We start from the raw sequence: 72,089 nt of genomic DNA, 5'->3' as shown, positions 1-72,089 counted from the left end.
TTATTTCATAAATATATAATTAGTGTTACTTATTTATATTATTATTATTATTTTTACTATAAGTAATTATAATTAATACTATTATTATTCTCCAATAAATATTTCATTTAGTGAAAGTTTAATTATAAACTTACAATTATTCATTATTTTTAAACTAAAAGAATTGTAAAAGCAATTACTATTTCAAGAATTAACTAAAGATCGTAATTATAACAAATTAATTACTTCATAATAAAAATAAAAATAAAAATAAATAATAATATTATAATTATAATTATAATTTAATATTACTTATTTCAAAAACAATACACACATAATAAGAATATAATATTAGTAAATAATAGTAATAGTAATATACTTATTATTATTACTGATTTCATAATTATTAATATATTATTAATCTATATTACTCAATAAAGACGTGGAATAAAAAAATATTCAAATTACCACTAAATGAATGAACTAAAAATCTATGAGTATTCTAATTGACTTGAATTTGACACATCAACATGCCCAAAATTATAATTGCAACCTACATTTCCTATTTCTATCCCCCAATTCCCATAATTCAAGCGTATCATTAGGTTATGTACATGTTTTCCTACCTTTTTCCTAAAGATAAATTCTAGCCAGTCTACGTGCACCGTGGGGAGCTTAGACTTAAAATCCATAACAATGACTGACCAAAATAAGTGTTGCCACCTAACTTGGAGGTGACTTCCATACTGAGGATGGTCCCATTATTTTCCTTTCTTTCATGTTTCTTAGATGGGCTTTGTAATCCTGATTATATTATTAGTTGATTGTAGCCATACATGATGATGATTTGATTGTAGTCATATATTTTTCATCTCTTACTTCAGAAGATGGATGCATCTGCAAATGTTGTTTGGCATGGATTATTTTTCTAAGTAGCTCTTTGAATGATTTTCTTCCTTCTTTGCCTCTTTGAATGGATATCATTTAAATGTTTTTTATCCATTCATATGTCCCTAAATATTAAGCAGTATTGGTGATATTGTTGTAAACATCCATCTAATTTTACTATTTTATAAATAAATTAATGATTTCAAAGTTATTGATACTTTTTTGGGGGTAGGTTGTTCAACAAGACGTTGATTTTTTATTGTTAAATAGTAAATTTCAAATTAAATGATACTGTAGTTGCCCCTTACTTAGTATGGGGTCATTGTCTAGATAAAACATGGCAAGTCTCTTAAATCAAATAAAGAGCCTACCTAAATGTCTATTATAAATAATTTAAAAATGAAACAATTCAGATTAAATCAAATAATTACTTGCTGAAAATTATTGGATTAAGTAAATAATAATAACAATCAATTATTTATAGAAATAATTAATAATAATAACAATCATCAAGTACTTAATTAAGTAAATAATAAAAAATGAAATAACAACCCTCGGTTATCATTAATGTTTATTAAAATCATGCCCCATAATAATTACCAAATACAGTAAGTAAGCCTTAAATAAGAATCAATATTTATTATTAGTCATTAAAATTGTTAAGTCAAATCATTAATGTTTATTCTTAAATGCAAAATATGAATTAACAAATCTATTATACAATAATTATACTCAGTTGGAAAAAATTATTTTAAGTAAATATGTAAATAATTATAAATTTAGTTATTATTATTACTATATAACAAAAATTTTAAATTAAATACTAAAATAAATTAATAATAATAATAATAATAATAATAATAATAATAATAATAATAATAATAATAAGAAGAAGAAGAAGAAGAAGAAGAAGAAGAAGAAGAAGAAGAAGAAGAGGAAGAAGAATGGTTAAATTAAAGTAATAAATAATTCAAGTTGAATTTAATGACCCGTATAATTTTACGGGTTTGACATATAAGGATGAATTTATATGAACCCGTAGACTGTATATAAACACTAATTTTTATTACTATTTATAAATTGCCATTTTTTAAGACATTATATATATATATATATATATATATATATATGAATAAACACTAATTTTTATTACTATTTATAAATTACCATTTTTTAAGACGATATATATATATATATATATATATGTGTGTGTGTGTGTGTCATTCACTAGTTGATATTGATACATGTGCGACTCTCAACCAATTTTGTATTTTGGAAGGGGGCAAAGCCTTTGCCGTTCCTTGATCCTTGTCAAAAATTGAAGGCACCGGTAATGGACGGGTTGAAAACTGAAAGGTAGTTGGATGTTGTCATCGACATTCACAGTTTTGTCGAGTTCAAATCTACGCCCCACGATGCCCCACAGCACATCCCCGTCGTGTACATCATCGGAAGATATTTCCAATACACGAAGGGAATGTTTTGTGAGACGTTGTGGCGCCTCTTATGAGGCGCAGATGTCAACTCAGTTTTGTCACTATTGACAAGGATAGTTGCTGAATCAGAAGGGCGAAATAATCACGTTTCAGTGCAGTTATAGCCTATATGCGTACAGAAAAAAGAAATTCCAAATCGGATCAATTCGGGCTGACATGGTGTCACGGGGGTAGTTCTAGAGCGGAAGAAACCCGTGGGGCGTCCTGGCCAAGGCAGGCCAGGACAAGCCTTTATGCGCTTAGAGGCTAGGAGTTGCCCGATGGGATGGCTCCACCAAAGTCAGTAGCACTGGATCATGACCTCAAGTCCAATGGCCGGGGCACTCTCCTGGCTCAGACCGGTCCATGGGAGGCGCCGCTTACGTGCTAAAGGGGGACAACCATAATGGAAGGCGACCATGCGCCGATGAGGTGACTTGGCACCGATGTGAAGGGTCTCCTATATGCCGATGATGACAGGCACCTGTGTGCCATGATGATAGGCAACCGCTTGGGCCGGAACACACCCGTGCGCTAAAGGCAACGGGATAGCTCAATCAGCTTGGGCAAGGGGCTGGCGAGGTGAAGGGACATGCTTGAGCCAGGCCCGCATGCCAAGCCTCCCTTGAGTATCGGTAGCGCAGTGCCGGTCCAACACTGTCCCCATGAGCAAGTGTGCGCCCATGAGGAACCCTAGTAGCCATGCTAGCCGTTAACCAGGGCCGCCCCGCAAGGGGATGAAGGTCTAGGAGTGCCAAGGTTAGGCACCCAAGGAGGTCGACCACCCCTCCTCAAAGAGTACGTTAAGATTTTGGTGGTCTGCCTGAAGATGACATCAGTTCTCCCAAAAATCTTACAGGCGAAAATGACGGACATGTCCCTAACGTAAGCCTGCCAAACGTAAACAAGGCTAAGGCTGTGCTGAACCGTCACAATGGGACATTATTCCCAACCCAAGAGGCAAGAGCAAGAGGTATCAAGCCTTGAACACATATATCATGTTATTCCTCGCCATCTCAGAAATGTGTTAAGGGAAGGTTTGGATGCAAATTCCTCTTTTTTGAGATGCATCTCATTTTGCTTTTTTATAGTCTTCGGAGATGTACTGAAATGGTATGGAGATGTGATTTGATTTTTTGTTGGGTTCAAACAAAGTGGGCTACGACTTTTCCTTGTAATTTGCCTTAAAATTTTAAGGTGGGTGTTCCTCTATTTGGAATAAAATTTGGGGTTAAAAAATTCAGAGGTTCATCAAAAGAAGAACTTCTTCGTTGATCACTCATCATATTGTCTAATTCTTGTTAGGGATCCAATTCTGGTGCTCCATTTGAAGAATTTTGAAGTTTTTAACTACATCAAGCTGGGTCTCTCTAAAATGTAGACAAATTTCTAACCCGATTCCACAGTGGATATGCTATGTGCAAATGTTATGTGCACAAAGACTACAGGCATACTATGGGGTGCAAGTTGGTCGGGCTGAATCAGGTTTAAGCTCAACATAGTCCCAACCCTAATAATTGGGCCTAAGACCAGATCCTAAGGTTAATCCTGATTTGTCTAACCCACACTGAAATCTGATGCAATTAGGTTAGGTTCGGGCTGGATTTAGACTGCCTAAGGGTTATGCTTGGGCTCAACCAGAAAATAAACAAGTCTGAACTTTGCGCCAAGACCTAGCTGAAAAACCAAAAATTGAAACCCACCAAATATAAAATGCGGCTCGCCCAAATTGGACCGCTGAACCATACACTAGGAATATCTCCCCTTGTAAATTATCATTCATGATACTATAATGTTGCATAGAAGTTTTTTTTTATTTTACTTTTTTAGTATTATATAACACACACATACTTTTTAGGGAGAGCCTTGATCTCCTAAAAGTAGAAACATTAAGGATATGTAATCCAGCCGCACATCAAGAATATCTCCTTTACATGTGTGTTAAATTCATATATGATCCCAACGTTACAATTGGATGCTCCTGCTTTCATAGTATTTGCAAAGCTTGAGCCCCCCTTGTAAAGATGATAGTATCTCTTGCAGCTAAAATCTCTCCACACATTCTGCAAACATAGGCATCCAATCACATTAGGAACATCTCCCTATGAATTTGATGTGTTGGCTTGGGAGATATTCCCAATCTGTGGTTGGATGCCATGTTCAAAGAGTTCATTCATGGATGAGGACAAAGGAGGGTGGTGCACTGTAAAGCATCGACTAGGAATAATGAATGTTGTAGTGGATATGAGAACAAATGCTCTTCTTTGTTTGCATTCTTTTCTTTTATTTTAGACATCTAGTCAATAATATTGTGCTTAAACAATTAAAATTAAGGTAAATGTCTTGAACTACCCCCTAAGTTTTAGGAAATTGATCAACTCTACCCCTATTGTTTAGAATTTGCCTTAAAAGTACCCCTAAGTTTTTTGACAATGATTAAATCATCCCTTATTGTTAGCATTCCATCACAATCTGTTCACATATGATAGCACGTGATATAAATAATTCTTTTAAAACTCAATGTTACCCTTTTAAAACTCATGTGATATTGAAGCATATGGGCATGGAACTAGTAACAGCTAAGATGGCATCCTTAAAATCTAGTTTTTGAGTGGGAGGTGATCCCTCCTATTCACCTGTTCATATTAAGGTATTTGTAGCAATAGAAAAAGAAAAACTTTGCCAATGGACAAGGTGTTATTGTCAAATCAAGACCAACAAGATATTATTCAAATGTTTCGTTTAAAGATTTAAAGAAGAATGATGGGTAATATAATTTTTTTCATCCTTCTGTTACCGAATGCTATGGTAAGGGAAAATTTACTCAATTATAAAAAATCTTGGCGGTACTTTAAGGCAATTTCTAAACAATAAGAATGAATACATCAATTTCCTAAAACTTAAGAATAATTTAAGAGATTTACCCTTAAAAATTATTGAAATAGGATCTTACACCAACAAAAAAGGTTCCAACACCTTACCAACATGATCTGTACACATCTCACCACAAGATTGGAATCCATCATAAAAGTGAGACTTGTCATATATGAGATCTGACTCAAAATGACCAACATGAACAAGCTAGGTAGATATTGATCTCATAGAGCAGTCAGATTAGAAAAGAAATTTGGACAATTTGGGCAGGCAGAACTATACTTTATGGTTCCTTGGGCACCTCCTATATGGTTAGGAAGCAGTTTTCAGTCCAAAGGCATTACCAAATTTGAGTGTTTCTTTAATTAATCATTTAATCTATAGCCAAACTTAGAAGAAAAACAACTAAAAATGCTTTCACTGGCCAAACATGTCCATTACAAACAAATACTAATGCTTCTAACCGTAAACAGAAAATATGATATTCCCTGCCGTGCTTATTACTCATTCTCTTGAGATTTAAGAGAAGGTATATTAAGTTTTCTCCAGACTCCAATCGACAGCTGGCCAATTTATAAACAGATACTTAACAGACAATCCCACCTGTATCTAGGGTATCAATTGGACTAGATTTGGTCCAATCCGGTCCAGTCCAATGTGAGTCCATTACAAATGAACCTGGTCCAATTCAGTCCAATGAATATTTTAGACCATTTTAAACCGGTCCAGAGATTGTTCAATCTGTTCAAATTCTTGTTAATTTAGATTGGTTTCAACTCAAACCTGATCCATTGACACCTATGTTCTAACCTTTTATCAATGGATCATATATTGGCTCAATCCAATATAAATTCATTATGGACGGACCAGGTCCAATCCAATATGTCATATTGGTCCATCCAAATTCAATGTCTTATTGGTCCGTCCAATCTGTCCACATGGATTTTGATTTGGACGGAGTCCAACCCAAAACCGGTCCATTGACACATCTACCTGTATCTGCCACGTGGCAAATCTTATAGCTGATCCATACCGTCAATCAGATAGGACCTTAACCTTCTAAACCTTACCTCCATAAATGTATGATCCGTCCAGATTCCATGATTAAAACTTAATTATTATTTGATCTATTTCCTTGCCTTGCATTCGCGTCATACGTGTCCTTCAAATGGGTGACTTTTTTTATTTATTTCATCTTTTTATTTTATCAATTATTTATATCTCATCAAAAAGTTGGACGGTGACAAGATATATAATACTCTGTCTTCCCTAACTCCAAGCCGTTAGATGTGAGATCAACGGTTCCAGGCATCGTTCATGTTAGGTCATTATTCCTCATAATAGTCGGCTGTCGTTATTACTTCATTTGACCTTTCTTAGTTTCGAGTACCCATCTACTTTTCTCTCCCAAATTCCGTTCTCTCCATTCTTCTTCTTCTTCTTCTTCTTCTTCTTCTTCTTCTTCTTCTGTGAGTTGCTCCGATATGTTTGATTGTCTTCCTCTCTGCGAGTAGGCCGACATGTTCCGTCTAAGCGACAATCTCGTCCTGGAATCTAATGGCTTCCCCTGGCTAGTCTGGCTACATCTCTTGGTAATGTTTCTCCTCATCGTTTTGCTTTCTTATTTGGGCGTCCTTGCTTTCGATGTTCCGGCCAACGGGGCGGCGCCGAGGTTGGTGCCGGTGAGCGATCTATTCACAAGTAAAGATTATCAGACGGAGGAGCCAGTCAAGAACAATATTAGCTGTGCCACGACGAATCGCTTTGATGATAACAAGGTGCGCTTGCTTATTTTCTTCATCTTTCTTTCCTTGAACCATGCCAGGAAATAATTCACCAGTAACCATTAACCAATGTATGTAATTGGGGAGGAATTTTTTCCAACTATTTAGATCTTTTCTCAGCACCAGTATCCATTCAAAGAGATGGATTTTTGTTTGTTTTTTTTTTTATTTTTTTTATTCATGAGATGAGGCTATACACAACGGGAGTAGTTCATCCCCATCCCCTTAACCCCCAACCCTGGTGGCAGCGGGATTTGATCTCAGGTCTCTGTTACAGCCTACAACGAGACAGATATTCTACCAACTAAGCCACCCTCAGTTGGCAAGAGGTGGAAAAATGTTGGTGGCCAACCCAGCCGTCCATGAAACGCGTAAATTGACTGCCTTGTTAATTAATTGCTTCAGGTTAAGCTAAGCTTCCAAACGATAATGTGGAAAAAAATTGCCACGTGGCAAGTTTCGTTAGAAAAAGAGGTTTGTAGGCCACCACATACGAGTTGCCACTCACGGGGCTGGCTGGCTCTGGTGGAAGCCTTCAAGCAAGCTTTGAAATGCCTTCAACTTGAAGCATACTCATAATCAAATTAAAACCCTTCATTAGCTTAACAATCAATTTTAATGCCAAACCCATCTGCAATTCTGCAGCCGGAAACTTCTATGAAGATAGAGCGGGTTGATTCCATGTGAAAATATTCGGTCAGATTTGTTTTATAAATTAAAAAATTCACTATTTCAGGGTTAGTGGACAAGCAACTTTTCTGCAATTACACAGACAAGATAAAAATGGTGTAGGAGACGGTTAATTAATTGGATCCGAGACTAATCATCCTTGATGGGTTACAGTCGCAGATGTCTATTTTTCAAGGAATCGTGTATATTTTCGTAGTAGAACCCTGAAACTCAATGAGAATCCAAGCTGTTGATGAGTAAAGCAAGGGGATTTCATATCCAGGTGTTGGGCTGGCTCTGGCTGGGACATTCTAAGCCATACATACAATGAGGTTTGTTTGTGTATTAACCAGGGGAAAGCATGTTCTGAGTTACAAGTTGAAAATTGAAAGCGATGTTGAGATATAAAGTGGTGGTCCTGGTGGAGCTGGGATTCTGGGATTCATGGAAGCATAGATTAGAGAGAGAGAGAGAGAGAGAGAGGGGTAACTTCATAGGATTCCTACCCTAGACTCTATTAGTCCTTCAACAATTGGCTTCACTTCAGAAGTTCAGATGTTCATGCGACTATAATGAGTTCCACTCGTGACTCGTCTATACTTCAACTCGTGAGTCGTGACACTGGACCAATCACAATATATGGGTCCCATCACATGAGGCTGACTAGGCCCAAGCCCGGATCCACTGCTTCCTTGGCTGTGTATCGAATGGCCCTGATGGGGCCCATATTGGCATGTCTGATTAGCATAGACCGTTCGACCTTTACGATCAAAGAAACAATAAGGAATGCAAACGTGCAGCTCTTGTCATCTTTTGTGTGCAACAGCCTTTTTCTCAGGAGTCACTGGTTATTGGACCAAAATAGATAAAAAAAAAAAACCCATGAATCGTATAAAGTTTTGTTTGCACAGAAACTTTTAGTTGTCTCTATTCTCTGACTCTGATATCTGTATCAACCGACAAAGCTACAATCAACCTTTTTTTCTCCCTACTTTTGTCCTTTTAGCGAATGGGAAAAGCATTTTAAATACAAGGTACAAGGCTTGGTCTTGGTGAAAATGTAAAATCTTTTTCTTTGCATGGTTTTGTGGCAAATCAGTCCTCTCTAAGGTTGTCTGGTTTGATGATTTGATCGCTATCTAATATTCTGCCTTCCTTTAATTTTGTTGATGTATGACAAATAATGTTATGAGTTCTACCATTGCAGTTGAGGGAAGACCAAACAAGTACTAAAGGCGGAATCGTAAGCATAAGAAGTATAAGAACAGAAAGACAAGAAGCAGAGATACAGGAAGCGGAGGATAGTTTAACCAAGAAAGTAGCACAGAGGACAATAGCTCAATGTTCTTATGGCCCATGCTATTACCTACAACAAGCAGCAAAGGTTTTCCTTAAGTGCCTCGGTCTTGACTCTACCTCTCAGGGTTCTTCATCAGCAGAGCTAGAGTCAAAACACGATGTTAGGCATGAAGATACTGTACCCAACTCCATTGGGCCAATGCCAGAAGCCAAGCCCAGTAAGCCTGCAGAAGGCGCCCATGTTCCAATATCAAGATAGTAGCTAACCTTGTAATTTGTTCATTTTCTCAAATGAGTTATTGTGTGTTTATTATATAATAAAATTTTCTACCTTATCTATACGTATAATATCGTTAAAACCGAGGTCCGAGGAAGGACGAGAGAAATGTGGAAGAATAGTCAGTTACCTTTCTCCCTTCTTTATATGGGCCCCACTATGTATGTAGGGCCAGGCGTGTTGGTTCTGGGCAATGCAAAGACATGTGGAGGCCTAATCCACGGGTGACTTCAGGCCCAACCTTGGCCCAACTTGCAATCTCAGACACATGGTGTTTCATCTTTCATGTCCAAGTTCAATGAGCACACCAAACGTATAATTATGAAGGTTTCTTTCCTCTTCATCAGAACTTTCAAAAGGAGAAGTTGATGTTGACGACGCCTTTAGTGCACCTAATTAACCGATTTTCCTTTTGGGACACTTCTGTTCGTGGTTAAGCTCATAAAAAAAGAAGGTTTTATAGTTTTATGGACGATAACAAAGCCACGATAGACGTTAAAGATAATCTTTGGCTCAGTTTGGAAAGAGTATAAATTTGTATTTGTACTGTGCAAATACATATAAAATAATATAAAATACGAGGTTTTGCATTCTACAAATTTGTATTTGTACTTCTTCCAAACTAGGCTCAGTTTGGAAAAAGGGCAAATAGAAATATGTTCAAAGCTTTTGCACCGACTAGATTTGTATTTTCACTTTTCCCAAAAACAGCATTAATTTATGTATTCAAATTTATGTATTTTTTTATTATTAATGAGATGTAGATATCAAAATTCAAATATGATTACATAAACATCTCATCCAAAAGAATTGTATGAGCCAATGAAGTGAACAGTAGTAATTCAATTTATAATTTAAAACTTATAATTAAATAGGGGCTATATTAAAAAAAATGATTCTTTTAGCCAAAAGAAAGTTTCACAATCTTATTCATATTTATAATAGTAGTGTAAATATAGAATTATAGATATGTTTCATTTTTTCTTTAATTTGTTTTTCTATTTTTGTGTGTAAAAATAATTATGATATGTCACACTTACCTTTTGTTTAATATGATAAATATATGACATTTTAAATGTGCCTTAATGTTTTTTTTGCAAAATTTATATATATATATATTTTAATTTTATTATTTATTTATGACATTAAAGGTTAACACAATTAACCCAAAAGTTGAACTATTTATTATTAATTTTTATATTTTATTTTTGGTTAGTTCTAAATTATGTATTTTATTTTCATTATCAATAAAAATAAATCTTGTTTATTACACTTATTTTTTTAATTTGATTAATAAAAATATCATAAATGTGTTTTTTTCTCTATATTTTTGTAATTTTCTATATTTATTTCTATTTTAAAATTTTTATTACCTAACTATATATGACTTCATATATTGATCAATTTGATTCGAATGGTTGAATTAGCCACCACTTGGAGTTGTTTTTAGTCAATTTTAAAATATATGAATTTATATTGTTAAAATATTGATATAGATCTAATTAGCAGCATTTATTAGTGAAAAATAATACAAATATAGGATTTAATAAGAGAAAAATAAGATTTAATACTTTAAGTATAAGACTTAATGAGAGAGGATTAAATAATGTGAAAAGTAATGGATTAAATACATGAAATATGGGCATTCTAGTAGCTATTAAAGCTATATTAAAATAACCTTTACCCTTTCTGAAACAAAAAAAATAGAGGATAATTTTAGTCCAAAAAAATCTACACTTTTATATATAATATAGATTATTTTGCCTCATCATTTGACAACCATCTTATTAAATGACCTTTTATTTCATACATTTTGACCAAAACTAAGGATTTGTTTGATTCTCCATTGGAATTGGAATCCGAATCAGAATGGCCTAAAGCCTATTCCCCCTGACAAAGATGGAGGGAGGGAGATTTGACATCGAGATAAAGAGAAATATGGTTTGGGGAGTCACTTGTCTTTTTTTATTGGTTGGAACGGTATTCTTATTCTTAGGAGGCCAGAATGGCCATTCCCTCAAATGGGGGAATGCCATTTTCAGGAATAAAAGTCAGATTTGGATTTGTCTAACTAAACAACGTGGGCCATTATGATTCGGATTACAGACTCTTATTCCCATGAATCAAATGGATCCTAAAATCTAATAACTCTCCTTGATATCAGTAACTTCAACATATGATACAATATACAAGCAATCTAGCCCAGCTGGGAGTATTTACCCTCAACAAACGCTCCTCAAGAGAGGCAGCTAGAAGCATAGAAGAAAGAAATGTACCATCTTGCACAACCAATTTAAACTCATCTGAGATTGATAAAAGTCCAAGTGTCCAACTATGAATATATAGATTTAAGCGCCAAAACAAAGGAAAAAAAAAAAAAAAACCTATGCATAGATTAGAGGTATTGGTGCACAAGGAAAAAAAACTTTATAAATAAATCATACACTGAGAGAAGCTCTGACAACCGTCGGGTCTGAAATCTGAATTTAAGTGTAATTGTAATTTCGTCCAACCAAACAGTTGGCTAATTTTGCACCCCTGTTCCCGCAAATTATCATTTGAATCATAAATCTCAAACAAAATAGTTAAAATATAATTAATTACATAGGTGTTAATTAACTAGTCTAGAAATTATTGGCGAATTTACTGGCCCAATCCTTACAAGCTCTACTACTGATTGCTCACATGTTCCTTATCTAAAAAGCCAGTCTTGATTTTCTTGAATTTTCTACAAGCCATTTTGCTTTACAGCACGAAGAAACGACGTTCATCTTGGATTCTTAGTCATGAAATGATATATTGGAAAACGTTCTGAAACGGAAAGAAGTTTCTAACACGCTTTGCCAAACATCAGTCAGCATGGTCTGGAACCTGAAGTCTATACACAAGTCTCCAACGATATAATTGTATTTATATAGCTTCACGTTAAAGGCATCACATATGTAATTGCCACTTGGGTTGCGTTAGGGGTGAAGCCCCCTAGGCCCTAGTGCACTGTATGTCCAAGATCACAGATTCAGTTTTAGGTTCCAGGGTTTAAAACTAAAATGAAGAGGTGGTAGGATGTATGTCCTCCAACGGGTAAGAGCCAATTATTGCCCTATGAAAAATATGTAAATGATTCGGATTTCAACAATTTGGGCCAATTGTGTATCTGCACTAATAAAAAAATAAAATTTATATAATGCTTTATATAAAGATTAGTTCTAGTTTGGACCTATGTGATGCATGGGTTTTGTTAAAAGAAATTGAAATAAAAATAATTCTATTTCTTTTTTTTTTTTTGAATGAAACCCTATAACATTCTTAATTGAGCTGAATCGGTACAAATAAGGGTGCAACTTGGTAGGTTAGGTCGAGTTGAAGGCCAACCTAGGCCCAACCCTAAAGATGCAATTCTCAAGCTCAACCCTAACCCAATCTAAGGTTAAGCCCCAAGATTATCGACGAAGCCCAACCTTAATCGAACAAATCTCAATTCGGACTCGGATTCAAGCTGGGTTAGGTCAGGCTTAGTCAAGCTTGGGCGGGTTGGTTAGGCTTGAAAGAATTTATGAATATATTTTTGTCTGGGCATCCTTTATTATAACTCGGATTAGATGCACATGATGACTGCGTCATGAATTGTGGGACCAATGATAATATCACACTCCACTCACTAGGGTCCTATATAATTTAGGATTGGTGTGATGTATGTTATCATTAGTTCGACAACTTGTTGAACAATTATTGTATTCAATTAATCATATCTCCTTTTATTGGCCTAATTTAGGAGTAGAATTGATTGAAACATATACAAATTTCATTTATAAATGTACACATACATATTTTATATTTATATAAATCTATATATAATTAGAAAAAAAAAGATATTTTATATAAAAAAATGTATGTATATGTGGTTTTTTAGGTGGGCTCAAGTTGGGTTGGGCTTAAACTATTTGACGCCTTAACCCAAGCCCAACCTAGTATTAGGTTATGCTTGTTATTTAGCCTAGGCCCAACCCATAAACCCAAAAACTTACGCCCAACCAGTGCAAAAATTCATGTTTGATTGGGTTAGGCTTGAGTAATTTAGCTTAGGCCCAACTCATTACCCAAAAACTTACGCCCAACCAGTGCAAAAACTCATGATTGATTGGGTCAGGCTCGGGTTGGGCCTGCCCAGGACCTAGGTCCAAGAGTAACTCAAAACATTATTTTATGGATTATGTCTAGTCAACCTAACTGCAATTCAACTTGCACCTTAGGCTCAGTTTGGATGCAAAATCTTATTTTTTGTATTATTTTGTATGTATTTGCACCATATATATTTGTATTTGTACTCCTTCCAAACTGAGCCTATGTATTTGCACAGTACATATTTGCATTTGTACTCTTTCCAAACTAAGCTTTAGGTTCAGGTTGGAAGGAGTACAAATACAAATATGTACAGTGAAAATACAAATAAAATATAAGATTTTGTATTCTACATATTTGTATTTATACCCCTTTAAAGGGGTATAAATACAAATATATACAGCATAAATACATACAAAATATAAGGTTTTGTACTCTACATTTTGTATTTGTACTTGTTCCAAATGGAGCCTTAGTGAGAGTGTCCAGATTTTTTATATTTTTAAATGGAATTTATTGTATGGGTATAAAAAAATGAGATACCCATTTATTGTATGGGTGATTTAAAACAGGTCAAATTTAACCCATTACGATTATCTTCTTTGGCCAATCGTTAATAGGGTTCAATAGAACCCAAATTTTGAAAATTTATTTTTCTGGATGGGTTGAACCTGAATATCCTCATAGGTTATATCCTAACCTTTATGAGCATTGAGTTACCAATCTAATGGGAGGAAAAATGCAAAAAGTACAAGAATGTGAAGTTGAGCGATTTTGTAATATGAGATATACTCATATACATGAAGATAAAAAATAAGAGGGAGTTTAGGCAACTTTACCTATCCATTACGATTTGTTTCATTTTCTATTTGCTAAAGGTGCAGTTGTCCACGCCAATGTCAGTTGGATCTCAGAGGGGATGGGATATCATATGGAAAGGGGCCGATGGGCCAGCATAATTGAGCTTAGGGTTGAGGGCGTCCTTGTTTCAGGCCTTTCTGGGTTGAACAAGTCCCAGGTAACAATTCCAATCAGTTGGATCTCAGAACTCAGATGAGAAATTTCCATTTTTTAGGATATGTTTAATGGGCTTTTCTGAGTTGGACTTGATTTCTTGTCGAGACTGATGGGTGGGGAGTCTGCTGACGGAACTCTGGATCACTGTCATATACCCAGGAACTATAAGCCCAAGAAGCCCGAGTCGTTGCTAAAATTGTGCTCTTTTTATGGGGCAAAGGCCAATGTGTCACTGGGCCCAATCCAGGCTGTTGAATTTGATGGGGAAATGAGCAACCACTGTGAATATTTTATATGAGACTCGTCATAATAAAATGCAAGTGGCTAAACAGAGCTGTAAATGCAAAGGTGGAGACCAGAAGCTTACATGTGATCAAGCAACACTTACAGAGTTTACTACATAAACTTGATACACGAGACAATCCCCATGAGCATGTTCTGGCTGCTGGCAACTGCATCCTTTAATTATTTCCTCTGTCATCAACCCCCAAACTCGATGAACAGCTTTGGATTTGGAATCATTAGTGGGGTTGTTTCAGATCATTTATCAGGGAATTCAATAAGCGATGAGGATTGAAGGCGAAGCGGAAAGGTTCGACAATCGACAACTACAAAAATGGGTTCAGAACACTTGGAACATGAGTCGTCTGGTTTCATACGCCTAAAAAAATGTGGAAAATGAAGATGAAGATGATGAAGAACCCGAAGCGGAAAGATTCGACCAAAACTTGTCCTGACGCGACTCGATATTGCGGATGGTGTAGTTACTATTTACTAGTCAGTAGGTTGATACAGCAACTGTGTTTCACCTTCACCCGAGACCCAAGAACCCAGTATCCCAGATTAACAAGAAAACCGAATCTTACTCTGCTTCCAATGACTATTGTTCCTAGTCGAGATCCGGCTTCATCTGAATGACTGAATCCGTAAGACCAAGATCAGAAACAAGAGGAATACTAGCGCCACTGTCTGATTTCACGGGCCCCATGTGCATGGAGCTGAAATGGAGTAAAACAGTAGAATGGTAGTTGCTGACTTGCTGTCTCTGGTAGAGGGCTACCGAAAAAGGGCTAAGCTGAAAACAGGAAGAAAGATTTCGAAAGAAATCAGAATACAGGAATGCATTTGACCAACTGAAACTCTGAACGTCATCTACCTCTACCCCGCTGGAATCCACTTCCTTCATGTCTTGTTCTCTTGTCTCTGTTTCTTCGAAAGAATAAACGATGGAAAAGAAATGCGAGATATAGAAATTGCATTAATTTCACATGCATTTATCAGGGTATGTTTATGGAGTCCGTAAGACCCACCCCACCAGGCACCAGCCATGTCTGACGATGGTACAGTGAGACTATCTTAATGGCGTAGGATTCTTTATATATGTTTCTTAAATTAAAACTTTGGTAATTTAATGGGTTGGTGTTAGGTAACGTTCCCTGACGACTTGTCTTTGGAACGAGCTTATTGTTTTTATTTGTACGAAAATACCCCTTTAATTAAATTAAAGTTCAAATATAGAATAATGTTCAAGTTCTCTCGGTAGTCAGTACTGTTTAATAGGACATTCAAAACCCATGGAAAAGGGCAGTCCATACTGCATAGTTTGTTTTGAAGGACAAGCTCTCGCAGTTTCTGCATTTGTCTGCTTGCTTATGCAGTTATGCATCCCCATTGTGCAGTATACAATACACATAAAGCAATTCTTAGATGGTTTGGATTACCAAATACCAGCGACTGATAGGAAAGGGTACTTTGGTCATACTAAAGAGGCAAGGTCAAATTCGGTAGATGACTGAAGACCAAGGACAGTTTTTCAGATACTGAGAAAAAACCCCAGCTCATCTACTCTTCATTTATTATAAAAGTTGCAGGTGAACCAAGAAAGTGTCCCAAAAACCGAACAGCCATTAAAGGAGGCAAGAGAAGCAAATAGAAGAAAGAAGAAGAAGAAGAAGAAGAAGAAGAAGAAGAGATCGGAGGAAGGGATGGAGAAGTTTTCCTCTGCGAGAGTGGTGGCACAGAGCGCCATAGTAGCTTATTATTCTTACAGTCATCAGAGACCTTGCTGCTACCTTCAACAAGCTCTAAGGGCGATCTCTAAGTGCGTAGGTCTCGACTCTTCTTCCAAGCCTCCTCCACAACCACACAAAGAAGCAAATAAGGCTTGTCAAACAGGTTCCCAGGATCCCCCTTCAGCAACAGACCGAGGATTAGATCCTCCTTCAACAACAGAACAAGGAACCAAAGCCACTGTAAGTCTTCCCTCTCTCTCTCTCTCTCTCTCTCTCAGTTAAGCAAACCATGCATTAATTAGTTCATCTTCTTTCGTCCAGGAGGATGCAGCGGCGACACCCCAAACTATAGAAACTTCTGCGCTGACCAGACGTTCGGCTAGACCACCACCGGTAAACCGTGGATCAGGCGGCCAGACAAACTAGCTATCCCCTACAAACTTCGGTGTCTTGTTGCTTTAGTAGGGAATGTTTAGCGTGAATCTAGACTGGTTGCATACTTTTCCGTTGTTTTTATATGTCTCCCAATCTGTGTATTACATATTTACATGTACACTGCAAATGATAACACGTATAGATATGTATGAAATCATGACCGACTTTACAGAGAATCAATCCAAACTCCAAAGCCATGCATATATTTTGTAAAAACTAAACGGTCCGATTCACGGTGAATGATAGGGCCACGCCTCCTTGTTTCTGAAAACCATTTTACTTTCCGATGATGAGGTGGCCCGCTTTTAACATCCACCGTGAATCGGGATCGGGCGGTTTCCTCTTTTGCAATACAATTGTGCTTTGATTTCTATTGGACTATGGGGGTGTGTAATTTTATGCTTCAAATTCAAAATCTTTTGTATGGTAGCCGAAGTGGGCCGGATCGTCGTCCAAATAATACGAATTTTGGTGCCTAATCAATCCAATCGGTGCCTAAGCATTTGAAAAACAGCTCCCATCCATGAGAGCCCGTTGCTTTCTAGCCATTTTCCTTACTGGGCTGGAGGCAACCAAGTGGACTGGCAGGCGAGGGAATTTGAGCTATTTGGATTCTAGAATGATGAGTCCACAATTCTTTTCTCCCGTTTCTTTTTTCCAGATTTACTTATGTGGGCGTTTATAGACGGCATGTTTTTCAGATAAACGTTTAATTGAAAAACATTACTTTAAACATCGACTGTTTTTTGTTGTTTTTTAATATTTATTTGATAAATGTTGAAACAAAACAATGATTTCATGCGCAATAAACTCTTACATTATCTTGATGTAGTGATATTTTTTCAATAAATGCTTACAGAACCAAACATGACCTTAATGAGCCCAATCAACCGGACAGACTCCATCCCATGGATTGGTTTATGAGTCTGTTTGAATCATGGACCGGATCCGGATGGTAGGTCTAAAATGCCTCCAGGCTGGGATTTGTGATTAAAATATCTGAGCTACCTTCCTGATTTTGATCCCAGAAGCAATACTTCTGAATATCCCACATCACATTTTATGGGACCCACACATTGTTTAGCCACTTTAGTTCAACTTTCAGAATCTACGAGGTCAAGACTAGGCCTACCCCATTCCAATCTGGCCCAACCATTAAGAGGTCTAGTAAGGCATAAATTTAATGGCCCAGTTTATGAGCCAGGTTAGGATTTGACTGTTGTCAAAATTTGAACAAATTAATTCAATCTAAAACTCAAGCCCGAAATAGTGTAAAGTCAGGGCTAAAGCCCGGCCCATGAACAGGTGATGATGATGTTCAATTCAACTCTTTGAACACTGGCCGGCCGGCCGGCCTTTTTAGCACCTTCCGATTTTGGGCTTTATAGCTCTTTTCGTCCATTTGTCACTTGTCAGGCTTAAATTGCCCATAATTCTATGAAGAATTTGTTCGCTTTAATTTCTCCGGGTTCTTTCATTTGTCCCCGGGTTCTTGTCTTTCTCCGTGATAGCAGAATCTCAGTCTTACATCCATATCCCCCATTCTCATACTTTTATTTATTATAGATTTATTATTCTTAACTACCAAGAGAGATGTGGTTGAGAAGGACACAAAAATAATAAATAACTAAATAAAATTAAAAGAACAATTTGAAAAATGGAGCAGGTAAAGTTGTTGTCAGCACTTGGCAACTCAGCAGGTGACTAGAATTGCAGCGTTGGTAGGACGGCTAATTGGTCAAATCCAGGCCTGGTCAAGGTAAATCTAGTCCCAGCCCGAAAAGTAAACACAAAAACCTGGTCCAGAGTCCAGATCCAGATCCTACAAAGTTTATAAGTACACTACCCAGTACTAATTCTATTATTAATACAACTTATTGGGTTTGACCTGTGTTATATATATACATATATATATATATATATATATATATATATAAATTGAATCTGAATAGGTAAAATCAGTGTTGAGCAAGTTTCATAGTATTGATACCCTTAGACTGTCATAATCCAATCCAACTTATCGGGTTTGACCGGTTATATGTTAAAAAACTTTTTAGTATTATCTATCTATCTATCCATATAAATTTCTGCTCATTTTATTCCTCATTTTGATCCTATTATTGAGTGGGTTTATTGGGTTTGACCAGGTTTAGATAATTGGCTTGGTCCTAATTGAATCTGAATAGGTTGAATAGGTAAAATCAGTCTTGAGCATGTTTCAAAGTATTGATACCTTTATACAGTGTTTGGTTTAAAGGAAAAGGTAGGGAAATCTATACAAAATTTGTATAGGTTTCCCTAGATAAAAAGTAGTAACCAATAAATCGGAATTATAAAATTGATAACCAATCAGGAGGCGTTTTATCAAAATTCATTGGAGGTTTTGATCGGTCAAAGCCTTTTTGGTCATCCGGTGTCATGTCTTTGGAGCATGATAGATTTTTCTTTTTTTAATAAAATACGGGAAGTGCTACAGAAAACAGGGGTAGCACACAACCCCATGAACCACATAAACAAAAAAAACTAAGATCCCAAGGGGTACACTCAAGGCATTTCGAGCTAACCAATCTAGCGCTTGATTTGCTTCTCAATACACATGTAGTTGAACTGGCAGCAAACACTAAGATACTCTGCAATGATAGTCTTCAGTCTCTACGGGGACTTCATGGTCTTTCTTAGGCAGTCAATGACAAGCTTTGGATCACCTTCAATAATGATTGGGAAATCCTTGAAGTTGATAGATGTGTTGATCGCTTTCCAAACTGCTCAAGCTTCAGCTAAATTGATAGATGTGATACCAATACAATACACTTTGAGATTAAGAATTGAGCCAAGGTGGTTCCTGGTAATACATGCTATAGAGCACCAGATCAGCATTGCAAGAGGCATCAAAATTGATTTTATTGACCTAGGTTTGGGATTTATCCACTTCATAGACTTCCAAACTTTCAAATTATCATTTTCCTTATTCTCTAAAGTCGTAGGCTATATTTTATTTGAAGGAAAAGGTAAGGAAACCTATGACAGGTTTGTAAAGGTTTCCCTACCTTTCCCTACTTTTTCCTTCAAACCAAACACAACCTTAATGTTTCTCAAATAGTTAATAGCTCCTTCAAAAATAATCTGAGGGATAGGTTTATTATTGAAACAATTATCACTCCTTTTTTTTTTCAAATGAACCATAGAAAAATAGGAGAATGACGGTTCAGCCCAGGGTTAGAATTTTTAGGCCCAAAGTACAGTTGGGGAAGGTGCCAGCTTGGAATTGATGTCAATTCACAAGCAAGCATTGATGCATAAAGTGGAGGTTTTTGACATTTTGAATGTTTATAAGTCTTCAGTGAAATTTAAAAATCTGCATTGAGCCTATCCGTACTTTTCCATAGAAAAATTGCCAATTTTTCTTTGTACAAATGATCATAAATTGTTGAATAAAATACACCAATCTCTCACTATCAAATCCAAATCACTAGGGGCTGATAGGTCATCATTCAAAGTCATCCAAATTTGATTGGAGAGATTACATCTGAGGAATAAATGGTCAATATTTTCCTCTTCTCGACAATGGCTACAACTACCATATATATTAAGACCTCTTGCCCTAAGTTTATTTTTGGTAGCTTGCCACTGATAACTAGGAAGATAAAAACCTTAATCTTTGGGGGAACTTTCAGATTCCAAACATTTTTTAACAATTTATCCATATGATCATTACCCCCAATACCTCGGCATTCCTCATTATACGTTGTTTAGACAGAGAAATTACCAACAGAGGCAAAATTCTAAACTAATTTATCATCAGATTGACCCGAAGGGATTAACCCAAACCAATTTAGCATGATAGGTTTTCCCAAATAACATTTTGGTACACTCAATCGATACCGAAAAAATCGGCTAAAAGCATTGATGCTATATTTTCCATCATTTCATACCATCACCAATCACCACTATTTAAACTTGACAATGTCAAAAGTCCCGTGATGTTTGGGGTGCATTTGAGTTAAGCTGAGCAAAAAAAAAAAAAGGGTTTGAATTTGAATTCAAACTAGATTTGAATTAGAGATATGGACTCAAATTTGGCCTGATTTAATAGATAGTATTGATGTCGCGCAATGTGTATGCTCCCTCGTATATTGTGATTCAGACTCTGACTGGATATCAAGTTAGTTGGGCTGAGCTATGTGGCTGAGCTGATGTCTGGATGTTCGAGTTGAAACGAGCTGCAAGGGAAGGAATGTGAGAGTGCCCGGGAAGTTTTTTACCCAGGAGGGCACTCCAATGCTTAAATCATCAATGGGTGAATAGGGATTTCTTTGAGAGTGTGAAGAGCTTGAGTGTACGAGTGCATGTACCTCCCCAGGTGATTCCGGACGCCTTATATAGGCCTCTAAACTCTGGGGGCTCAAGATAACAATCTTGAGCTTTTTGTAGAACTGTTTCCTTATTTTCATGCGCATTAAGGTGTCAATTGAGGGATCCTCGCGGGAGTTACGATTCGTCCAAGTGAAGTCAAGGCGCGCGACATGGCAAGTCGTTCTAACGGTCGCGCTATTGGCGCCTTTGGCAACGAACCATTGGAGACAGTTAGTGAGCTATTCCTCATAAGCCGCCTTCAGGTCTCTCAGCTCGGTCGGTTCCCAGAACAAGTCGTTGCAATCTTACGGGGTCTGCCAGCTTGGCCTTGCCGAGGTGATGGTCGGCCCGAGCAAGGTGGAGGTCGGCCTGGGCGAGGTGCTCCAAGCTAACTTACCGAGCTGTTCTACTGACTCAACACCAACATATTATCAGGAAGCCACGTGTCGCTTTTTGTATGGGAGGACCAAATTACCCCTCATCAATTATGTTCAAGCTAGACTCAATTGACTAGAATAAAATAAATCTATGATGCCAAAAAGACATAATACCAAAAGAGTTTATCATACATGGAGGCTGGTGGCTGGACTTAGCCATGGTCCAAGTTATGACCATTCTAAAATTTAGATGGTTGAAAATGTCATTTGACAAAATTTTAATTTTGGCATAAAAGTTTATGTCGTTTTACTAGAACACCTCTATAGTTTTACATATTTACTTAGACATACATTATAATTTTATTTTACTAAAACACCCCTCATAATTTGCAACCTTTTTACTTAATGAACCTTTGGTTAAGAATTATTTCTTTTGCTATCTAAAAGCAGTAACATGATCACCTAAACAAAGTGGAAAATGTTCAAGGGCATGACCTCATTATTGTTTATTCCAAAAGTACCCCTAACACTTCTTTCTATAGAAAACAAAATTGACCAAATAGAGTCGTTGCTCATGTCTTACTAGGGGCAAAAATGGCATTTTCTTTTTTATTTTCTTTGATTAAATTTACTCAAATGAACTTTAGGATAAAAACTATCATTTTCCACTTTCATCTAATGGAAGGTCAATTAATAAGTTAATTGATCAATTGACTAGGGCTGTCAAGAACTTTTTTACTTCATGCCACATCTTGAAGGAATTCAACTCAACTTTCATTGCTCTAATTCCAAAAATTAGGAATCCTTCTCAAGGCTCTCATTTTAGGCCCATAAGTCTCTACAACACCACTCACAAAATCATTGCAAAAATCCTAGTCAATAGGCTTAAGCCCCTCCTTCAGAAGCTCATAGGTACAAAGAAAAGTGTTTTCACTCCAAGTAGAGTAATAAATGATATTAGCTTGATTGCTCATGAAATTATAGACTATTAAAAAGAGCAAATCTAAGAAGGCTAACATGGTCTTGAAGTTAGATATGAGCAAAGCTTATGATAGACTTGAATGGGCTTTCTTGGAAAAAGTGTTAAAAAGATTGGGATTTGGGGATTCCTACGTTAAGTGGCTCATGGAATGTGTCACTACTGTCTCTTACAAGCTTATTATCAATGGCTCCCCTAGTCGAAGTTTTAAGCCTACGAGAGGGATCAAGCAAGGGGATCATCTATCTCCTTACCTCTTTCTACTTTGCTCTAAGGCTTTCTTTGCAAATATTGATCACTTGGTTTCTAACTCTCATCTGTCTAGTGTTAAGCTAAACAGGGAATGCCCTACTATTTCCAATTTGTTCTTTGCAAATGACAACTATATATTCTCTAGAGCAACTCTGGAGGAAAGCAATATACTTCTGGATACCATCCATGCCTATGAGAGAGCTTTAGGACAGCAGGTGGATCTTGTAAAATCGGAGGTCTTTTTTAGCCATGGTCTTCACCCAAGATTGCAAAAACTGTTAGCCAAGACTCTTCACATGAAGAGAGTGGAGCATCCCTTAATCTATTTAGGTCTCCCAACTGAAATTGGGAAATCAAAAAAGCAGTTATTCTCCCACCTGGTTGAGAGAGTAGGAGTTAGAACAAACGTTTGGAGTTATCTATTTCTAAATCAGGCAAGGAAAGAAGTTCTTATAAAATATGTAGTTTCAACTATTCCTGCCTATGCTATGTCATGCTTTCTAATCCCAAAGCAAGTGTGCAATGAATTGGATAAATTGCAAAGAAAATTCTAATGGGGTAGCAGCAATTCTAAGAAAAAGTTGAGTTGGGTAAAGTGGGAGAGTATTAGTAAAAACAAAGGGTTCAGATATCCCTATTGCTTCAACCTTGCTCTCCTAGCAAAGCTAGCTTGGAGACTTTGTGTAGAGGAGGAGAGTCTCTGGGCTGGAGTCATCAAAGCCAAATACCTTAAAAACAAAAGATTTCTCTTTTCAAGGCTCTCTAACAAAGTCTCTTGGGGCTGGTAGAGTCTGTTGGTTGAGAAGGAAGTCCTCCTAAAAGACATTTGTTAGTGTCTGCTCAGCTCTATAAAGTTAGGATCTGGGATGATCCTTGGCTTTCGAGTGTGGATGGGTTTAAAATAGTGGGACTAAGGCCAGCTGATCTAAACATTGTTTGGGTCAAGGACCTCATGGTAGAAGGGGGAAGAGTGTGGAATGCTCCTCTGATCCAATCAACATTTCCTCCAGCCACTGCAAACCTCATTCTAAAAATTAATCTTGCAAGAGGCCAATGGGAGGACAGGCTTTGCTGGACCCTAACCTCTAGTGGAAATTTGACTATTAAATCAACTTACTATGTGGCGAAACATTTAACTAATTTAAATGAGGGCGATGAGAGAGTTGTTCACATGAACAACAAACACTGGAAGGCTTTATGGACTATTCCAGTGGACTCCAAGATTAAAGTGTTTGTGTGGAAATGTTGTTTGGAGACTATTGCAGTCAAATCATCCTTGATCAAGAGAGGTATTGGAAGCTTTAATACCTACCCTGTCTGTGGGATTGAGCCTGAAACAGTGTTCTATGCCCTTTGCTCCAGCCAGCATGGTTTTCATCCTGGATTGATCTATGTTCTTCTGGGGCTGAAAGAAAACAAGAACTGTTACTTTGTTTTTTTCTTATCCTCTGGAATGTTTGGAAGGCTTCTAATACTTTATTCTTGAAGATATTAATATAAATCCTGCTCCTTTACTTTTGTCCATTAACAGATAGCTGAAAGTGAGGGTGAAGACTTTCCAACTAGGATGGAAAAAGTCTGCCCATCATCCTTAGTTCAACCAATCAGAATCTTTTTTGGTCTCCTCCAGAATCTGGTGCAGTTAAAGTCAACATTGATGGAGGTTTTTGTGCATCCAAATGGGCTAATTTTGGTGTTATAGTGCGTAACAGTGAAGGTCAAGCATTAGCAGCGTGTTTTGGTCATTGTAATGCTACTTCCCCCTCAATGGTTGAAGCTTGGGCTATTTTGAAAGATATTGATCCGATCAAAAGTTGTGGGTTTTCTTTTGTGTGAAAGGGAACTGTCTCACTCTCCTAAACCTTTTCACCAGGGCGAGTAGCAGTGTTCCAGCCGATATCCTTTTCTTGTTCAAGGACATGTAAGAGGAAATCCAAGGTTTAAATGTTCACTTTAATTTCATTAAAAAACAGATGAATCAGTTAGCCCATTATCTTGCTAAGAGAGGTCTGAGTGAGTCGATTTTCTTTGTGTTTAATTGTCCTCAATGGATTGTAACTCACTCCCTAGGACTTGTTGGGAAGGCATGTTGTTTTATTTCGTCCTTTTAATATATATCTCTTTATTAAAAAAAAAAAAAAAAAAAAAAAACCTATGCCATAGCTTTTTGCAAATCCATAAAACTAGGAGTATTTTAATAAATGACCCAAAAATTTCCTGGCATGGGACCTACTCTTTGTCAAGAAAACGAGGTGGAGTTGAGTTGACACATCTCGTGTAGAATTTCGTCTCATCAAGCACAGAAGCGCAGCTGGCGTCTTTGAGTTTTTACAACGCATGTATATATACCTACATATAATATGTTGGCCGCCGGCCTCTGAAACGAGGGAAGAGGAGGGAAAGAAGAAGAAAACTGTGAGGCAATCTGAAGACCCACCAACATGGAAGAAGAAAGGGATTCAGCTGATGAGGGAGGGACGATGATCTATAATTTACTCCGTCCATATCGCTTCCTTCAATCTGTTATAACTTCCTTACTAAACTGTCTTGGTTTTCATTCTGCCATTTCTACTGCCGAGCTTCTTCAATCTTCTTCTTCTTCACCAACGATTGAGGGTGCTCAAGAAAACAACCTTAGTTGCCCAGATTCTTTGGAAAAAGTACGGAAAAGTACTGTAACCACTGTCGTCAATAGTGTAAGCCTCCCTCCTCACTCTCTCTCTTTCTCTTTCTGACCCGTGTTATTCTGAATGTAATTACTTACTTTCTCTTTGTTACAGAGAGATGCAACAAATTTCATGATGCTTACAGTTGCGGATAGGAGGCCACAACCTCCACCAATAGAATCTGGTCGAGGCCCCCAAACTAACCACAACACTGCCACAGTGGCCGCCTAAGTCGAGCAGGTATGATTTTAATTTGGGGCAATCAGCTCTATGCGTATGGATGAAATTTAAAACATGTTAATTGTTACTCTGAAACTGCATCTGTAATATTAACTTTGTGTGTATGACAGTAACTTGTTTCTTTCTTGAATGAAATATTGAAAATGGTTGATGAACCTTTTCAGCTTAAAGACCAACCAGACAATTTTGGTAATCCATTTATTAGCTAGTACCCGTTTCTCTATTTAATACTGCCGTCTACTTTCAACCATCCTTCGTTTGAATTTAACGTCCCTGTTATATAGGCTAATTAAAGTTTGTTATAATACATTCAACGGTTTGTAATAATTAGGGGGGGGGGGGGGGGGGCGTTGGAATCGCCATATAAGAAAAAATAACAAAAAATATGTTTTTGAATTCTATATTTGTTTTCAAAGCGAAACAATAATACATGTTTTTAGAACCAATAAAATATTGGTTTTTAAAACAGAAACAAATTTTCTAGTATACAGATTATATGATTTATAGATCATGATTTTGAATAATCAGATGAAAGCATGATTTTGAAACCAGATTCAAAAACATGTTTTTAGTTTCAGTTTTGAAAACAAAAAAACATCTACACATGCTTAGTGTATTTTTGTTTTAAGAAACAATATATTTCCAATTGGCATTGTAGAACGACCCCCTAAAGTCTCTAAGCCCTAAATGGTTGGGATTAAAGATGAATTGAGTTCAGTACTTCCGTTTTTTGACAACTGAATATTTTAGAGTGTAGAAAGAAAAGAAAAATGGCTATGCGTGTCTTTTATTTCAACAATCTGTTTGTTGGGAGCACATTCGAACACCAGATAAAGAAGCTTATGCATTTTCGGTAATGAATTTCGGTTACCTGCCCAAGAATCATAAATTTAGTTATCATTTCACTTATTTTGACTTAACATATGTTAATGATTTGAAGGAATCATTCAACCTAAAAGCTTAAGCTGTTAGTTGATGTCCTTGTATACGATTTTATTGTCTAACATTCTCGCGAAAGTCTTTCGGACTTGAAGTGTGAATAAACATAGGCCCACCCATAACTTGTGCTGAAATTTAATTAATCATAATGAGGGCAATGATGAGAATTCAAAGTTAATTAGACCGCCACTTGGTCAATCAAGCTCTAATATCATTTCAAGGAATTATTCGATCTAAAAACTTAAGCTGTGTTTAGTGAGATCTTTGGATAGGTTTTTATTCTCTAACTCGTGCCTGCAAATTATATTTCTCCATTGATAAAGACAAATTACTCTGCAACAAAATATTATTTTAAATTGATATGGGATGTTTCATTTCAGTCTTACAAGTAAGAAGCAGTACCGATTCTAATTCTAAGATGTGCATTCTGATAAGACGTACAATTAATAACACCAGCCAACTTTTGGGCCCTAATATCATTAAAAGTAATATTTAAAAAAAATCAAAAATATGATAACTTTTAAAAAATAATATCAATAAAGGGCGGAATCACTGTTCATCTTCTTCCTCTTGCAGTCTATTCACCAGCGCCGCCGCCACCTCTACCCACCAATGCCGCCACCACTTCTGTCTCCACCCACCTTCGGCAACATTGCCAGAGGCGGAAGTGGGCGGAGGCATTGCCAGAGGTGGCGCCGGGCGGCGGCGCTGGTGGTTATTTCTCTGCCCAATGCCGCCACCTCTACCCACCAGTGCCGCCGCTGCCTCTGTCTCCACCCACCTTTGGCAACATTGCCGGAGGCAGCGATAGGCAGTAGTGCTAATGAATTGTTTGTAAGGCTGAGTTGGGGTAGAAGTGGTTTGAAAGAGGAATAAGATGAACAATGTTTTTGCCCTTATTTGATATATTTTTTAAAAAGTTAAACATATTTTAGAAATTATATTAAAAATATTATTTTTATTGATATTATGGCCCAAAAGTTGCCCTTATCAGATATATGATGTAGATTTAAAAGCAAGGGCTCTTTACAGGCCTTTTTTGACCCAGTTAATTGTTAGTTCTATATAGTTGATCCCTATTATAATTAAATAGAAGGGATGTCAATGGGTCGGATTAGGGTCAATGTATTTGGCTTGCTTTAGGGTCAGGTTAAGGTTTTGATTATTCAACCCAAGTCGGGTTCTGGTTTTGGTTGACCCACCCTATCAAGGTCATGACTCATGATACCCTCCTGTAACTTTTTGACTTCTAACTCTATAGCTTTAAAGTTTAACATTTATTTATATGTTCATTTTGTTTTTTTTGTGTTAAAAAAATATAATTGAAATGTACTGGTCAGGTTGGGTCAGTATTGGGTTAGCCCCTATAGGGTTAGGTCGGGTTCGGAAATTATGTATTTTAAGGCGGATCGAGTCGAATTCGGGTTGAGGCAAACCCATGCCAAACCCGACCCATTAACATCCCTAAAAAGTGATTTAGGACCAAGAGGGGTGATCTCGATCAATCTTCCAATAAACAGGCAAAGCCAAGAGTTAGAATTTTTCATGTGTTTTCAAATCTTTTTTTTTTTATAAATTTTTCATGTGTTCAAATCTTCTCTAAAAGACTAATAAACATTTGTCCCAACAATATCAATACCTGGTATTATGCCCAAAAATAGAAATAACAGAAAGTCTGGTATTTCCTATAAAAAAGACTCAAGGTAAACGTAACTACTAATAGTTAGATGATCTCTTAATTAAATAGGAAAGAATCCTCGCTCATCATTTGAATCCAAGGTATCTTACAGATGGCTCCCGGAAGAAAATAAAAACTAACAATAAACCCCAGCCAGAAATACACAAAAAGGAGGAAAAAAGAAAGATAAAGGAAAAGAATGTACACAACAAAGATCACAGTGACCACCATGAAGCATATCGGAACATCATATATCTTTCAACCGCTTCTGTCTTTGCACAGTGAAGAAGTTCAAGGCCAGCCTGAAAAATTGTGCAACACTAAAGAAAGTTTGCAAGATTGCACGCCCCTTGACAATTCCTTCACGTAGGCCCCTAGCTGTTCTAGCTATCACTGGTCCCATTGTCTCTGTCCTTGGATTGGTTTGCTCCTGCATTAATGCTAATCAAGTGAAGATGAAGTAAAAACCACGACTTGATTCCACTCAAGAAGAGACATGATCAAACATGTAAAGACCAAACAATATTGCCAACCTCTTGGAACAATGTTTGTCAACTGACGCAACCTATCCTCCGCCAATCGAACAGCTCGTGTGGACCTTCTAACACCCTGTGTTATCTCCTGGCTGAACAAATACAGATACAGAAGATTTGGTAAGATAGGATTATGAATTGGATATAGAGAAACTGTGCAAAAAGTGCATTCAAAATCTAAATTCAAAGCACTAACCCCAGATCACTGAGCTCCATGGTTAGGTCACTGATCTCCATTCCAGATAACCGCACAGCAGCCATTGTATCTGGGAGCTCCTCTCTGGTGACATCCAGCAACTTCTCTAGTGACTCAGCAGCCCTCTTAAAAGCCTTATGTCCCCAAACCACATTGAACAACTTGAATGAGAAATCTTATTTTCATAACCAACTGCCAGTTCCTAGAGGATAAATTAAAATGGATACAAAGTTCAAGAACACAAACCAGAAGAGTCGGAATTGCAGAGAAAAAGAGCCAGGATGCTGAAATGGCTACCTGTGAATAAAACGTGTATTTATTATCTGAACAACTGAAACTTACGACTAGATCTATGTATGGAATCTTGTAAACAATAAAGTAGAAGGCAGATATTCTATGAAACACTTCCAGCAATTCTTGCTTTTATTTCCAAAACTTGCATATACTCATCATATATAAACTTCCATAGAGAAAGAACTTCTCTTTAGATGTTAAACGTTTTCTAAGGAAATAAAGCTATAACATGGTATATCTATCTAAACCTCGTCATTACCAATGTGACATGACATATAATTCATGAATTGAATGTCCCACTATCTCAGTATTTAATCGAATAGGAGATTAAGACGAATTGCATGGTGGAGGAGAACAAAGAAGTGAAGCTAATACAGAGCAAACTGCCACCAGAACAAATTAAGAAAAAAAAAAAATCTTTTTCAATACCAAAAGATCGATTTTGAAAATCCACAAGATGTCTTTTAAGTGAAGAAATTCCAGATGAGCAGAGAAAGATTATTAAATATCCACGCATCAATTCATAATTAGGAACTTTAATTCCAAGCAAAGTGAAGAAATTATTAGTTATTTAGAAATCATCCATCATATTAACTCAAAATCTAGCTACGCTGCAATAGACTTCAACCATCAAAATAAACATCTACATATATAAAACCAAATGCCAGAATTAACCACTGCTCATCCCGACAAAACTAAAGAATGAAAAATTAACACGAATTCTGACCGTTAATAACAATATTAATAACCATTAACAGCAATTTAATAACAAGAAAAAGAAACCCTAGGAAGGAGGAGGTAAGGTGATACCGTGCACGCAATGGCATTCAATATTAGGATGTGCCGGTGCGTGAGGTTCCACTGCACCAGATGAGCCGAAGGAGGAGACCCGACGGACGACGTGAGACGAGAAGGTGCGGGGCCAGATGCAGAGGCATTCTCGGATTGGAGAGACAGCGATGAGAACCGAAGCACGGGCTGCCGGAGATCCGAAGGACGATGTGATGGAAGGCTCTTAGTGATATTGTGGCTACGACGTGAGGAAACCAAAGGTTTTGGAAGGTTCAGAGCCTGCAATTTGATTGCGGGTAACATCGGTCGGCCGATGAGAACGACGCCGTTCTTCCACACTCTCGCCCTCTCCGCTTCGGTTTTAGTCCAACTGAAGAGAAGGGTACTTTATTCATTACATCGATCAGGAAAAAAAAATAGAGTATTGAAAAAAAGAGTTCACATCTCCGCCCCCACAATTCCCCTTAGCACATTCCCGCCGTGTACTGGGAGATATATATACCAGTTTTGATGATGTCATCATGGGGAGATGTTTTCAATACATGGCGGAGATGTGCTGCTGGGCGTTGTGGGGCGGCTCCTTGTAAAGTGGAGATGTGAACTCTGAAAGAAATAGCCATTTATTAAAATATCTCTTTTCATGGATTTATTAAAATTTACTTTACAATTTCCATTTTAGTAATTAAAACCCACCCATGAATTTTGATAAATAACCCATGATTAGCTATCACATTTATGATTCCAGTTGATTGATTAGAAGTTTTTCAGATATCATATATTTTTATATCATAGTTGAACCCGTTAATAAAACACCCCAGAAAGGCATGGTGGGGCGGCTCCTTGTGGAGTGGAGATGTGAATTATGAAAGAAATGGCCATTTACTAAAATGTCCCTTTCCACGGATTTATTAAAACTTACTCTACAATTTCCATTTTAGTAAAGAGAAAATCTATGATACAGAAAAGATATGGTATGGGAAGAGTTTTGACCAATCAAAACCCACCCATGAATTTTGATAAATAACCCCTTATTAGCTATCACATTTATGATTCCAGTTGATTGGTCAAAAGTTTTTCAGATATCATATATTTTTCGTATCATAGTTGAACCCGTTAATAAAACACCCCAAAAATATTGCTGAAACGAGTCCGGATCACCTGCCAATGGAATATATGTTCCAACACCCTACTAATGTCATCTAACACCTTACATCAAATTGGGATCTACTCCTCAGGGCATCTCACGACCTCACTGGCACATCCCACCGTGCATTCCCAATGTATGATGGGATGTGCCTGTAAAGTTGGTGTAAGGCGCCATGTGTTAGGAGCAGATCCGGTCTCCTTAATCTTTTATATAATGGGTTCCACTTTTATGATGGGCCCTAATTTTACAGTGAGATGTACAGTGTCAGATCAAGTTGTCAGGGTGTTAGAAAATATTTTGTTGGGAGGAGATTCCAATTCTGCTGAAACTAATGTTTTAAGAATTGGACCGGAATTAAATAGAATGCTCTCCGGGTCCTGGTTCTACCGGTTAACTAGCAATTTGTTCCTCAATCTATTATTTCTCAATCCCATGCATATATTGATTTCTTATTGAGGCCCGATCTTAATGAGGCATGTCACATGTGTACAACCACGCTCTATCACCATTACAGCACATAAAGTCTGGAATAAATAGATCTGTTCTTCAAAGAACGCTCCTCACATAGATCTTACAGTATGGTTCAGTCACACATATCGGGAATATCTTCCGTACTTATATATTATTATTCATGGGAGATGTTCTCAATACATAGTGGGATGTGGTTATAAGACCGGTGTAAAGAGCGCTCTAAACCTATGACCACCATGTATGTGGTGGCCTTAAACATTAATCACGGATAGAAGAAGTGTGCTATCTCACCTATCATATTTCTCATGAATTTTGCTAGTCATTCAGCAAGCTGTGGCATGTCAAGCACTATCATTGGGCAGGCTTTTGATTCCTTTGCAATATTCTCGTAATAGATGTTTCGTGCATTTAGTTGACACTCTAGATCTGCTACCTACTAGTTGTTCCTACATCTATCCCCACGACGGTACACCCCCGTCATGTATTGGGAACATCCCTATGAATGAAAAGGGAGATATTCCCAATGCGCAGCTGTAATGTCTAATGAATAGGAATGTAGAAACAACTAGTGGGTAGCAGATCCAAGCCCTTTAGTTGAATGAAGCTTTGTCTTTGGGTTTGTTTTCAAAAAATAAATAAAACAACCCCACACCCCCTATAGTTTGCAGCCAATTTATTTCGTCGACCTTTAAAAGGAAATGTAAAATGATGGTTTTGACCTTAACATACGCTTGAACAAATTTAATAAGAAAAAGATGAAAATGGAAATGTCATTCTTGCCCCTAGTAAAATGCAACTAAGTCCATTTTGATAAATTTTGTTCTCCATTTGAAGAAGGAAGACATATTGTTGCAAATTAAGAATCAAAACACCATTTTTCTCTCTTCTTCAGTCTGTTGAAAGTTTGAAACCAAACATTGTTTGATAGATCTAGAAACCAAACACTGTTTCCTTTTAAAAACTTGATATGAATTGCTTGGGGTACTTTAAGAACAAACAACCATGGGCCCATGCCCTTAAATATTTTTCACTCGGTTTAGGTGGTTACATGATCATTTCCAAATCATTCTTAATGCAAGGGCAATTAAGTAAATTAGTTGCAAACTCTAATCTTTAGGGAATGTTTTAATAAAATGCAAATTATAGGTTATGTTTAAATAAATTTATGTAACTATAGAAGGTGTTCTAGTAAATGACCAAAAAGAAAACCATTTTGTGAGTTTGGATTAGCAGCTGAACCCAACAGACTGTGGGGCCAACTACGAGAGCCCACTTTAGTTTTACACGAAAAAATCATTACCATGTGATGTGTGAGTGAATCCAACGGAGACTGACAACAAAAAGAATTAGAACACAATAGTATAGGTGTAAAACGGGCTGGGCCGCCTATGGGCCAGAACATTCTGCTTGCTACCAGCCTACACCCCCAAAGGCGGGCTGGCCCATGGCCCAACCTGACACAGGTCTTTGGGCAATGGTCTATTTGACCCATGCTAGATCCTTCTCCCCGCACAGTCTGGCATCACAAAAGTGGGTTAGTACGCAATAGCTATTCAGTGGGCTGCGAAACCAATGATAACGCATCAGACCAATCATGAAATACAGAAATGAATAGGGCTCACAAGTTATGGAGAAGGCACCACTTTTGTTACATACAAAATAAAACAAAACATAAGGTATGTAGAGTGCAAAATAATACAAAACAGAAGGCACCACTCAACTATCAACTAGCCTGTCTCGGTGAATTAAGGATTTAAATATCAATATAATACGTCTGATACGGGGCATATCGTATCAGTATCAGCCAATGGTGGTATGGGATATTCTACGAACAGAAGCGTATCCCGTGAGTCGTATGTATCGTAGCAATACAGATCAGTAGCGGCCTGAATCGTATTGTATCGACCAATACACACTGATATAGGTCGCTCAGATCACCAAGAGCGGGCAGCCAGAGCTTGCACCTTAAATGCAATTCTTAACCACTAATCCACATTTATACTTGCAATAATAAATAAAAGGGTAAATCTATTAAACTACCCCTACTGTTCACAAAATTGACAAACTGTATCCTTACTGTTTAGATACTCTTATTGTACCCTTAAGTTTTCTGACAATTGTCTAAAACCTCCCTTGCTGTTAATTTTCCGTCACATTCCATTCACATGTGACACCACGTGAATGATAATTATTTTAAAATTCCTAAAATACTCTTATTATTTATTGCTGTTGTTGAAAATTGCAGCGGTGACGGTAATTTTGGTATCGCCGTTGCGGACAACGGCGGCCACACGATTGCCAGTGCTAGAGTTGACCCTCTTTCCTTCTCGTCAACCTAGAACTGGCCTCTCTCTACAACGGACATTCTCAGACGGAAGCTTCTATTTTTGTCCCATAAATTACTACAAGCCAACAGGTTCTTGCGCTTCCTGGTATAGGCGTTCTCTGGTTTGACAATGTCTTTAATCGACGAAGAGGAGGCTGCGTCCGCCAGACTTGTGAAGGACTTTGATTTGCCACTGTAGAACTTTGAAATGCTTCTCCTGTAACCAGCAAGACAAATGCGTTACCACAAGAATTAACCAACCATTTCATGAAATGAAGGGGCTAAGAGAAAAGAATTCCATTTGCCTCTGTCTTCCAAACAAGCACATAGAGAATGGTATATCTCAGCTGACAAATGCTATTGCCCCTGTTTCATCATCACCAATGATCCCACCAAATCAGTGCTGGAAAGCTGTGAGATTGAACTTTAAAGTTTCCAGACGATCCGGCATCTGGGGATTATTCATTGCAGCTCAATCCACAAGGATCCCCACAATTATTTCAGAGGAAGGAGAGGTATGAGAATGGAGAAAGGAGAGAGAGACCAGAGGCGGAGGGGGAGGTCTGAGAATGGAGACAGTAGAGGCGGACAATGAATTAGGGAATGAAATTTGAGGAATAGTGGAGGATAAATTCGATATTTCGTTTTCTTCCATTAGCACTTAATGACAATGTCAATTGTCAGAAAACTTAAGGGTACCGCAAGACAATATCTAAACAGTAATGGTACAGTTTGCCAATTTCGTGAACAATAGAGGTAGTTTAAGAGATTTATCCTAAATAAAATAAAATAAACTTTATTAACTTCTTTCTCTACATGTGATTTTTTCAATCTCTATTATCAAAAAAACACTAACTAAAATTTCAAAACGAATACAAAAAAAAACTAAATTTTCAAAAGAATAATATTCAAAAATAGTATTTTATAAACTAATACAATAAATAATCTATCAAATCCATGTTTATATAAAAAGATGATTTTTAATATCAAGAAAATTATAAAAATAAAATATTAAGAATAGATTAATTATTTTAATACTTAAAATTTATAAATTTGCAAATGATATGCATATTAAAATTATTATAAATTTTTAAAAATTATTAATTAATATTTTAATTTATATTAATAAGTTATAACAGCATATTTATTATTTATAAAAAAGAAAATATTGTTTATAAAATATTTAAGAATATAACATTAAATTGAATTTATCAAATCCATTAGTCTACATTTATTTCAAAAAATTATTTTTCATATTAAAAAAATTATATAATTAAAATATTAATAAAGAAATAATTATTCTAGTAATTAAAAATTATGAATTTTTATATGATATGTATATTATAAATTTTAACAAATCTGATATACTTTAAGTTAAGATTAGAATTTTATAAATTGTTAATTAATATTTTAATTTGTATTTGAGACTTTAATATTTAATTGACTTTTTATTAATGTTAAAAAACTAAAAAATAATAAAAATAATAATTTATATAATAATTAAAATATAATATGTGCATATTGCCTAGTGCCTTGGACTCTTGATTGATGCATTATAAATAAAATTATATGGTATCTATGCATCTTGATATATTAATTATAATATATTTCTTCATATATATCACTAAAATATACATTTCATGTGTAGTTATATATTATTTGTGATTATTTTGATCTTAAATTTAATGATATTACTATATTTATGAAATTTGTATGTATTTTCCTAGTATATCCATGCATTTTCATATTTTTCGTCTATATCCATGCATTTCCAAAACGTCTCCTTATCCATATCTAGTTGTCCGATATGAAAACCGATAGCAATACTTTAATCCTTAGTCCATATATTAGCCCAAACCAAGGAAAAAGCCCAGAATAGCACACGTTATCAATTTACAAGCTCATTCCGTGAAGAAAATATGCCACGGCACCTCAGTGAGAGAGAGATGAACCCAAAAGATTTCCTTCCATTTACATCTCATATTTACAGAATAATGCCCTCAATTCTACAAAATTCTTGATTAACCCCATATCGCCAAACTTCCCTAACAGTAACACTGATCATTGGTAAATTTTCACTCATATATATGCACAAGGATATAATATATCAATTTCGGCATCTAGAAATGAGACATGAGACCACCCTAGCACTGTTAATATGCATGTGGGCCACTTCCATTCAAAAATCAAAGACGTTCCCACCAACTTCTGGCCGAGGTTTTCCCCGCCAACTTCTGGTTAAGGCTTCTGTCAGTTGGTTGATGAATAACAAGGATCCCACTGTAGCACAAGCCAGGTAAGACTGTAAGAGGTACCAAAAAGCTGAACAATACCCCCTACACGGTCTCTCTCTTCCTGTCAACCCTGAGCACCTCCAGGACTGTGCCGTTGCAAAAGAAACACCTTTGGCAATTCAGAAGGTGCCTGGTTATGCACCCAAAGCATGATCTGTGCGAACAAGGCTCAAACTGAGCATCTGCCTCAGATGCATAACAAATGCAGCACAGTCTATCATCATCCTCTTCAGCATCAGCACTGGATCCCAAACTCTGCTCTTCCCTTGACTTCGTCCTGCTCCCAAGGAGGCTCAGGAATTCCTCAAGCTGCCTCAGTCTTGTAAAAGAAGGGTCCACTCTTAAGGATCCAACCTGCAATTAGAATTATTTTTATGAGCCTAAAACTATTCATTTTTGTTCCAAAAAAAATCAAGATTTGAAAGTGTTAATATCATTGCCCCACATCAAGGACCCAAAACTACCAGTACAAATGAACCAAGCACCATAATCAAATCAAGGACAGGGTGTTTAAAAGCCTTTAGCTACAACTCATCCAAAGAAGCAATTGAGAAAGCATGTGACCAGTTAAGCATGATTTCAACCATGGACTGTACTGATTCCTGCCCTAAAATAAATTTCAGATTTCTTTGCATCAGTGTGAGAACAGGGGATGGTAGGGCTTTCAATGGGTGGAATTTGATCAGACATACCTAGATCTGAATTTGATCCTCATCAATATTCAGATATGAATTGAAACCCATCCATCAGATTCAAATTACTTGGATTGATCAGATAGACCTTATAATTTGGATATTATTGATCATTTATAAAATAAACTGAAAATCACTTCAGCAAGACTTGATCCTCTTCCTTTGAAACATGATACTCAAATCAACTTTACCATTAACTATTGTTAATTCCATATTTACATTTATTAAATATATATAGCAATATTGGTTGATCAGATCTTAAATGAATCAGCTTGGGGGAATTCACATTTGATCTGATTATAAGTGATGTTTACTGTTTGAGATTGTACCTAGTGTAATCAGATCAAAATTGAATCCAATCCAGACAACAATTGGATCTATAAACAAGCATGGAGAAGGGTTTAAATTACATGGAAAGAAGGGTAACAAGCATGGTGAGGCCCATGAACTAACAATACAGCTGTAATAACACTACATGGCTTTAAAATGTTAGGCAAGTGATGAATAAAATTAAAGAAGTCAAGAACTAACCCAGTTGTACTCCAACAGGTATTGGAATCCACAGTGAACAGTAGCAGGACAATCCATGCTTGCAAACACTCCCACAACATCATTCTTCACCCTGTCCTCTGAATGAATACTAGCATCCAACAAGTTCAATATAATTCCAACTAGTGGTGCTAAGACCATCCCTCGATTTATCTTCTCTTGAGACTGGCTCTGTCGCCTAAGTGACCTGCTAAGCAGGCACACAACATTAGTTGAAAATAAGATAGGGTGAAAAAAAATGAAAACAAATTATTCATCAAAAAAATTGAAAACAAATGCATGGAAGATCACTGAAAATGATTTGATCTAAAGAAGAAAAAAGTTTCATTCCTTTATAAATCTATTTTGGGGGAGAACAGAAGATTAAAAAATGTTAATAACTAAAGACAACTCAAAAATCCTGTTACAATTTATGGTTTCTCAGAGTCAAAAGTCAAGCACAAAATTAAAGATTTGCTGAAAGCCTAAGGTTGTTCACATGAGTGCAACCAGGATACCGTTTTATCATAAAACCCAGATTTTGTCTAATATCTAGCATTCTAGCCATAAGGCTTTTAGGTATGCCCATAAATAAAGGCCTTTTGGATTTTAAGAAATCATGTGGGATGAAACAATAGATGCTAAAAAGTATAAAAATTAACAACACTTACTGGTCGAAAAATTCAGCATCTGCAGCTGAAGTCACATGATTCAGAATAAAGATGATCAACTCCGTTAACCGCCGTAGGTTCATATCAGACCCTGACAAGAAGGCTTGAGGGATCTCACGGGTACAGAACTCCAATACCCTTGCAAGATTGCATGAGAGATCAAATATGACGCTACACTTTCTCTGTTGTTGCAATTCCAAGACCTGCAAATATTCTTTTACATTAATTTTTTTTTTTTTGATCAATAACACTTTCATTAATTCATCAAGAAAGGAAAGAAGAAAATACAAAGATACAAGGACACTAACATTACAACTTAGCCCAAAACAAGGAATCCCTTTCTGCCCCTTGTTTTGCTAAACCGTCAGCTAGGGAATTAGCTGATCTCTTAATCCAACATGTCTTAACTTCCATTTCCCGCACCAGCCATTTGAATTTCCGCTTCTCATTGTTATACTTCCAAAGATCATTTTGTTCTTTGGTCAGCCACCCTATCACCACCTCTGAATCCCCTTCAATTATAAGTTTCTTGATGTTCAATTCCTTCGCTTTCCGGGCTCCTTCCATAACTGCACATATCTCAGCTCTAAGGGAGTCACCCACTCCAATTGGGCCTGAGAACATAGCAGAGATGACCCCATTTTCATCTCTAAAAACACCCCCGATCCCTGATTGTCCCGGGTTTCCCCTACTGCATCCATCAAAGTTTAATTTCAAGAATCCACTAGGTGGGGGGGTCCAAGCCACGCTCATTACTGACTTGGTCTGCATGCAACTTGCAATTTCACCCCACTTCCTCAACATGTCATCCACAGTGTAATCTGTGAATATTTCCAGAGATTTCAACCACTGTACCGCCCTAAACTGTATGATAGCCCTCAAATTTGCTGTCCCTCTCTGAGTTTCTGAGAATATCCTGAAGTTTCTTTCTTCCCACAGTGTCCAACATACTGCAGCCCTTAGTCCTCTCCACATTGTCCTTCCCCTTTTTAACTGCCACCTGAAGAAGGAGGGGGCGAAAAGGCCCTGCATGTCTGATGGGGGATTCCAGCTGCATCCAAATAAGGAGAAAGCCCAATCCCACAATGACCTCGCGAAGTGGCACGACACCATTAGGTGAAAACCAGTCTCCCCATCTGCTTTACACGGAACACACCACTGAGGTGACAAGCAAGTATTGGGTCTCTTCTTTTGGAGTAGATCACTAGTGTTGATTTAAGACTTTGAAGAACGAAGCACAAGAGAAAATGCCATTGGGGTTAGGTGTCCAAATTCTAGAATCCGCCCTAGTGGGGTCTAAGACAACATTATCAAGAAGTGCAAGAAGGCTCGAAATACAGTCAAAGTCTGAATCCCTCAAATCCCTTCTTAGACCCAAGTTCCACCCAATCCCAGAAGTGGAAGAGGACGGCGTGGTGAAAGACGAGATCAGCTCATTTTTCAAATCAGAAAGAGCGTACAAAGATGGAAACTGATCCTTTAGAGGAGCGCTCCCCACCCAGGTTTGTTCCCAAAATTTTATGGAGTTACCAGAATTCAAGTCATACCTGATATTAGGAATGAAAACTGGTAGCAGGTTATGAATGGCTTTCCAACAAGAATTGCTTGTGATCCTAGCTCTGATTCCAGCGTCCCATCCGTTGTGCTCCAGCCCATGAATACTTGCCACTATTCTAGCCCATAGCTTCTCCTTCTCCATAGGAAACCTCCACAACCACTTCCCCAGCAAAGTCATATTCCTTCTCCTAATACTCCCCAGCCCCAAACCACCACACGACTTGCTCCCGCACACTATTTCCCATATAACTCTAATCCCTCTTCTCTTCTCCCGGCTCCCACAGGAAATCTCTCATTAACTTCTCTAATCTGTTAGCAATCTTCACTGGGATTTTAAACACCGACATGAAGAAGATGGGTAAGTTAGCAAGCGTGGCCTTAATTAATGTAATTCTCCCGCCAAGAGAGAGGTAATTCTTTTTCCAGGATACCAATCTTTTTTCAAACCTTTCCATCACCGGATTCCAGAAGCTCTCTCTCTCTTGGGATTATCACCTAATGGTAATCCTAAATAGTTCAGAGGCCACCCCGTGACTTCACACCCCAGAACTTCAGCACTCTCCCTGATCTCTCCCTCCTCCAAATTCACCCCCACTACACAGCTTTTCCCAAGGTTAACCTTCAAATTGGACGGTTGCTCAAACAGTTGTATCACCGACTTTAAATTCCTGATAAACCTCACATTACCACCTTCACAAAACAGAATCGTGTCATCAGCAAACTGTAAATGTGTGAGGGGGGTTTCCATCCTCCCAACCCTCCAGCCTCTAATGAGTCACAAAACAGAATCGTGTCATCAGCAAACTGTAAATGTGTGAGGGGGGTTTCCATCCTCCCAACCCTCCAGCCTCTAATGAGCCCCCTAGAATCTGCTTTGTGAATCAATTTCCCCAAAACCTCCGCAATTAAAATGAACAAGAAAGGAAAAAGGGAGTCTCCTTGTCTTATACCCCTACTGGCTGGAAAGAAATCTACCACTGTCCCATTCACTAGCACTGAATAATGACAATTCCGGACACAGCCCATGATCCACTTGCACCATCTAGCCCCAAACCCGAATTTGGTTAAAACTTTCCTCAAGAACTCCCAGTCCACCAGGTCATAAGCCTTTTCCAAGTCCAGCTTACAGACCACTCCCTTCTTCTTATCCCTCTTAAAGTTCTCCACACTCTCATTAGCAGTTAAAATCTGGTCTATAATTTGTCTTCCACTCACAAAAGCTCCTTGATAGTGTTCAATGATATCCGGAATTACCTTCCTCAGCCTCAAAGACAACACTTTTGCAATGATCTTGTACAAGCTATTCACCAAGCTTATTGGCCTAAAATCCTTCGGGTGGGATGCATCTTTCTTTTTGGGAATTAAGGCTATAAATGTAGAGTTCACACCCGGATTGACAATTCCTCTCCTGAAAAACTCCTCAAACACCCGCAAGAGATCATCTTTCAAAATATCCCAACAATCCTGATAAAAAGCCATTGTAAACCCATCCGGCCCTGGAGCTTTTGTTCTATCCATAGAAAACACAGCCTCCTTAATCTCTTCTATATTAAAGCTTCTTTCCATCCTTCTCCTGTTCTCCACCCCTACATCTGGCCAATCCAAACCTTCTACCCACACCCTTCTACTCACAGGCCTTCTTAGAATAGATTTGAAGTGCTCCCCACAGGCCCTGGCAATCTCCTCTTGCTGTACTAACTCAACTCCATCTACTACCAATTTGGAGATAAAGTTCTTCCTTCTCCTGCCATCTGCTAGAGAGTGGAAATACCTAGTGTTTCTATCTCCCTCTTGCAGCCATTTACATCGAGATTTTTGCCTCCAACTAATTTCCTCCTTGTGCAGGCAATCCTCTAACTGTCTTCTCAATTCTCTTCTGAGGTCATTGTCTTCCTCTCCAAATTCTCCCCTTTCCTCTTTAAAGTCAAGGCTTTCAATCTTCTTCATCAAGTCACCCTTTCTTTCTTCTATCCTCCCAAACTCCATCAAGTTCCACTCCTTAATTCTAGCTTTCAAGAATTGTAACTTCTTATGGAATTCTATCCCCTCCCACTCCACCGACGGGTTACACTCATGCCACCACTCCCTCACTTTGTTAGTAAACCCTGGATGCAGTAACCACATATTTTCAAATCTAAAGGGAGTAGGACCTCCACACCTTCTTTCCTCCTTGCATAACACTATGGGCCAGTGATCCGAGGTCACCCTTGGGAGAGCTCTAGCATCCAAGGTTCCCCAATGTTCTTCCCAATCCAAAGAGAACAGGAATCTATCCAGCTTAGAGCAAATGGGTCTAGATTGGAGATTTGACCATGTAAATGCCTTATGCGCTAGGGGAATCTCTTTAAGCTCAAAGGCATCCACAAAACTATTAAACTTCCTCATGCTTTTTGCCACCCTCTGGTTAATCTTATTGGACTCTTCCGAGAACCTTATCACATTGAAATCCCCACCCATGCACCAAGGCCCATCCCACAACCCTCTAACATCAGCCAGTTCCTCCCACAGCTCCTTTCTCTCTCTGTAATCATTCGGTCCGTAAACATTTGTGAGCACCCACATATAATCATCCTCTTACTGCTTAAACTTCATGAAAACCGAGTACTTTCCGATCAACTCCTCCATCCCTTCAACCACATCCCTCTTCCACATTGTTACAATCCCCCCGGAAGCACCCCACGATGGAGCCACCACCCAGCTAATCCCCCTGGCTTTCCATACACTCCTTGCCCATTTGTCACTAAACTCCATTCTCTTAGACTCTTGCAACATCACAATGTCTAGGTCATACCGTCTTATTACCTCTTTTATTGTTGCTCTCTTCTTCGCACTCCCAATTCCCCTCACATTCCAACTAAGAATCTTCATTCCGCTTCTTTTTACAAACCCCTTGCCACCTACCCGCTACTTTCCCCCTTTCCTTCTATCTCCTTTTACCTCGAGCTTCTTGTCTCCTTCTACATCTCTCTTTAGTCTCTCTACTTCACTCAACCTCCTCTTCTTTGTTATGATCTGCATCCTCCTCTTCTGTAAACTTTCTTTCAACTCGTTCAAATCCTCCAGCCTACAGCCCAACTTCCCTACAAATTCTGCAATCGTGTCTTCTCTCACCAATTCCACCACCCCTACCCTTCCTACAGAATCCCCTTCATCTCTGTCCACCTGCCTTTCCTTCCTCTCCTCTATTCCCACCTCAGTTCTTTCCTCTCCAACCTTCCTCCCCTTACTGTTACCTCCCTCCTTCCTTGCTTCCTCCCCGTAAACCTCTCCATCTCTACCCTCATTCTTGTCCCTCTTCTCCATTAACCCCTCCTCTCTTCCTTCCTCCCCTTCCCTCCTCCATATCAGCTGCCCTTCCACATCCTTAAACACTCTTTCAATGATCTCCCACACTTGTCCACTTCTATACCTTTCTTCCCACGCCTCCCCACAATCCTTCCTTCCCCTCTCCCCCTCCTTAGAGAGCCCGCCTACTAGCTTGGCTGCATATTCGTGGGCTACAGGACATGGTACAGGAACGGAATCTGGAACCAAAGACACAGGAGACACATTAATAGCACAAACCGAAATCACATGGTTACCTGGGACTGAAGGACAAGCTAGAATAGGACTGCTCCTGGCCTCCTTCTCTTGTTCCGAAGGTTGGTAAATAATTATCTTCCTAAGTTGGTTGGGAAGTACTTCTGTCCTTTGGTCAACCTGGTGATCTTTCCACTCTACCCCTGGGTCACCCCTAAATAGCATATTCCTGCTCTGCTTCCGATTCTCCCGGTTTTCCCCTTCTGATAAACCTTGCGCACTCTGTGGTCTTGGGAATGAGATAATCCGATTGCAGTCTTCACCCTGGAATAATCTTGCAATATTCCACCCTTCCATATCATCTCCAGCACAGCTGCCTTCATCGTTTACACTGCCCACGCTAGAGCCATCGACAAAAAAGTCCTCCGGTTCACCATCGTCTTCACCGCACTGCACCCACCCTTCAAACTTCTCTTTCTTCTCTTCAGATCTTCCCCTAGTGAAACTTAGCTCCGGCCTCTCTGAGAAGCCTCGCATGGGGCTAAGCTCCTTCAAGCTGCGTCGGGAGACCCACTGTAACGCCCTCTTCTTTCCTGGTTTCCGACGCTGCGCATTCCCCCTTTTGGCTCGCGGCTGGGGACGATGATAGACCGAAACCGAAGTCTATCATAGTCGAAACCCCAGTCACGTGTTGCTTTAGTGGCTCACGCGCCTTATAAACAAACTAGGTCGGGCCCGCTGGCCTGTTTGGGCCTTTAAGAATGCCATTAGCAGCCCACCTGGGCTTTTGCTTTGGCCCATTTGTAAGCACCCACGGGCTCACGTGATTTTTAAGGTCATGCGCTTCCAGCCCCGACCCCGGTTTGGTTCTAACAGGTTTAAGTTCAAGTCTTCCTTGGCCCAACCCCTTTTCCCTATTCAGAACAGTCTTGGCGCCAGTTACAACCTGTGCAAAGGTCCTGCCACCCTCCAGACTGCTCACTTCTTCCACACGCGAAAATCCCACCCCTTGCCTACTACCCTTTTGTTTCTCCAGCAAATGTTTTTCCATTTTAGTGAAAGTGCTTTTCTGGTTTGAATTCTCCAACCCTTTCTTGCCACGCAGCTCTTCTTCTTCAACCTTCTCATCTCCCTCCTTACGAGCCTCTTTCCAGAGCATCGATTCAGTGGATGAAGCCAGCCACACTGAGTAGCACTGCCTTTCGACTAGCACCTCTAACTTCCGAGGTATCTCCTCAGGTTTTACTCCATTCAATAAAATGGAAGCTGAACGAAGATCTCCCCAAAAGGCCCCTCCTAGTGATCCTCTACACATCAAAGCAATGGCTTCAGAAGTTTCTTGCTTCCACAAATGAAAGGGAAGACCTAACAGACGCACCATCACTCCATCTTCAACAAAGAAGTCTTTGGAGTTTGATCCCAGACACCATCTTGATACTGTGAAATTTCCAAGCTTAGCTTGGATGTTTAAAGCCTCCACTTCTACTCTGTTCTCAAGCAAATCCAGCAAAGCCTTGTTCTTCTCAAAGGATGTTAAAATAAATGTGCTCTTCAACTTTAACCTTGCTGTTAACAGATCTGCAGCTTTCCTCCAGTCAAGAATGGGAGCTGAAGCTTCAACTATCAATTTACTTTCCCAACCCCTCTCTGTATGTTTACTCCCATTCTGAAATTACCTGCCCCAGCTAACACTAAAGGAGTCTCTTGCTTAGTCTTGTTCACCAAACTACTAGACCTGCTTATCTTCCTTTTAACTAATGCTTCTCTTTTTACACTCATGCGTTTCAGCAGTTCACATAAGGCGTCAAGAACTGCCTTCCAGCCCTGACTCTTCCTTCCTTCTGGAAAGCAGATCATCTGCTTTCTACCCTTGCCAAAAAATTCTGTCAAGGCAATAAAATAACCTTTAAGGTTTCTCTTACACTCTACAACAACCCTTCTTCCAGAATCTGAGAAAAGCTCTTTCCAACTATTTTGCTTGCCTTCGTTACTTGCACCTTCCACAAACTCCTTGAGCCCTTCAATTACCCCCAGTCCTTCTAGCAGCACCATCCCTCTCTTTGCTTCCCTGATCTTCAAGCTCAGCTGACCATTTATTCTCTGTTCCTCAAATAGGAGTTCCTTAGATTCAATCTTCAAAACTTTTTTCCAACGGCCTACCTCCACAAATTCTCCCATCTCAGCTCCTCCCCCTCTCCCCCTCTCACCCTCTCAGCAACCTTCTCTTTGCTTCACCCTCTCACCCTCTCACCATCTCAGACAAAGGCACCAGATGAAAACGCAGTTCCTTTCCCTCTCACCCTCTCAGCAACCTTCTCTTTGCTTCACCCTCTCACCCTCTCAGCAACCTTCTCTTTTTCATTAATTTCATAGAGAGGGATTAGGGGGAAAAAGGGGGGCAACCATTTCATTCATCAACAGAAATTACTGGACAGTCAACTATTGCTATCAAAATGACCGAGTCTGAGGTGTCCTTGAAAGGAATATCATGTACATGTACCTACCATGTGAATACATGATCCCACTCCCATCTGCATTTGTCTGTGGCTGTGTGTACACATACACACGCATTTTCTCCATGCTTCTCAAGGGTGAAAACAATCAGGTTGGGATGAGATACTGTTCTTTGATGCCCATATGTAAATACAGACAGACATGGATAGGGGAAACAGGAACTTGTTTCTCCACTACCTAAAATCCCAGACACAGATACAGGTACATGTATCCCAGATAATATGCTAATAGTATCATGCTCTTATATCTAGTTTTTTAAGCTAAGGCTCAGTTTGGAAGGAGTACAAATACAAATATGTAGAGTGCAAAGCCCTGTATTTTGTATTATTTTGTATGTGTTTGTACTGTACATATTTGTATTTGTACTCTTTCCAAACTGAGACTAAGGCTTAGTTTGGAAAGAGTATAAATACGAATATGTATGGTGCAAATACACACAAAATAGTTCAAAATACAAGGTTTTGCACTGTACATATTTGTATTTGTACTTCCAAACTGAGCCTAAATGACATTTATCAGGACAATTATAAAAAAAAAAATGTCATTTCTAAGGACTTGTTTCCTTGCAAGTTAACTTAGCTATGAATAGATTTTTTTTTTGTTAAATTTGTTAAAACACACCATTTAAATATTTCTTAAGTGTTAATGCTATAGGGTACATTTAGAAGTATCTAGTTTCATATCTATGTCCAACACTGGTACGCTAGGCATGTACAGAATCTCAAACTAACCAGTTTTATCCAAACCCAAACCCAAGATGGTTCAACATGAATCTTGAAAAGATGATAGAGCCAGGTTAGTTTGGTTGGATGATCAGGTTGATCCTGTTTGGTTTTGGGATTGCATGAACCTCAAACCAAGCCTAATTCAGACCCATGCTCACACTCTCTCAGATTGGGCCAGGACAGCAGAGGCCAAGGTAGCAATGGGCTCAAACACAATTTCTCCAGCTGGACCTTAAAACCTTTTTTCTTATAAAAGCTAGAGTATATTGTATTGTATTGTATTGATAGTAATAGGGAAGAATGTCACCCGCATTCTTTCCTTTTAAGTTAAGAGGACATAAACACCCATTACAATGGGAGGAAACCTCAAGCACAACTATTTTTGGCACCATCATTTCAAAATGGATTGTTAAGCATATTTCTGATTCAAGTGCAAATGCCTTCTCCACAACATACCCAGTATGACACTTTCCATTCTAGTTGAAAAAGCCACCTATTCATGAGGTTCACATTCATTGACAAGTATTTTGTGGGAATTCAATCATATACTGATAGGAACATGGAAGGAGAGGAAGAGATGAATGCAAGTTGTCTTACTACCATATTACCAGATTGAATTTGGACTTGGAAGAACTCTTTGGTGGAATCAAGTAAGAATCATCTATATCTACTCTGTAGTTATCATAAAATCCACATTCTCATTCTCTTTTAATAAATCACCAAGTACATACAAGGGAAGAAACAAGCAACAAAATGAACATACAACTAACATATGAATTAGAAAAAGAACATTGCAATTAAAAACATCCTACAAGTGGCATTGATTACCTGGTATTTTTCTTGCATCTCTCGAACAGAAACAGAGAACTCAGTCATTGTCCAGCTGAGAGTATTGAATAATCGGTTTAGAAATGCTGAGAATAATGCATCATCATGTATGCATGCCTCCCGCAATAAGCCCTTCATGAAGAAAGGAGATAAAGGAAAACCATAAGATTAAGCTGAAAACTTTAACAAAGAAGCATGCTACAGGAACAAAGATTTTAATCTTGAATTCACATCCCCAGTGAAATCAAAATAAAATCTGGAAGCGTGGAAATCCTTACTAAAGTTTCTTTAGGACCTCACTGAAATTAGTCAAAAACTCGAAATGTCAAAATCTTTAAAAATATATATCAGAATAATTTGAGATTTTATTGAAACCCACATCCAGACAAAAAAGACACAACAAAGAGCATAATTTCACCTGGAAAAGCATTGATGATGATGACTCCCCATGCTTTGAAGAACCAAATCCAGAACCTTTGCACAGTCGCAGAAGTATGTTTGTTACTGGAATCCATGATCTGTTGCCAAAAGCTGAGAGCAATGCTCTTGGCATTTTCTGAATGGCTGCATTATTGTTCTCAAAAGCAACCAAATATTCTCTGTACTGTACCAAGACTGATATAGATTGCAAAAGAAGATCTCTCAAATCAGCACTGGATATCCGTGGGTCATTGAAGTGAGTAACAATAAAAGTGACCTAAAAGACAAGCCAAGCATTAGTTTCTTGGAACTCCATAGACAGGCAAACTAAAACTTAGAATCCTAATTACATAACATATTGTTAAAGCATCCATCATGATTAAAGAATGTGTTGAAACTTGCATGCAATTGACAGACCCACATAGTAACATCAACATCCTTGACACCTATGATTTATGGAAGCATTCTGTAAGCAGCAAAAATGTCATGTGCAAAATATAAAAAGGTTCTAAAAGTGACAGTTTTTTCTTTTTTTTTTAATTTATTGATAGGAAAGATATGTTAATTTCCTCACAGAGTGATACTCAGTAACAATGATACTATACTCATATCATATGTAGGATGATGAAACCCTTAATTTACAAAAGCTTAGCAGTGCATTCTCCCATCTATGGAAGACTTGGAAATCAATATAAATCAACAAACCCATTGATCAAAGGTGCTAAAGAAAAGGGTGAAATAAAAATAGTGGTGGCAAAAGTCCAGGAAGCCACAAGGAGGTATTACTAAGCCTACCAGGAAATAGTATCTAAGAGGCAAGATAGATCTGCAAAGTAAGGAAAAGAAAATAAAATAACCAAGGAATTAGCACCTTGGCTTCTCCAGGAACCAGCACCTAATAGCTTTTTGAAGGAATCAGCACCTTGAAGAAAATTAAATATGTGCACCAAAGAAAAAGGGTTGGCAATTTCTAAAAAAGCTGGTCCAAATTGGTTGAACTCACAACTTTGGAATTTGACAATTCTTCAAGAAGCTTTCCCAATTGGACAGAGTTGTCCATTGATTGAGGAGATAATTATCAGAAAATCCCTAAAGTAGAAAAAACTATCAATTAATTGAACTATTGCAAATTATAAAACCATGCCAGTCTTACAATGAGTTTGGGGTTTATATTTTGCAGGAAAAAAATAAAATGCATATAGAAAGTCCTTGTCCATTGAAAGGTTATGCATACCCCTAACTTATTTAATATGCAAAAAGTAAAAGCTTGTTTACATAAAGATACATGTAATCCCAATGGTAGTTCATATAAGGAAGTAATGGTTGGTAATATAACATTGTATAAAAATTTAAACTAAAAAGAATCATAATTGTCAATGTTCAATTCTTTGTCTTTCTTGATGTTTGCATTTCAGATCAGAGGAAAAGAATCAAGAGATGCATCACAGAGCATTAGCATACACTTATTCCAGTAGGGCATAGTAGCTTTGTGATGGAAATTTTATTATCTTCCCAAACATGACGGGTGTAACAATAAGATATTAGAGAGAGAATAGAACTTAAAGATGGAACATACAAATGATGAGAGTCCTTGCTTAATAAAAATTGAAGAAGGAACAAACGGAGGATCACTCCTCCGCAAGGCATGGAAGCAGTCAACCTGCAATGCAATAATAAAGCAATTAACAAGAGCAGAAAAAAGTTGATATGAAACATCTAAGAAGTATTTGTTCTTGTAGGATCACTGAAGACAAAATCAAGATATATGTATTGTGATCACTGATTCTGATAATAAGAAAATACTCAAAGAAACGAAATGAAAGGAATAGAACAAGAGTTGCATTAGAAGAGATTGAAGTTCATACTATTAGTAGCATTCGGTGAATCAATAAATAACAATAAGCTTTGAATATGCAAAGTTAGCCACATAGCTTGGGAGTGAAAATATTGTAGGCCTTGCTTTATGTGTATTCCCCCTTTATTGCTATAAATAGTAGCATTTGGATATTTTTCTAATTGAATTATTCCATTATCAATTGGAGGCAGGAAAAGTAACATGTCAAAAAATATACAAGATGAGACTGCAATACATCCCCAAAGAAACATAGCCATAAATGAGATTTTACTTTTTGTTTGGAACAGGTATATACAAGATTTTACATTTTATCCCTCCTCCAGAATATATCCACACGATATAGACCAAGGCTTACAAAAAAATATTCTCGTATCCTTATCTTTCCAATTTCTAAATATCACAAATTAAGCCAAGAGTAAAACCTTTCAAATAAGGCATACCATCAACTCAAATGGGTATAACTGTACAGTGCCATTAAATATTATACCTTTTTTAGCAAAAGGTAGAGTATTATTCATTCAGAGTAAGTATGATCATGCACAGCGGGGCACTATACAAAAAGTATATGCATAGTGCACCAGTCCTGCCAGAGTTACAAAAATAGAGTGGCAGGACCAAAATAACTTTGATGGGGAATATTACTAAATTGATACATTGCAGCCATCCAAGAGTGAATGGAGCCCATTATCTTCTTGATTAAATCATCAACTGAACAGCTTCGATTCTGAAATATCCACTTATTCTTCTCCTTTCAAATACACCACAAAACTGCAGCAGGAATAGTGCTCCAAAACTTTCTTCCTTTTTTATTTAGTCCCTTCACTTTCCAGGAGCACACATGATTCAAAACCCTTTCCAGCAAACACCAAGAAAGATAAGTTGCAGAAATAAGAATATATCTAATTCACCACTGTACACTGCAGGAATAGATTATTAGAAGTTTCTCTGCCTCTCCCACAGAGCACACAATTTTCTGCTTGAATGTTTACACCTCTTCTTAACAGATTGTCCCTGAACACATTTATCAAGCACCACAGACCACACTAGGAAGCCACTTTGGAGGGAACATGGGATAGCCAGACTTCTTTATGAGTGAAAGCTAGCTTTTCATTGTTGGTCAACTCCCTGCACAGGGATTTGAGAATAACCCTGATTTCTCCCATTTCCAGCTTCTTCAATCCTTTTGGTCTGGTTTTGGGCACGTTCAGTTGAGCAAATTGAATAAAAGCCAGCTCCTCTGTTTCACAACCATCCAAACTCCTTCGAGTTGGGCACCAGCAAACAACCTCCTCCTGAATTTCATGAGTCAAATCACATTTGCATCTCTGTTCTCTACAAGGATGTATACAGAAGGAAAGTTTGTCCCATTATTAATTTCATTACTACACTAGTGATCAAAAAAATTCATTACTATACATATCCACTTCATGCAAAAAAGTGTAAGGGGAAAACTGCAGGCATCCCTGACAAAAAAACTCGTGCAACTCACTCTTCTCTTTGGCACATTATACATTGATTAGCCATTTGAAAACTTGAGAATGTAGATGATCAAGATAAACCATTGGCACTTCCACTAATCCAAAAAAAAGGAAGCCAGTTTTCTGAATCCTCCGAATTATAGGCCCATAAAACTAGTTGCTTATAGGGTTTTTCTTTGGGCCACTTATAAGGTTGATTTGACAGTTACATCTGATAAATCCAAAAAGCAAATTAAGCAATAGGACTTTCAGGCTGCAATTTGCTTAAAGGATGAGACAGCTCTGGTTTGAATAAATAAAGCATAAGAATCAAGGGATCAAAGCTTGACAGATTTCTATTTAATGAGGGTTGGGAGAGCCACTGGAGAGGTTTGGTGGCTAAGGCCCTACCTAGGATAACCTCTGATCACTACCCTATAGAAGTAGGACAAGAACCTCTTGGTAATGGACCTAGACCATTCAGGTTTGGAAATATGTTGCTGACACACCCGGACTTCTTGCCTAAGGTTAAGGAATGGTGGAGTGAAGAGATGAGAGAAGTGAAATGGGATGGGGTTAGATTCCACAAAAAAAAATTAAAAAGGTCGAGAGGTAAAATAAAAGAATGGAATTAGGTTCAATTTGGAAGAGTGGAGGAGGTAAAAGCTAGATTATTGGTTCAGATTGAGGAGTTAGATGCAAAAGAATCCCAAGGGATGATGGATGAGCAAGACAGAAAAATAAGGAGGAAACTGAAAAAGGAGTTAGAGGAGACTTTGTTGAGGGAGGAGATCTCTTGGAGACAAAAATCCAGACATAAGTGGATCAAGGAAGGGGATGGGAATACCAAATTTTTTCATGCTTTGGCAAATGGGAGAAGGAGGAAAAATTTGATACTAAAGCTTGAGGTTGATGGTGGAGATAACCTCTCAAGAGGAGATTGCCAGTAGGATTGCGGATCACTTCAAATCTATCTTTCAAAGACCCTTAGAGAATCGGTTAATAATAGGGGAGGAGAATTGGCCAACTTTGAACCAAATAGATAAGGGATGGCTGGAAAGAATGATTGAGGAAGAGGAAACTAAACAAGCTGTTTTTTCTATGGATAGGGCTAAGGCACCGGGTCCTGACAGATTTACAATGGCATTTTATCATGACTGTTCGGACATAGTCAAAGAAGACTTAATTGGAGTATTTAGAGAATTTGAGGATAAAAATTTTGTGAGTCCTGGAATCAATGCCACCTTTATAGCCTTAATTCCCAAAAAGAATGATGCCAGACACCCCAAAGATTTTCGGCCAATTAGCCTGGTGACAAGCGTCTATAAGATTCTGGCAAAAGTGCTCTCTAGGAGGATCAAAGTAGTTCTCCCCTCTCTCATTAGCCAAGCACAAGGAGCCTTTATACAGGATAGACAAATTACATATCAGATCCTTATTGCTAACGAGAGTGTGGAAGAGATAAGGAGATCGGGCAGGAAAGGATTTGTTTGCAAGCTGGACTTGGAGAAAGCCTATGACTTAGTGGATTGGAATTTCCTACTAGAGATGTCGAGAAGACGTGGATTTGGGGATAAATGGTGTAATTGGATAAGAGGATGCTTAAACTCTTGTAGTTATTCAGTGTTGGTGAATGGGGTGGTTAAGGACTTTTTTCCAGCCAATAGAGGCTTAAGACAAGGGGATCCACTCTCCCCTTTCCTCTTTACACTTGTTGCTGATGTCTTTAGTAGGATGATATCCAAAGCAGATGAGGAGGGCCAAATAAAGGGATGGAGAATAGGGAGCAGAGGCATTCCAGTAACTCACCTTCAGTTTGCTAATGATATTGTTATTTTCTGTGAAGGGAATGAGTTGAGCAAAGTGGAGAACCTTAAGATTTTAATAAGTACTTTTGAGAGGGTCTCCAACTTGAAGGTAAATTTTGATAAAAGTTGTGTGGCTGGAGTAAACTTGGAGAATAGGGAGATTGAATCCATTACAGAATGCTTAGGTTGCAATATTTCTTCTTGGCCTTTGACATACTTAGGGCTACCCTTAGGAGCCAACCCTAAAAAAAGTAGTTTTTGGGCCCCTATTGTGGAGAAATTTGACAAGTGCTTGGCGGCTTGGAAAAAAGAACTATATTTCAATAGGGGGTAGGCTGACTTTAATTAAGGCTACACTTGCCAACCTTCCAACCTACTTCCTTTCAGTGTTCAGGATTCCTCCAAGGGAGGCTAAGAAACTGGAGAAGAGAATGAGGGACTTTCTATGGGAACCAAGAGAGGTGAAAAAGGATCGCTTGATCAGATAGTTAACAAACCAAAGGAAGAAGGGGGTTTAGGGATAGGGAACATAGTGCTGAAGAATGTAGCCCTTCTAGGAAAGTGGCTATGGAGATGGCCCAGAGAGAGAGAGAGAGAGAGAGAGAGATTATGGCATGAGGTGGTGGCAAGCATTCATGGCTGTGCAGGAAATGGTTGGGATTCCGGGATATCTCGCCGAACTACCCTTACTACACCTTGGAAGGCTATACATGGTATTCTCCCTCGCTTCCTTAGATTCATCAAGTATGACGCTTGTTCTGGTAATGCTATTCTGTTCTGGGAGGATATTTGGGTGGGTACTCAACCCCTCAAAGATTGTTTCCCCTCGCTCTATTCCATCTCCCTTCACAAACTTGAGCCGATTGCAACTTTTCTCCCAAGCCCGTTAAACCCCTTATCTTTAAACTAGGACTTTGGGTTTCGTAGAAGGTTAAGGGATGGTGAGTCGAATTGTGTTATTGAGCTAATTCATTTACTAGAATCCGTTTGCTTGGACCCCACTTCTTCTGATCAAAGGGTTTGGACTCCTCTTCCAAAAGGTACTTTTACTTGCTCTTCTTTTCTAAAATCCCTCAGTTCTAACCCCTTTTCCCAAGGATTCCCTGTCAAAGAAGTCTGGGCATGACCTATTCCCCCAAAAATTGTTGTATTCTGCTGGGAAGTCTTCTATGGGAAAATCAATACTTTGGAAAACTTATAAAAAAAGAGACCCTCGCTTTGTCTTTCCCCAAATTGGTGTTCCTTGTGTAAGGCCGAGAATGAGGACTGTGTCCATTTGCTGATCTCTTGTTCCTTTGCTACAGCTATCTAGAGGTGGAGCCTTTGTTTATTTGGAGGTAGGTGGTCTATGCCTTCTGATTTAAGCTTGTTATTCAACCCATCTGTCTTTGTTTGGCACACTAGAAGAGGTAAGGTCATGTGGAAATGTGTCAGGGCAGACACTCTATGGACTCTTTGGGAGGAAAGGAATGCAAGAATTTTCTTAGAGAAGGAAAGAGGGTTAGATGAAATGAATGATTGTATCCTAACAAGAGCAATCCATTGGCTGAAAACTGTGGACATCTTTGATGACTTGTGGAGGAATTGGCTAGTAATAGCTAACACTTCAACAAAGAATGATAGAATTCTGTCAAAATGGATTCCGCCTTTGGAAGGTGTCATCAAGCTGAACTTTGATGGAAGCAGCCAAGGCAACCCCGGGCCTTCAGGTATAGGGGGTATCCTAAGAAATAAGGACAGCAACATAATTTCCCTATTCTCAGGACCGGTGGAAGTGGGGGATTCCACAAGGGCAGAAATCCTTGTTGTAGTACAAGGAATTCAGATCGCCAACCAGCTTGGGGTGGAGCATCTCCTAGTTGAAGGGGACTCTCAGGTGGTAACAAGGTGGCTCCTAAACTTGGATACCACCATTTGGGGCTACAAAGATCTCATCAAAAAAGTAAAGTGGTTAACCAACAATATGAGAGTTGAGGTAAAATGGGTTAGTAGGTCTGCTAATTCTTTGGCTGATGCTTTAGCCAAACAGGGGGTTTATAGGGAAGATCTTTTTTGTGCTTCTATGTAAGTTATTATTAATTTGGAAATTTGTACTTAACTAGCCCGGAGAGGTTGCAACTCGTGCCTTTCCTAGGGGACTTTGTACTATTGTCTATTGCTGATTAATAAAATTATTTCAATTATCAAAAAAAAATCAAGGGATGACAATACAAAATTCTTTTTGTCCCTTTTCTCATAAATTACAAATGCAAATACTATTGATTGAAAAAGCATAAATACAAAGAAGGGATAGTCCCAAAAATGTAGGGATCCCCATCTAGTAGCACATAAAGACCTAAATCACAAGAGAATCCCAGGGATGCATAAATAAATCATGATAGGATTATCCTAGAAATGCATAAATCTAGATGGATTTTTCTTCACCAAAACAAATAGATGAGAGATGGTTTGACTAAGAGTCAACTCCCCACCAGAGATCCACCTAAAGCTTAATTTTATAACACACTGCCCACTTCAAATCCAAAAAGAACTAAAAGGTGGGGGGTGGGGGGGTGGGGGGAGGGAAGAGAGAGAGAGAGAGAATTGTGAATGGCCCATAGATTTCAAAAGACAGGAAAGAGTGGGTTCCTGGTATATGAATCCTTCTAACAAATCAGGCATATCCTGAAGGTTAGTAAAATTGAAACCAACTCTTAGAGAAATAATATTTTCTTCCAAGAGCCCGCTTGTTACAATTTTTTTCCATAGTCAACTCCTCAAACTCTAGAGCATATTACCTTGTGTATGTATCACCATGTGTTTGAGAAGCAAACAAGAATGACATAACTGATTTTTTTTTCTAATAAGTAACTGAATAATTCTACCCAACCAATATCAGAATCAACAATTCTGAACTTGCTCAATTTGACCATAAAGACCCAATTTGATTTTATGAATCGGTGGATACCCTTAAGATTGGGGATGATGTAATACCACATAAAAGTGGTATCATTAGCAAACTCGTGGCATAAAATATCCACTCCTTAAATCTTCAAGTACTCAAGCAAAAAAACATGAATTAACGCAGAATTCATTTAAAGCATCATTTGGCTAAGACCCACCATGGAATAGGCCATTGTAACAAATGCTGTAAAAAATGAGGATAGACAAGATGAAGCCTTGAATACTCATAATTCTGGAAATAAAAAGCATGAAGAAGCAAATCACAGAATTTGTAGCATTGTCACGGAATTTTTTCTTTAAACAAGATGTTTATACTAGATGTATCAGTACCCAAACAAGGCAATCAGAAGCACAAGGCCACCATTAACTCATAATGGAACAAAACCATATACAAAAGTGTAGTTGTGCATGTCTGTGCACACACAGTTTGGAATGTTCTACATTTTAAATTAGATATTAATCCATCTTTATATTTTCCTTTCTTTTTCTTTCTTATTGAAAACAAGGGGGACCTTAACAGAATGTAAATTAATGATGTATAACAAAGTAAAATATAGGGAAGAAGCATCCATTAAATCAAAAAGGAAAAGCATATGCATGAAACCACAATGTATGATAAAATAAGCATCTTTTAGCCTTTCTCAAAATCCTCTCATTTGAGAAGATAACATCTGGTGATATATAAGGTATGATGTGAAGCAAGATGGCTTTCTCTACCTCAGTAACATTTAAGAAAAAATCAGTAACCTCTGTATGAAGTTCAGTATTACCCAACCAGGCAGCTACGTTACAGAAAAAACATTTAAACCATCAAGAAGTGTTTGATTTGATTTATGTATATATGCAGACATTGACCACAACCAAGATGAGCTTATAACTAAAGGTCGTTAGTTCTTAGTTGGATCTATAACTCTAAGTGAGAGGAGACTTCAGGAGCTCCAAAATGAAAATAAGTGCAAGGAACAAAGTGAACTCACAGTAATTTGTCAATTAAATTATCATGAAGTTTACTAATGGAACAAAGACATGTACCATTGACAGTGGTAGTAGTAGTAAATTTTTAAATGCAAGACAAAATACCAGCAAACAGTCATGAAAAATAAATTTTTAATAGCGGAAGCTTTGACATTAATTGGAAAAAAGAATGTCATACATCCAATAAAGCTTTAGCCTACCAGTGCTTCTAGATAAAACTCTGGGACATAAATGAATATTGAATCCACTTTGCTAAGAACCAAGAGCAATTGAACAACCCACATGCATGTTGCATACATTCCTCTTAGCTTCCAACGAGAAAACAGAGAGATCCGGTACCTGAAAAGCAGAAGAAAGAGTTATAAGAGAAACATGGACAGAAAAAAGGAAAAGAATCTTATCAACATCTAAAGTAGGATCTCCTACAAGTATTACTTCATAAATATATCATTCCTATAATCTATAGAGGACCTCTGCTCTCTGGTACATGCTATTAAGGAGGCTAGACCTTTGGCATCAAGTATGAAAGTCTCATTCAAATGGGGTTTGAAAATCAGTTAATGCTCTATAGACACTTTAGCCAAAGAAGGGGTTGCTGCACATGGAGAACTGTATTAGTGGGACAGACCTTCTGGGTTAGCCAAGAAAGATTTTATTTTGGCTACAACACATGAGAAGCTGCCCTTGGGAGGGGATCAATAGAGGGAAATGACTGCTAATATCTCATAGGCTGAGCAAAACGATGAATCCACCCATGGAGAGGCTTGCATCGGATTAGCTAGCTGGTGATGCAATAGTTTACAGAAGCAACAACCAGTAGCTGGTCTAAGAGAACGATCAGCCACACTGGGACTAACAGCCCTTATTTTCCATTTCAATAAAATTTTCCTGATCTTGTTATCAAACCAACAAAAAAAAAAAAAAAAACTAATACAAATTTGAAGAACCAATTATATTCCACGGTTCATCGCTAATATTCACTAACTTCTAAAATGGGCCATAACTCAATAATGGTCCTGGCTATCCAAAGTCCTAAGAGGGGTAAACTTATACGGACCTAACATTTCACATTTTTTGGCACAAAGTGTCTGCTCTTATATTTGAACCCACATTCTCACATTTGACAGCCCAAGACTTTACCATTACACCAAGCAATGACCCTTTTAACATCTACTAGTTAATAAACTAGAGGAATTCCCCGTAATCTTATATCATTATTAGATATTAGAAAGTACTTTTTGCAAACAAGTACCACTATTAAAATTAAAGCAACTAATACCACCATTAATAATGTAACTTACAGATGTATATTAGGGTATGATGGGATAATGAAGCAAAGCCAATGAGTTGAGGGGGGGAGGGAGAAGGAAATAAAAGAAGAGAAACAACCATAAAGCATATTTAATCAAATTGATAAAAACAATATAACTGATTTAAACCAACTGGAGAAAACCCACAAATATAGCATAGCATGTGCTATGTTGAGGAATAAACACCAAACAAGAAAGGAATGAAAAGTTGTAACAAATAAGTTTACATGATGGTCATTTTACCATGCACATTGTCTGGCACAATCAATTAATTCTTCTCGGTAAATATTTCGAGCTTCCTTCAGACGCTTCAGTTGCTCACTGCAAACTCTTTCCTTCATTTGTTTGTCAGTTTCCTCCAAGAGAGAAATTAATTGTGACTGGTGAGACATAAAATATGATGCCTGCATCCAAGATAATTTATTAATGTTTCAACATGCACGTTGAAAGCAAATAAGAGCACGAATTTCAGTACTACATCCAAAGGAAAAAGTATGTCCCATGTGAAGAGAAAAGAGAACAAAAATTAATCAGATGAATGCAATCATTCAGGACCCAACATACCACTAGCCTATAGGGGAAACAAAAACATAAAGAACCATAGAAACATCTACATATAATGATATAATCCCTTTAGTAGTATTGTGATCTCACCTGCTTAAAGTTAGGAGTAAGGCCTAAATGATACAATAATAGCATAGCATCTAAAAGTTCCACTTCTCTAAGAATTGCTGAAGGTGGATTGCTCATCCTTGGTACAATTCTCAAATGCTGCACTGTTTGATAACCAAATTCAGATTCTGGTTGATCACTTGAACTGGGTTTATCCACTATTTCATCAGTCAAACTTCCTGCACTGCACTCTGCAGCAACATGAGCAGATCTCTCTGGAATCGGGCTGCAATGGCCCCGGAAACATTTGGCTGTATACCTAATTGGATCCTTCATGACTCTTGTAAAATCAACATCACAGCTTGAACAACAACATGGCTTCTGAGTAGTAGAGTGTGTTACTCTTGTTTCTTCATCATCCACACAGCCTTCCTCCCACTGGATTTCCTCTGCTTCCTCATCATTTACAGGGTGAGATCTCAATAGATGATTGAATGATCCTCCAAGCCTAGAAATGTCAGCACGATGAGGATCATTCTTCACAAACAAACCTACAGGAAAAAATTGTTGTCCACCTCTATGAAGAAACCCTACATCATCTCCAACTTTTGCCTCAGAGCCCTTCATCCATCCAGAGATGCCTCCCTCAGCAAACCCCTCAGATAGAAAATGGAGGATCACTGTGTAGATAGAAACAAGAACAGAATTGCTTGAAACACCAGGAGGCAGAAGATTGTGATCAGCGGCCCTGTTCTTCAACAATAAATTCTGCAAAAATGTCCTGAACACTGACCCAGGTAACTGAAAAGGTGTTGTAGGAGGTATGAACTGTATGACCAGGTGGCAAAGCTCCCGATGCATCTCCTCAATCTGCAAATAAATAATTCTAGTGGCAGTCATCAATAAGCTCAAGTCTAAAAGCTTAATCAAATATTAGCTAACTCACACGATAATGCACTTGAAACATTCCATCCAAGATCAGCATTTATTCCTTGGCTGGAGACCAAAAGAAGAGGTTGTTGAACCATTAATTCAACAAGATTTCATGACAAAATTGCATAAACTAGGTTCCATGTACTGTTCATGAACATTTAGGATCACCGTATCCGAGGTTAGTCCTCACTATAAGGCTAAACTAAGTTTACCCAGATTCCAAATGATGAAATGAGGAGTCAGTGATAGACCAATCAAGTTTTCGTTATAATCTCAAGCAACTCACAGCTCAGCCAAATGCAAAGTTATAGGACTAGTCCATATTCAAAAATTTCTGCTGAGGAATGGCATGTGAAACTTCTAATGCAGTCAAATGAGAAACCGCAAAATGAAAGAATGAAAGATAACTGGGACTAAGAAGGTGCAGTCGTTTATAAAATCAAAGGCAGATCAGGCATAAAATCTTTTTTTATTGATAACAGGAAATTTCATTAAAATTTTAGTATAACAGTACACACCAGACTAGCATAGTCTGGCCCTAAAGAGTTTATTACAATGCAGCCCAGAACATCTCATTTCTAGTTAAGGCATAAAAATCTATCTTCTCATGCTAGTAGGTATAGACTCCCTACTCAAATGTTCAATTCTCAGCCAAATCAAATTTAGTTTCATGCAATGAACAGCACAAATAGTTCCTTTCTGGTACAAGTACATTTTGGATCCACAATTTCTCCAAGATTAAGGCTTCTGGTGGAAGGTTCCTCATAAAAATACTAGCACAGCACATTTGACATACTTCAACAGAGATGCAAGAGGAAACATCATAAAATTGATACATGTATTTAAAGGAGGTTATTCAACAGTGGTGGGCCACACATTTCCCTTGAGATACATGTAGTTAAAGGAGGTTATTGTATTTCTTTATTCAGAAGGGACAAGTTGATATGGCAATAATTTTTGTCACCAGTTTATGGAGAATTTAAGAAGAAAGAAATTGGAAGGTTGTCCAATGATTGCATCTAATACATCATATCAACGAGATTGATACTGGACCCCCCCCCCCCAAATAACTAATATTTGATCCTCAGACTAATTGTAACAACTAATAGGAGTTTGCAGAAACAAAGGTGTTTAAAATTGAAACTATAACAACCAGTAAGGTATTATCATCATCATCATCTAAGCCCTGTCCCAAATCTCAACTATATGGGATCAGCTACATGAATCCTGTTTCCCAATCTAAAACCAATGTATCAATTATCAATATTATTAAGATATCTCCAATGGTTCAGTTTTTAGGGTCTGATCAATTTAAAGCAGCATTCTCTTCATTTTTTTATAGGAAACGGTAACTATCATTAGATAATTGAAAAGATTACAGGCTTACCACCCACAAAATGGATGGAAAAAGAAAATCAAAAACTTACAAACAGGCCCAAAACAAAGCCTCCCTAGTAACTCCTTGCTTAGCTAAAGTGTCAGCCATTCCATTTGCTGACCTTCTTACCCAATATTCTCTTCATTCGTATTAGAATACCAAGCCCTTAATATCCACTCAAGTGAAATATAACTAGATTGAATTTCAATGTTTGCAAAGTTGGAAATCCAAGTTCTTCAAGAAATTTGGTATTTTGAGGTATAGTCAGAATTAATGGGATTATTGATTTATGCAACAGCAACTGAAAGTTCACATAGAATTAATGGCTATATGGGAATGTGAACTTATTCACATTTTTTATCTGGTTTTAAGTTGCCTTATCCTTGGAAGGCCTTTCATATAGTTATCAAGATTGCCTAGGCAACTAGGCACAAATAGTATTTTGTATTTTATATTTTATATGTTTTTTATGTTTTTTTATCTTGTAGTATGTTGACAATTGAATTGAATGGTGAATGCAGGTATGCCTCTTTCTTGGACTGAAAGAGGAGCTCTGCACCCCTCTTATTCTTCTGTTCTAAATTTTTTCTGAGTTTTCTTCATTTTCTTGGACTGAAACAGGGACTCCACCCCACTCTCCTTTTCTTAATTTTTTTCTGAGTTTTTTCCCATCTTGTTCTTGACTAAAACAAGGGCTCTGCCGACTTTTTCTTATTTACTTTGTTCTTTTTTCCTGAGATTTTTTCTTCTTTCTCTTGGACTGAAACAGGGGCTCCACCCCCTTCTTACTATTCTTCTTTTATTAGGTTTTTTAGCTTGATCCTTCTTTTGTAGGAAAAGAAAGTACTTATTTAATGTTTATAGCTGAATGGTCTAACATGGATGGTAGCATAATATGTAGAAAAAAGGGAAGGGATAAACTCTCTTAACCCCACCGCAAATAAAAATTACAACACAGCCCAAAATAAGCTATTTGTCCCCAACCATCATTTAGCAAGTGTATCCACAAAGGCATTTGCATCTATTCCGACCCAATTACAAGTCACATCTATCCTTTGTAACAGTTTCATGGCTTTCCTCTTCTCATAAATATAGCACCACCACCCAGCTTCCTCTTCTTCTGGAGCCAGCTTATTACAAGCTTTGAGTCACCTTCAATTAACAGCTTCCTAATGTTCAGCTCCTTTGCCTTTTGAATCCCTCCCATAACTACCATAATTTCAGCCCTTAGCGAGTCCCCAACTCCTATTGGACCCAAGAAGAATGCAATGACATTTCCCTCCTCACTCCTGAACACTCCTCCAATGCCAGACGGGCTCGGGTTGCCTTCACTACTACCATCAAAGTTGAGCTTAACAGCACCTCTAGGGGGTGAGGATCATATTGGCCCAACCACCACCATAAAAGGAGAAGAACTAACAATCTCTCTCCAATTTCTCAGCATCTCATCCCTAAGAACATCCTTGAATAGCTCCAACGATTTCACCCAGTGGACCACCTTGATGAAAATTGCTTTAGTAACACCTTATTTGGTTCGTTCTTTATCGAGAAATATTTTCTGGTTCCTTTCTTCCCAAATCGGCCAACAGACCGCTGCCCTTGTGCACCACTAAAGCAATGATCCCCTCTTCTTTGGCCAACTTACGAAAGTAGGAGTGAATAAGCTTTGTACATTAGGCAAAGAGTTCCACCTACACCCAAACAAAGAAAAAAAAAACCATTCCTAAATTGAAGAAGAATAAGGGCAGGAGATTAGTAAGTGATAGTAATTCTTAGCATTAACTTTGCAAAGAGGGCACCAATGGGGGGAGAGGCACCAATTAGGCCTTTTTCTTTGCAATTTCTCACAAGTATTAATTCTTTCCAGATAGATTTCCCAACACAAACCACCCACCCTAGGAAGGATAGGTGAACTCCAAATCTCCTAAGGGAAAGGAAGGTCCCTCATTTTTCACTTGATTGGATAAAGGATGAGAAAAGGACCTACGAGTGAAAGAACTGGATGGTGACAAGGCCCAGATTCAAATATCTCTTCTACCCACATCTAAACACACCCCTTCCAAGCTTTGTAACAAACTAATGACACTATTCATTTCATGATCATGAAGCCCTCTTCTAAGATCCAAATCCCAATTATGCTCAGCAGTTGCACTAGATAGATCCAGGAAACAAGAGATAAGTTCCTCCCTACGGTAGAAAGGGCATAAAGAGAGGGGATTTTTTTTTGGAAAGGTAAGATAAGGCTTTATTAAAAAAAAAATTAATCAGAAACGATAACTTTCAATAGAGATAAATTAAACTGAAATACAGAATTCAACCCTTATCAGAAAAGGTTGATCCAATAAACATCAAACATTACAGCACAGCCCAATAAAGACTCTCCCTTACAGTCCCTTGTTTTGCTAGGGCGTCAGCAAAACCATTTGCTGATCTCCTTACCCACTTGAGCCAAACACCCACCTCCCTTGTTATGCTAAGAATTTCCCTTATCAGCTGTCTATATTGCCAAATTCCCAGCTGCCCTGATTGCATCCACCCAATTGCCAACTTGGAGTCTCCCTCTATCTCAATCTGCTGTAGCCCCAATTGTTTGGCCAGTTTTACACCTTGATGTAGTGCCAAGACTTCCGCTCTTAAGGAATCTCCAACTCCTATTGGACCTGAAAACAAAGCGATTATCTTTCCTTCATTATCTCTGAAAACACCTCCTATACCAGATGGGCCTGGATTACTTATAGAGCTTCCATCAAAGTTCAATTTCACCCTTTGTTGTGCCGGTGGGGACCAAACTTCCTGTATCATAGCTTTGGAAGTAGTAGTGGATGCCACAATACCCCAACTTCTATAAATGTCTTCAACTGAAAAATACTTAAAAAGATCACAGGATCTCAACCAATGGATAACCTTAGTAGTTATTCCTTCCAAGCCACACTAAGCTTGGCCGGGAAAGCTGAACAGATAACATACTCCAAATGGAATGGGATCTTAACAACTCAGTTACATTCAGATTTTTGAAATCAGCCTTCACAGAGACCCAAGAAATCAGTTTGCAAACAACAAAGTGAACAAGGTCCTCTGAGTTCTTCACTTTGTTACAGAAAATTCTATTGGTTCTTTCAGTCCAGATAGACCAAAGAACAGCAGCAGGAACAGACTTCCACACAAGCTTTCCTTTCTTCTTCAGACCTTGATCCTTCCAGAAGCACATAAACTCCTTAACTGGTTTTGGCATTACCCAACTTAGCCCAGCAGCATTGAGAAAATGATCTCACACCTTGAAGTGATAGTACAGTGAAGACTCAGGTGGTCTGTAGTTTCAGGTACTAGGCCACAGAGACCACAAGACTGATCCAGAATCTGCAGGCCCCTTCTCTCCAGATTTGATCTTGTAAGACACTTATCTAAAGTCATTGCCCAAAAACAGAAAGTTCACTTTTGAGGGGGGATAGGATTCCAGATCTGCTTCCAAGGGAAACCTGAAAAACCAGACCCGCTTAACTTAACTTTGAGGCCAAGGATCTGACCAAGAAGCATCCATCTCCATTCCATTTCCAACACCACTCATCCTCCTTGCTGTAGTCAATTTCCTGTCTCTGTAACAGGTTCAGCAACTCCAACAATTCACCTAACTCCCAATCAAACATATTTCTTCTGAAAACAGGAGCCCAAACCATTGAATCTTCAGTAGAAATGTAGGACTCAGCCACTGAGGCCTCTTGGTTGGTTGCACACTGAAAGAGGAGAGGGAAAACCTCAGCCAAGGAGCTGTCCAAACACCAAGGGTCTTTCCAAAACTTTAACCTGTCCCCTTTCCCTATCTTAAAGCTCACCCCTTCCATAAAAATAGGGAAGACGTTTCATGACTCCTTTCCAAACAGAGCAACCCCAGTTTGGAAGGAGATCTTGAGAGAGGGGAATTTTGCCTTTAGTGGAAGGTTGCCTACCCAAACATGACCCCAGAATTTGACAAAATTCCCAGAACCAGGACCATACCTGAAAAGTGGTAAAAAAAAGAGGTAGAATATCATAAATTGATTTCCAAGGAGAAATTCTTGTAGCCCTAGCTGAAGTTCCAGAGTCCCAACCAACTATGGCAAGCCCATGGATACTAACTATCACCTTTGCCCACAACTTATCCCTTTGCAATGATAATCTCCACAACCATTTTCCCAACAAAGCCATGTTCCTCTCTTGGATATTCCCAAGGCCTAATCCTCCATGTTTCTTGCTTCTACTCACCACCTCCCAGCTTACCCTATGATCCTTCTTCTCCTCCTCTGGCTCCCACAATAAATCCCTCATCAACTTCTCTAAGCTTCTACTTACCCCAACCAGAATCTTAAATACTGACAAGTAGTAGACGAGTAGATCGGCCAGAGTAGATTTGATTAAAGCAATTCTTCCTCCAAAAGGCAAATAACTGCTCTTCTATGAGGCCAACCTCTTTGTGAACTGTTCTACCACAAGGTCCCAGAAACTGCTCCTCGGATTATTCCCTAAAGGTAAACCCAAATAAGTCAAAGGCCAATGGGACACAGTCAACCCAAAATACCTGCACTCTCCATGATTTCCCTTTCCTCTAGATTTACCCCACCAAGCACTCTCAATGAATCCACCCTTTCAATAAGTCTTCCAAAAGCATCAGCAATTAATGTGAAGAGAAAGGGAGAAAGTGGGTCCCCTTGCCTAATCCCTCTTAAGGCTGCAAAATGATCTACCACTATCCTATTGACCACAATTGAATAATGACATGTCTTAATACATCCCAAAATCCATCTACACCATCTGTCACAAAATCCAAAAGCCTTCATGACATCCCTTAGAAATCCCCAATCCACTAAATCATGAGCCTTTTCCAGATCCAACTTACAAACAAACCCTTTCTTCCCATTTCTCTTCATATCCTCCACACTTTCTTTCACAATTAGAATCTAATCAATTATTTGCCTATCCTTAACAAAACCATCTTGATATTGTGAAATTATGGATGGGAGAACAACCTTAGTTATTCAAGAAAGTAACTTAGCAATTATTTTATAAAGATTGTTAACCAAACTGATTGGTCTGAAATCTTTTGGATGCAAAGCATCATCTTTTTTAGGGATCAAAGCAATGAAGGTTGCATTCAAACCCAGATTAATCACACCCCTTCCAAAAAACTCCTCAAATACCTTCAGCATGTCACCTTTTAATATCTCCCAACAATCTTGGTAGAATGCCATAGTAAAAGCATCAAGGCTGGGTGTTTTAGCCCTGTCCATAGAAAAGATTGCATCCATTATCTCTTCACTGTCAAACCTTCTATCCAACCATCTCTGGGACTCCTCAGAAAGCTTAGGCCACTCCACTCCATCAATCCAAATTCGGTCACTCAAGGGCTTCCTAAAGATTGATTTGAAATGACCCACGAAGGCTTTAGCAATCTCCCTCTAGTGGCAAACACTAACTCCATCCACCTCCAACTTTGAGATGAAATTCTTGTTTCTCCTCCCATTTGCTAATGCGTGAAAATTTTTTGTGTTCTTATCCCCCTCCTTGATCCACTTGCTCCTAGATTTCTACCTCCAACTTATTTCCTCTTTCATTAAAAGATCCTCCAACTCCATTTATCAAAAAAAAAAAAAAAAAAGATCCTCCAACTCCTTTCTCAAGGACCACCTTTCGTTCCTGTCACTTTCTTCCAAGGTACCAAACACTTCCTTTCCATCCAGCTACTCAGTTTTAGTAATCAGAGTTTGCTTTTAATCCTCAATCCTTCCAAACTGTTGTAAATTCCATTCTTTGATCTTGCCTTTAAGCTCTTTTTACTTCCAATAGAACCTCATTCCTTCCTATTTTGTTGTCGAATTGCTCTCCTACCACCAGCCTTTAACTCTATCTTTAAATCCATTAGCACATAACCACCTATTCTCGAATATGAACGGATCTGGACCTCCATCACCCAAGTTTTCCTCAGAAATAGAAATTGGCCAATGATCTGAATTCACTTTTGGCAAGGCTTTAGAGACTAGACCCCTCCAATGATCTCCCCAATCAATTGTGAATAGAAATCTATCTAATTTTGAGCAAATTGAGTAGGCCTATAAATTGGACCAAGAAAAATGTTATAAGAGAGAGGTAGTTCCTTCAGCCCAAAAGCATCAATAACTTGATTAAATCTCCTCATACTCAAATGTATTCTCCTTCTCATATTATTAGTTTCTTCCAAGAATCTTATCACATTAAAATCCCCTCCTATACACCATGGCCCATCCCACAATCCCCTAATGTCTTCCAATTCTTCCCAAAACTTTTTCTCTTCCTTAATTCATTAGGCCCATAGACATTTCACAACACCCACTCAAATTCATTTGTAACTTGTTTAAACTTAACAGAGACTGAAAATTTTCCCACCAGTTCCTCCATTTCAAGTACAACCTCATTGTTCCACATTGTCACAATACAACTTGAAGCCCCCCACAAAGGACACACAATCCAACTCCAACCCCTGGCTTTCCAAAAACTCCTAGCCCATTTTTTATCAAATTCCATCACCTTAGATTATTGAATTAAAACAATATCCGGTTTCTCCTTTCTTAGCAACTCTTTAATAGTGACTCTTTTCCTTGCCCTCCCTAACCCTCTAACATTCTAACCTACAATCTTCATTACTCTTCTCAAACAATTAACCCTTTTCCAAACTTCTTCTACTTGTTACCCCTCACCCTTCCCTTTCTTCCACTAAACTCCTTATCTCCCCCTACATCTTTTTTTAGTCTTTCCACTTCACTCAACTTCCTTCTTCTCAGCTTACCTCCCTCCTTGTTCTTTCTCAAATACGCTTTCATATCATTTGTCTCTTGTAATTTACACCCTAATTTCTCCACAAATTCAGCCATTTGATTTGTATGCCCCAACCCATCATCCTCCCCCCATTTGACAATCACCTCCAAAGATTGTAACATGTTCATTAGGCTCACTCCCATCATCCCTTTGACATTATTCATTTGCTTCTTTGAAATAGTTAATTTGCTAGGCCAAAAAAAAATGAAGTCATTGATCTGCATTATATTTGAAGTGTTGAAATTAATATATTTAAGTGTTTATCTTCTCATGAATATACTGATTTTCTATGTTTTGATATGAATTCTGTAGTTATTTGATGAATATTATTGTTAATTATTAGTAGAGATACTTATTGGTTAATATGCAGAATAGGAAATCAGTTTATGATTTAGGGTTTTTTTCAAAACTTATCATCCTGGTATGTAGGCACTTCCTGGTCACCTAGCTTTGCCTTGGCACCTTGGCAATAATGGGCATTGAGTCTAATTCCCCCTCCTAATAGGGTATTAAGACAATTCTAATTTAATCTCAGATTTTGTGTTCAAAAAGCTCTATTGATCTGGCTATTGATTAAAAAGAATGTGCAAAACTGCAACCAACTGCTAAACAGTAAACACTAGGACAGGTAATGAGCTTATAGCCACCAATCACCTGAACATTAACACAGCCAATAGACGGTCCTAAGCAGAAATGTTGATCACTTAAGCTTCACCTAAGAAATGTATTACCGAAATTGTTTATAGATTGTTTCCATATCATTTTTTTATTGGAATCGTATCTTTTCAAATTTCATATATACACACATGCATACATAAATATACATAGACATGCACATGTGGTATGGTATCAGAGAAATGACACAGTAAATGCCATCAGCCATGTTACATTTCTCCAAATTAACTTGGGATTTGGACCAAATTTCATACTTGGCTGTAAATATCAGTCCCTCACATACAAGGACATACCTTATTGATTGCTCCAGATAAAGCTGTAGTTATCAGCATCATACTACTTTCATAGGACACATCCTCACATGAGCCAGGCCACCAAACATACGGAATCAAGCATTGCAAATCTTGCTTGTTCAGACCCTTCCTTGATAGAAAACCTTCCAACAAGAACTCAAAATCAGATGAATTCCACCAAAGTGTCATTAGTTCTTCCCGCCTTAGCATATGACATGCTAATGCAAGATAAGAGTATGAGCCTGAATATGGACACTCCATTAGAACCAATGGAGCTGTTTTACAACTACACGAAAGGGAATTGATAACATATAGGAACATCAAACGAGATCCTCCAAATTCTAGAAAAAGGTCAACAACTCCATCCAAGTTTGTATAGTTGTGAGGTGCCTGTTTTCCAAATGTTTCCAGTAAGAATGACACAAGAGGTCCCCAGCTAACATATTCCACACTCCCCAATTCTTGATCAACTGCAGAGAAGAACTCCTCGCAGATCCCACGTGCAATTGGGTGGTAAAGTTCTTCAAGTGGCACAAACCTCTTCAATCTTCTTAGTTTCTCAACAGAAGTGGAGTCTGTATTTTCCATGAATTTAAGTTCCAATAGCCTTGACAAACAACGTAGTAAGTGTGTGGCAAGGGGGTTTACACTGGGAGAATTTTGAAGTGGTTGAAACCCTTTGATTGGGTATCTAAAGGGAAGGGCCCCAAAATTCAAATTACAACGCTCACCTCGAGAAAGAGAAATTGCAGGATAATAGCCAAGTCCAGGTCCCATCTTGCTAACCCCATAGAATGCCACCCCAAGTGAGACACCATTCCTATAAAATGAGATCTGATTATGATCCAAATCTATGCAGCAGCCAATTACATCACCAACAACCCATGATTGACCATATGGTTCAGGATCCTTATTCCACTTCTTCACCCTGTGTCCATCAAAAGCATATGAATCTTCTGCATCCCCTACACCTTTATTCTCAGTGAAGGGACATGAAATTGTGGCCCATCCAAGCTGCTGTATCCCTGACGTTTCTAGAATCACTTCATACATCCATTTTCCTTTCCAAACACATGCATTGGCCCTAGCACTACTGAACATAGCTAGGCTCTCTACCAGAAAATGTTGCTTGAAAATCCGAATATCACCACAGATGCTAGTTTCATCCACTGCAACAGTATTGGGTCCACAACCACTGTCCGCAATAGATACTCCGTCTCTGTTACTAAGGATGACATCCCGATTAACCCTATGTTTGAAAATGTCACTCTTCAAAGTACAGCGAATAAAATCAGTGTCAACTGGACCGCTCAATGAAGAAATTGACTTGTAAGGGAGATCAAATATATGTTCAAGAGCCCGCTCCACAGACTGGTGTCCAATGTCATCGTAATAAGAAATAAGATGGCTTTTCTGAGGATTATCTTTCCGATCTCCAGAGGCTAATATCACAGCCAAACCCGAAGAAAGCCCGCCAATCTTTAGGCTGCCTTCTGCCATTGGTGGGGAGGATAAACGTCCTCCCCCAATAATCAATTATGTAAAATGAATAAAAGTTAGCACCCAAAACTTCTTGAATGAATTATGTATCCACAAATGAAACTGATCAATTCCTAATAACCCGCGATCCCTGCAAAGGAGTTCTCCTGCTGACCACAAAATTACAATTTTTCGATACAATCTGTATACATTCCCATGATTCCATAGAGAACCTTCACTGCACAGAGCCATAAAGAAAAACTCAATTTTACCATAAAAATAATAAAAAGGAATAATCGTGATAACCTTAACAAAAATTCTCGAGAAAGAAATTTGATTTTTTTCATAATTTCCATAAAATCAACAAACGAAAAACAGATAAAGAGAAGAAAATTGGATAAAGAAAGATAAGCCACCAGAAACTACTTCTGATTAAGCTATTACGTCGAAAAGTTCGTGACAAAGAGACGTGAAAGCGAAGAGGTTATAAAAAATTAGAAACTCGAAAAGCTTACGGGCCACGGAGCTCTGAGACTTTCAGCGCCGACAAGAACGCTTATGTATTCACCTTCCGCCCCTTCAAAGCCAAAGAGAAAGCAGACGAATATCAGGATTTTCAGACGCCATTAACGGGGGCAGAGAGAGAGAGAGAGAGAGAGAGGCAAAATGCAATGCCGAAAATGAAGTTTGTTTTTTTGCCAAAACTCAAGGAATTCAACGAACCACACAGACAAAGCAGCTCCCGCACGCTGACTGGAACCCTAAAAGAGGTCAGCTTACACGTGCCGGTGTCGTGTGGAAGCAAACCCCGATGACGTGGCTCGCGTGGATATCTTACGTCCCCCAATACATCACCTCTTCAAGGTCTACGTCCCGCGTCAAAACTTTATCACCAAGGTGGTCCTCCATCAGATGGTCACCAACCTACATATCTTATTTTCGTTCGGTGCTCCCTCTTCTCTGCGTATACTTCTCTTTCTCGGCTATCGCTATATTTTTTGCTTTTTCTTTCTCGCGAATATTGTGGACTGCGCAACGCTACAGTGCGGCAAAGATTCGATCTTTGTCCCGTGAAGATGCTCTTCTTGTGATTGGGATGCATACACGTGGCCAAGCCAAGATAGACTCATAATTACTCTTCTGGCCTCTCGGGCGAATGGAATTTCAGGTGCCACCTCATGCCAGATTTGTCAGGATTGAGAGAGAAAATATGGCGTCGATAATGTCACATCCAACGGCTGACATATGAAGGGGCCCATTATTTGCCCTAAAAAATGAAGAAGCCGCTTTCCCACTGAGGTAGAATTGGGGGAATAGACATAAGAGGAAGTGATAATTAGTTAAATACTAATAATAATAATAATAATAAATAAATATTATAATTAGTTAAATAATAATAATTTTAACATGTTTAGTGTGGAGTCAGATTTTAATTGACGTGATTACCTGATTGGGTTCCCCGGGGCTTTCCACGAGCCACGACCATGAAAGGAACTACAGGCAGCAGGCAACGGCTTGAGAATTGAGAGGTGTGAATCGTGTGACCCACCACACAGAAGATGAAGCCTGGATGGCCCGCATATACGGAATCAATCCCGTCCATTGTCATTCATTTTCTTCCTTGTTACTCAACCCGAAAAGGAGAGAGGAAATGAGCGATGAATGGGGAGATAGCATGAAGAAATACAATTCCATTGTAAATAGCTGATATTTATGTTCAGAGAAATAGA

General features: G+C 38.2%; 4 protein-coding genes and 1 long non-coding RNA gene across 7 annotated transcripts; 3 read left to right on the top strand and 2 right to left on the bottom strand.

Moving 5' to 3' along the window:
* The first annotated feature begins 6,576 nt into the window (after positions 1–6,576).
* On the top strand, positions 6,577–9,307 carry LOC104600022 (uncharacterized). Its single transcript, XM_010262816.3, has 2 exons — positions 6,577–6,994; positions 8,877–9,307. Exons 1-2 carry the CDS (start codon positions 6,737–6,739, stop codon positions 9,225–9,227), a joined length of 609 nt encoding a protein of 202 aa, XP_010261118.1. The 5' UTR covers positions 6,577–6,736; the 3' UTR covers positions 9,228–9,307.
* Positions 9,308–22,575: 13,268 nt separating this feature from the next.
* LOC148791361 (uncharacterized) lies at positions 22,576–24,275 on the top strand. Its single transcript, XM_088888157.1, has 2 exons — positions 22,576–23,025; positions 23,634–24,275. Exons 1-2 carry the CDS (start codon positions 22,576–22,578, stop codon positions 24,273–24,275), a joined length of 1,092 nt encoding a protein of 363 aa, XP_088744283.1.
* A 772-nt stretch (positions 24,276–25,047) lies between these two features.
* LOC104600024 (uncharacterized) lies at positions 25,048–25,865 on the top strand. The gene is made up of 2 exons (XR_016075922.1): positions 25,048–25,485; positions 25,570–25,865. It is a non-coding gene; the product is annotated as an uncharacterized LOC104600024 (long non-coding RNA).
* A 2,473-nt stretch (positions 25,866–28,338) lies between these two features.
* On the bottom strand, positions 28,339–30,598 carry LOC104600025 (uncharacterized). 2 transcript variants are annotated; one of them, XM_010262819.2, is made up of 5 exons: positions 30,146–30,598; positions 29,288–29,338; positions 29,042–29,175; positions 28,846–28,937; positions 28,339–28,753 (listed from the first exon to the last, which is right to left on the bottom strand). In XM_010262819.2, the coding sequence occupies exons 1-5, from the start codon at positions 30,428–30,430 to the stop codon at positions 28,560–28,562; spliced, it is 756 nt and encodes a 251-aa protein (XP_010261121.1). In that variant the 5' UTR covers positions 30,431–30,598; the 3' UTR covers positions 28,339–28,559. The 2 variants fall into 2 exon arrangements, with proteins under 2 accessions (XP_010261121.1, XP_010261122.1); XM_010262820.3 differs by having other exon boundaries at positions 28,551–28,742.
* Positions 30,599–36,018: 5,420 nt separating this feature from the next.
* On the bottom strand, positions 36,019–71,103 carry LOC104600027 (E3 ubiquitin-protein ligase RKP). 2 transcript variants are annotated; one of them, XM_010262822.3, is made up of 11 exons: positions 70,875–71,103; positions 68,881–70,597; positions 58,822–59,649; positions 58,411–58,571; positions 57,058–57,196; positions 49,396–49,479; positions 47,818–48,096; positions 47,400–47,531; positions 38,257–38,459; positions 37,589–37,793; positions 36,019–36,719 (listed from the first exon to the last, which is right to left on the bottom strand). In XM_010262822.3, exons 2-11 carry the CDS (start codon positions 70,378–70,380, stop codon positions 36,408–36,410), a joined length of 3,843 nt encoding a protein of 1,280 aa, XP_010261124.1. In that variant the 5' UTR covers positions 70,381–70,597; positions 70,875–71,103; the 3' UTR covers positions 36,019–36,407. The 2 variants fall into 2 exon arrangements, with proteins under 2 accessions (XP_010261124.1, XP_010261123.1); XM_010262821.3 differs by having other exon boundaries at positions 37,589–37,796; positions 70,875–71,099.
* Positions 71,104–72,089: the final 986 nt, after the last annotated feature.

The sequence above is a fragment of the Nelumbo nucifera genome, chromosome 5 (assembly GCF_055504915.1).
Source record: "Nelumbo nucifera cultivar China Antique chromosome 5, China Antique-T2T, whole genome shotgun sequence".
NCBI classification, from domain to species: domain Eukaryota; kingdom Viridiplantae; phylum Streptophyta; class Magnoliopsida; order Proteales; family Nelumbonaceae; genus Nelumbo; species Nelumbo nucifera.
This window is presented reverse-complemented; position numbering and strand designations above follow the sequence as displayed.

Excerpts from the sequence above, each read along its gene's own strand:
- LOC104600022 (XM_010262816.3), top strand. The coding sequence starts at position 6,737 with ATGTTCCGTCTAAGCGACAATCTCGTCCTGGAATCTAATGGCTTCCCC. Across the intron at positions 6,995-8,876 it reads ATCGCTTTGATGATAACAAG|TTGAGGGAAGACCAAACAAG; the intron begins GTGCGCTTGCTT and ends CTACCATTGCAG.
- LOC148791361 (XM_088888157.1), top strand. The coding sequence starts at position 22,576 with ATGGTCTTGAAGTTAGATATGAGCAAAGCTTATGATAGACTTGAATGG. Across the intron at positions 23,026-23,633 it reads TGGATCTTGTAAAATCGGAG|CTCTATAAAGTTAGGATCTG; the intron begins GTCTTTTTTAGC and ends GTGTCTGCTCAG.
- LOC104600025 (XM_010262819.2), bottom strand. The coding sequence starts at position 30,430 with ATGTTACCCGCAATCAAATTGCAGGCTCTGAACCTTCCAAAACCTTTG. Across the intron at positions 29,339-30,145 it reads TGAATGCCATTGCGTGCACG|GTAGCCATTTCAGCATCCTG; the intron begins GTATCACCTTAC and ends TTTTATTCACAG. Across the intron at positions 28,938-29,041 it reads ATGGAGCTCAGTGATCTGGG|CCAGGAGATAACACAGGGTG; the intron begins GTTAGTGCTTTG and ends GTATTTGTTCAG.
- LOC104600027 (XM_010262821.3), bottom strand. The coding sequence starts at position 70,380 with ATGGCAGAAGGCAGCCTAAAGATTGGCGGGCTTTCTTCGGGTTTGGCT. Across the intron at positions 38,460-47,399 it reads AGATGCAAGAAAAATACCAG|GTCTTGGAATTGCAACAACA; the intron begins GTAATCAATGCC and ends GAATATTTGCAG. Across the intron at positions 37,797-38,256 it reads GATGCTGAATTTTTCGACCA|CAGGTCACTTAGGCGACAGA; the intron begins GTAAGTGTTGTT and ends GTGCCTGCTTAG.